The following is a 72,089-nucleotide window of genomic DNA, read 5'->3' as shown; positions in this document are numbered from 1 at the left end:
CTGCCTACCCATGTGAGAGACGCAGACTCAGTCTCAACCTTTAAGTCTTTACTAAAGACACATCTCTTCAGTAGGTCCTATGATTAAGTGTAGTCTAGCCCAGGGGTGTGAAGGTGAACGGAAATGCTGGAGCAACGAACCGCCCTTGCTGTCTCTGCCTGGCCGGTTTCCCCTCTTTCCACTGGGATTCTCTATCTCTACCCCTATTACGGGGGCTGAGTCACTGGCTTACTGGTGTTCTTCCATGCCGTCCCTGGGAGGGGTGCGTCACTTGAGTGGGTTGAGTCACTGACGTGGTCTTCCTGTCTGGGTTGGCGCCCCCCTTTGGGCTGTGCCGTGGCGGAGATCTTTGTGGGCTATACTCGGCCTTGTCCCGGGATGGTATGTTGGTGGTTGGAGATATCCCTCCAGTGGTGTGGAGGCTGTGCTTTGGCAAAGTGGGTGGGGTTATATCCTACCTGTTTGGACCTGTCCGGGGGTTTCATCGGATGGGGCCACAGTGTCTCCTGACCCCTCCTGTCTCAGCCTCCAGTATTTATGCTGCAGTATTTTATGTGTCGGGGGGCTAGGGTCAGTCTGTCACATCTGGAGTATTTCTCTTGTCTTTTCCGGTGTCCTGTGTGAATTTAAATATGCTCTCTCTAATTCTCTCTTTCTCTTTCTTTCTTTCTCTCTCTCGGAGGACCTGAGCCCTAGGACCCTCAGGACTACCTGGCTTGATGACTCCTTGCTGTCCCCAGTTCACCTGGCCGTGCTGCTGCTCCAGTTCCAACTGTTCTGCCTGCAGCTATGGAACCCTGACCTGTTCACCGGACGTGCTACCTATCCCAGACCTGTTGTCCCAGACCTGCTGGAACCCTGACCTATTCACCGGACGTGCTACCTGTCCCAGACCTGATGTTTTCAACTCTCTAGAGACAGCAGGAGCGGTAGAGATACTCTCAAAGATCGGCTATGAAAAAGCCAACTGACACTTACTCTTGTGTTACTGACTTGTTGCACCCTCGACAACTACTATGATTATTATTATTTGACAATGCTGGTCATTTATGAACATTTGAACATCTAGGCCATGTGCTATTATAATCTCCACCCGGTACAGCCAGAAGAGGACTGGCCCGCCTCATAGCCTGGTTCCTCTCTAGGTTTCGTCCTAGGTTTTGGCCTTTCTAGGGAGTTTTTCCTAGCCACTGTGCTTCTACACCTGCATTGCTTGCTGTTTGGGGTTTTAGGCTGGGTTTCTGTACAGCACTTTGAGATATCAGCTGATGTAAGAAGGGCTATATAAATACATTTGATTTGATTTGATTTGATACTGTCATAGCCTAGCTACTGTCATAGTCTCGCTACTGTCAAAGCCTCGCTACTGTCATAGTCTCGCTACTGTATATAGCCTCACTACTGTATATAGCCTCACTACTGTCCTAGCCTCGCTACTGTCATAGCCTCGCTACTGTATATAGCCTTGCTACTGTATATAGCCTCGCTACTGTCATAGTCTCGCTACTGTCAAAGCCTCGCTACTGTATATAGCCTCGCTACTGTCATAGTCTCGCTACTGTATATAGCCTCGCTACTGTCATAGCCTCGCTACTGTCATAGCCTCGCTACTGTACATATCCTCTATACTGTCATAGTCTCGCTACTGTATATAGCCTCGCTACTGTCATAGCCTCGCTACTGTCATAGCCTCGCTACTGTCATAGCCTCTATACTGTCATAGCCTCGCTACTGTCATAGCCTCGCTACTGTCATAGCCTCACTACTGTCATAGTCTAGCGTCGCTACTGTCATAGTCTCGCTACTGTCATAGCCTCACTACTGTCATAGTCTCACTACTGTCATAGCCTCACTACTGTCATAGATTCGCTACTGTCATAGTCTCACTACTGTCATAGCCTCGCTACTGTCATAGCCTCACTACTGTCATAGACTTACTACTGTATATAGACTCGCTACTGTCATAGCCTCGCTACTGTCATAGTCTCGCTACTGTATATAGCCTCGCTACTGTCATAGCCTCGCTACTGTATATAGCCTCGCTACTGTCATAGTCTCGCTACTGAATATAGCCTCGCTACTGTCATAGCCTCGCTACTGTTATAGCCTCACCACTGTCATAGTCTCGTTACTGTCATAGCCTCGGTACTGTATATAGCCTCGCTATTGTCATAGCATCGCTACTGTCATAGCCTCACTACTGTATATAGCCTCGCTTCTGTCATAGTCTCACTACTGTCATAGCCTTGCTACTGTGTATAGCCTCGGTACTGTCATAGCCTCACTACTGTCATAGCCTCGCTACTGTCATAGCCTCGCTACTGTCATAGTCTCACTACTGTCATAGCCTTGCTACTGTGTATAGCCTCGGTACTGTCATAGCCTCACTACTGTCATAGCCTCGCTACTGTCATAGCCTCACTACTGTCATAGCCTCGCTACTGTATATAGCCTCGCTACTGTCATAGTCTCGCTACTGTCATAGCCTCGCTACTGTCAAAGTCTCACTACTGTATATAGCCTCGCTACTGTCAGCCTCGCTACTGTCATAGCCTCGCTACTGTCATAGCCTCGCTACTGTCATAGCCTCACTACTGTCATAGCCTCGCTACTGTCATAGCCTCGCTACTGTCATAGTCTCGCTACTGTCATAGTCTCACTACTGTATATAGCCTCGCTACTGTCATAGTCTCGCTACTGTATAAAGCCTCGGTACTGTCATAGCCTAGCTACTGTCATAGCCTCGCTACTGTCATAGCCTCGCTACTGTATATAGACTCGCTACTGTCATAGCCTCGCTACTGTCATAGCCTCGCTACTTTCATAGCCTCGCTACTGTATATAGCCTCGCTACTGTCATAGCCTCGCTACTGTCATAGCCTCGCTACTGTACATAGCCTCGATACTGTATATAGCCTCACTACTGTCATAGCCTCGCTACTGTCATAGCCTCGCTACTGTACATAGCCTCGCTACTGTCATAGTCTCACTACTGTCATAGCCTCACTACTGTCATAGATTCGCTACTGTCATAGTCTCACTACTGTCATAGCCTCGCTACTGTCATAGCCTCACTACTGTCATAGCCTTACTACTGTATATAGACTCGCTACTGTCATAGCCTCGCTACTGTCATAGTCTCGCTACTGTATATAGCCTCGCTACTGTCATAGCCTCGCTACTGTATATAGCCTCGCTGCTGTCATAGTCTCGCTACTGAATATAGCCTCGCTACTGTCATAGCCTCGCTACTGTTATAGCCTCACCACTGTCATAGTCTCGTTACTGTCATAGCCTCGGTACTGTATATAGCCTCGCTATTGTCATAGCATCGCTACTGTCATAGCCTCACTACTGTATATAGCCTCGCTTCTGTCATAGTCTCACTACTGTCATAGCCTTGCTACTGTGTATAGCCTCGGTACTGTCATAGCCTCACTACTGTCATAGCCTCGCTACTGTCATAGCCTCGCTACTGTCATAGTCTCACTACTGTCATAGCCTTGCTACTGTGTATAGCCTCGGTACTGTCATAGCCTCACTACTGTCATAGCCTCGCTACTGTCATAGCCTCACTACTGTCATAGCCTCGCTACTGTATATAGCCTCGCTACTGTATATAGCCTCGCTACTGTCATAGTCTCGCTACTGTCATAGCCTCGCTACTGTCAAAGTCTCACTACTGTATATAGCCTCGCTACTGTCATAGCCTCACTACTGTCATAGCCTCGCTACTGTCATAGCCTCACTACTGTCATAGCCTCGCTACTGTATATAGCCTCGCTACTGTATATAGCCTCGCTACTGTCATAGCCTCGCTACTGTCATAGTCTCGCTACTGTCATAGTCTCACTACTGTATATAGCCTCGCTACTGTCATAGTCTCGCTACTGTATAAAGCCTCGGTACTGTCATAGCCTCGCTACTGTCATAGCCTCGCTACTGTCATAGCCTCGCTACTGTATATAGACTCGCTACTGTCATAGCCTCGCTACTGTCATAGCCTCGCTACTTTCATAGCCTCGCTACTGTATATAGCCTCGCTACTGTCATAGCCTCGCTACTGTCATAGCCTCGCTACTGTACATAGCCTCGATACTGTATATAGCCTCACTATTATCATAGTCTCGCTACTGTCATAGCCTCGCTACTGTACATAGCCTCGCTACTGTCATAGCCTCACTACTGTCATAGCCTCACTACTGTCATAGCCTCGCTACTTTCATAGCCTCGCTACTGTATATAGCCTCGCTACTGTCATAGCCTCGCTACTGTCATAGCCTCGCTACTGTATAAAGTCTCGATACTGTCATAGCCTCACTACTGTCATAGCCTCACTACTGTCATTGTCTCACTACTGTCATAGCCTCGCTACTGTATATAGCCTCGCTACTGTATATAGCCTCGCTACAGTTATTTTTCAGTGTCTTTTTACTGTTGTTTTTATTTTTTTAGATATCCATTTTTCACCTAATACCTATTTTTTATTTTAAAATTGCGCTGTTCATTAGGGCCTGTAAGTAAGCATTTCACTGTAAGAACTACACCTGTTCTATTCAGCGCACGTGACAAATAAACTTTGATTTGAGTTGATTTGACACAGACATGTCATATTTGGCAATTTGCACCATATCAATTCAAAGCATCAGCATATTTTTGGTTTATGCTTTTGGTCAATAGCCAACAATCATGCTAGTCAAGTCTCAGACTTTTCGTGGTTGAATTGGACAACAAAGTGTTAAGAAATTGGTGCAGTTCATAAAGAAACTGCAAATATTTGTTTGACCCTTGGCATTTGTCTGCTAAACAAACATTATTTTGTCTATGTATCCCTTAACATCTGCTTCTTGACTTCAATAGATGTCAAAGCCATCTGGAATTTTCAGTTTTTCTCAATTGATTTGCCGCATTGAAGGGAACACAGGTCCATGCTCTTAAAACAGTTCATCCAGACATCGAAACATAGTTCTAATTTTGCTAAATGGCCCGTAGTCATTGCAAAATCCAATATTTCTTTCATTTTCAATATATCTCTTTAAATCAAATTTCTACATCAAAACTACAGACGTGTCAAATCAAATCAAATCAAATGTATTTATATAGCCCTTCGTATATCAGCTGAAATCTCAAAGTGCTGTACAGAAACCCAGCCTAGTCAACCGTTGATTAGTTCATATCTTAACACAACATTATTTGTGTGTGGATGCATATTTTTTCACAGGAACTTAGTCATGGACATTTCCTCAAATAAATTGTTAACAAAAGATCAATACGTGTCCTTGAATGATATTAGTCATTTTCATTTCTCAACGTGGATGCATCTGAAACAGTCTCAAAATGATCAAACACTAGTAACTTTGGTGAGACATTTACAGAAAATGAGAAACATTTGGAACTAGTGCATCGCCCATAGGACAGTTTCATGGAATTTAAAATAAGATTTTTGTTTTAAAAGATAGTTCAACACACAACTTCAGATTTAAACAATCCTTAGTTCATTATGTGAACAAAAACAATATTTAAATGTTAATTCATTCACTTTTTTTCCACTGTAAAAAAATCCTTCTTTGTTAATTGTGACATCTTGTATTTTTCCACAGTGCTGCCCAAAGGCACAAGTTTAAGATCCACCCCCAACAATAATTACCTTGGTTGAATTTAAAAAGCCCCAACTCAGACTCAGACTCCAGTTAATTCATTTCTCAGTGTACATGTAACACCAGTGGAGAGAGAATGAAGGAAATACCACTGTATGTCATTATTGTACTACACATCTGGTCCTACGGTGTTAAAGGTAAGACATTATGATATACACTAACTATTCATTCAATGAAAATTGCATTTAGTATTCTTTACACATTCAATGAATTGTGAGCACTGATGTTTTTCTAAAGCCAGTGCCTATATGTGGTGTAACGTGTAATTAATAGAAAGGCCTAGTACAGGGCAGAAACACTCATCTATACATTTCTTATCCAAGATACAGTGTATTTGTTGAACAAAGGTCATTGTGCAGACAGATGATGCATAATAATACATGTATTTTCTGTCATTTTTCAGCTCAAGAATCTGGAAAAGGCTGTCAAAGACCCCAACTGGACAATGGCTTTGTTGACCCGGAGCAGGAAATGTACCAGGATGGCATGACTTTGACTTATGCCTGTGATCAAGGTCTGAAGACACCAATGGAAGGCTGGTGGGGGATGATTAAATGTGAGAATGGTAGATGGTCTGCTAGTCCTCTGTGTACGGGTAAGTACTGTCTGCTCTAACATTGATCTATAGCAAAGAGACTAGTGTAAAAACTCAGAAAACTTTCGGTACAGGAAAGAGGGGATGTTGGTGTGACAGGAAATATGATACATTTGTGTTGTGAACAACGTTCAGTACTATCATCTCTTGTACTTCGTTGTCCTTTATTTCTTTACTAATCATTGTTTGTACTGTATCTTCACAGCTAGTCGTTCTTGTGATGCACCTCCTCAAGTGAACCATGCAACCATTGTTCAACATTATCAACACAAGTTTAGTAATGGATCAAAAGTGGTTTATAAATGCAAAAGATCCTACATGATGGAGGGGAATGCAGATATATTCTGCCTTTCAGGAGAATGGACCTCAGTCCCCACATGCAGTGAGTACTGACTTAAAGGGATTGTGCCAGATTTTGGCAAATAAGCCCTTTTTCTACTTACCCAGAGTCAGATGAACTTGAGCATGCTAGCCGTTCCGGTAGACTTCCAGTCACTGTGCTAACACTAGTTAGCATTGGCTCGCAAAACTACCTCTAACTTCCTTCATACTGGACGCAGAGAAATACAATTTTTATCCATTACTTCATCTTGATTGGGGTAAATCGAAGCAGGGCTTAAAATCTCACACTATCCATTTTTACATTTTAGTCATTTAGCAGACGCTCTTATCCAGAGCAACTTACAGTAGTGAATACATACATTTCATACACTTATTTTCTCCGTACTGGTCCCCCGTGGGACTCGAACCCACAACCCTGGCGTTGCAAACACCATGCTCTACCAACTGAGCCACACGGGACTACTATCCCTTTAAGATCCAACTGATTTCTGTGTTCTGACCTCTGTACTGCATTTTTGTGTCACGGAAGAGAGCAGTACAGTATTGACTTTGAGCTTCAGTCCAGAGTCCTCCAGAAGGGTTTCTAATAATATAACATAACCACAAGTTTAAAACTGACCATAAGCCTTGTTTCCTAGCCGTTTCATTGAAAAGTCAAAAGTGAGCAAATAACATTTCTTGTAATAATCACATTTATCTCTTAATCTGAAATCTAATCAAATGTTATTGGTCAAGTACACAAATTTGTAGATGTTATTGCATGTGCAGTTGAAATGCTTGTGTTTCTAGCTCCAACAGGGCAGTAATACATGGCATTAAAACCAATTAAAATAAATAACAATACACACATAATCCAGAAAAATAAAGAAATTAAGAAATATCAGAACAATATTTGTTTAATATGCTGCTATACTGTAAAGCTTAGCTGGGTCATTCATTAAAGACATAATGGGAATGTTAAATTTTAAAAGGGTCCTTTCACAGCTTTCCTTGCTGAAATTTAACCTAATGCAGGTAAAGTCAATAACAACAAATGCAATCTGTGGAAACCATTCATTTGTGCTTGCTGATTTCAATCTTTTTACCAGATTCATTTTCACACCTACCGTAACTCTCTCCAACAGGTCATGAGGACTTACGGAAGTGTATGGACAGCCAGTTTCAGTGCAGTAACAGAAGGTGCATACCGACCACCTGGAGGTGCGACAAAGACAACGACTGTTCCGACAACAGCGACGAGGAAAACTGTGGTAAAGCAAAAAACCTTTCTGAAATCTACCAATTGCCTAGATACCTTAATATGCTAATTTAGCTAGTGGGGGGAATGTCTCGGTGCTTTCCTTCCTCTATGAACCTGTTTTATCTCAGTTATTCTCAGTAGGTGTATTTTGTCTCTTAGTTGTACTTAAATAAATGTTACAGTAGGCCTATTTTTTCTCTCTCAAAATATTAACTACCATGTCATCCCATTCAGGTTATGAAAATGTAGATCCATAATGGGTAAGTTTTTGTGCATCCCTACACGGTGGATTACAAAACTCGTAAGAGTTTACAGTATTAAAAATATTATGATTTTTATTTCAGGTTGTTCACGATGAAGATGTGACTTACTGAAAGACCTGAGGATGGATGATACCTTGTCCATTTGTTCACATATCACAGCATATGTGTATTTTCTTAACAGGGCTAGTAACAGGAAATCAATAGATTGTTTAGGATATAACTGATAAATGTAGCTTTTACATTTGGGTCATGATATAGAAAAGTATTTACAGCACAAAGGGTTCAAAATTCAAAAGGCACTCGCACATCTAAGCAGTCTTTTTGCAGGTGCATGGTAACAGCTGAACAAGATGAAGGAAAAAGGAAACCGCACACTGCTCTTGATAGTATCACTGATCTTTAACTTCTATGGGCTAGGTGGGACGCTAGCGTCCCACCTGCAGGACACAGTCAGTGAAATATCAGGGCGGAACATTAAAAAACAACAAAATGTCTTAATTCAACTTTCTCAAACATACGACTATTTTACACCATTTTAAAGATACACTTCTCGTTAATCTAACCACATTGTCCGATTTCAAAAAGGCTTTACAGCGAAAGCAAAACATTAGATTATGTTAGGAGAGTACATAGACAAAAATAATCACGCAGCCATTTTCCAAGCAAGGACATGTGTCAATAAAACCCAAAACACAGCTAAATGAAGCACTAACCTTTGACGATCTTCATCAGATGACACTCCTAGGACATTATGGTACACAATACATGTATGTTTTGTTCGATAAAGTTCATATTTATATCCAAAAACAGCATTTTACATTGCCGCGTGATATTCAGAAAATGTATTCCCACCAAAACATCCGGTGAATGTGCACATCAATTTACAAAAATACTCATCATAAATGTTGACAAAATACATAACAATTATTTTAAGAATTATAGATAGACTACTCCTTTATGCAACCACTGTGTCAGATTTTAAAATAGCTTTACGGAGAAAGCACATTTTTAAATATTCTGAGTACATAGCTCAGCCATCACAGCGAGCTATTCAGACACCCGCCAAATTTGGGGCAACCTAAACTCAGAATTAGTATTAGAAATATTGTATTTCCTTTGCTGATCTTCGTCATAATGCACTCCCAGGACTGCTACTTCCACAAGAAATGTTGTTTTTGTTCCAAATAATCCATATTTATGTCCAAATACCTCCGTTTTGTTCGTGCATACAGATCACTTATCCAAAGGCATAACGCGCGAGCGCGGAACGAGAGACGAAAGTCAAAATGTTCCATTACCGTACTTAGAAGCATGTCAAACGCTGTTTAAAATCAATCTTTATGGTATTTTTAACGTAAAATTGCGATAATATTCCAACCGGACAATAGCATATTCATTCAAGAAGAAAAAAAAAGGAGGGGCGCGCTCGCGGGACCGAGCATATCCAATCCCTTTGTTGCCAGGCAGACCACTCAGTAACTGTGCTCCTATACTCTGCCCAGTGACAGAAAAATGCTCAAACCACTTTCTGAAGGCTTTAGACAGCCAATGGAAGCCTTAGGAAGTGCAACGTCATCCCACAGACACTGGAGCTTCGATAGAGAATCAAAAGAAGAACTACAATTCTCAGACTTTTCACTTCCTGCTTGGATTTTTCTCAGGTTTTTGCCTGCCATATGAGTTCTGTTATACTCACAGACACCATTCAAACAGTTTTAGAACCTTCAGAGTGTTTTCTATCCAAATCGACTAATAACATGCATATTCTAGTTTCTGGGCCAGAGTAGTAACCTGTTTAAATTGGGTATGTTTTTAATCCGGCCGTGAAAATACTGCCCCCTAGCCCAGACAGGTTAATAAGCTTACGTCAGAGCTTTTAGCACAAGGGATTACAATGGAGGGGAGCAGAGTAGGGTTCTATCATGACCAATCTCCATCGTTTTAGGAATGAATAGAGCCTCCTGAATGGTGCAGTGGTCTAAGGCACTGCACTGCTGTGCCAGTAGATATTCTGGTTTGAGTCCAGGCTCTGTCGCAGCTGGCCAGCAGGGCTGTTCTTGTCCCATTGTGCTCAAATGACTCCTGTGGTGGGATGGGTGCAATGCATGCTGACGTGATCACTAGGTGCGCAGCAGCAATGGTAAAGAACTGCTCATGACTGAATTAAATGTATAAACAACACTCTGAAACTTTCAATAAATGATTTACATACAGTAATGTATATGTGGGACACTCTATAAATGATCCTCCTGTATCTTACATATGGTTTTCTTTATTTAGAGGTTGTATTGGACAGAGAGAGAGAGAAACCGAGTTTATTTAGAGGTTGTATTGGACAGAGAGAGAGAGAAGTCGAGTTTATTTAGAGGTTGTATTGGACAGAGAGAAGTCGAGTTTATTCAGAGGTTGTATTGGACAGAGAGAGAGAAGTCGAGTTTATTTAGAGGTTGTATTGGACAGAGAGAAGTCAAGTTTATTTAGAGGTTGTATTGGACAGAGAGAGAGAAGTCGAGTTGATTTAGAGGTTGTATTGGACAGAGAGAAGTCGAGTTTATTTAGAGGTTGTATTGGACAGAGAGAAGCCGAGTTTATTTAGAGGTTGTATTGGACAGACAGAGAGAAGTCGAGTTGATTTCTAGGTTGTATTGGACAGACAGAGAGAAGTCGAGTTTATTTAGAGGTTGTATTGGAGAGACAGAGAGAAGTTGAGTTTAAGTTGGGTATGTGCTGACCAACTGGCAGGTGTCTTCACTGACATTTTCAACATGTCCCTGATTGAGTCTGTAATACCAACATGTTTCAAGCAGACCACCATAGTCCCTGTGCCCAAGAACACAAAGGCAACCTGCCTAAATGACTACAGACCCGTAGCAGTCACGTCCGTAGCCATGAAGTGCTTTGAAAGGTTGCTAATGGCTCACATCAACATCATTATCCCAGAAACCCTAAACCCACTCCAATTTGCATACCGCCCAAACAGATTCACAGATGATGCAATCTTTATTGCACTCCACACTGCCCTTTCCCACCTGGACAAAAGAAACACTTATGTTAGAATGCTATTCATTGACTACAGCTGAGCGTTCAACACCATAGTACCCTCAAAGCTCATCACTAAGCTAAGGATCCTGGGACTAAACACCTCCCTCTGCAACTGGATCCTGGACTTCCTGACGGGCCGCCCCCAGGTGGTGAGGGTAGGTAGCAGCACATCTGCCACGCTGATCCTTAACACTGGAGCTCCCCAGGGGTGCGTGCTCAGTCCTATCCTGTACTCCCTGTTCACCCATGACTGCATGACCAGGCACGACTCCAACACCATCATTAAGTTTGCAGATGACATAACAGTGGTAGGCCTGATCACCAACAACGACAAGACAGCCTATAGGGATAGGGTCAGAGACCTGCCCGGGTGGTGCCAGAATAACAACCTATCCCTCAACGTAACCAAGACTAAGGAGATGATTGTGGACTACAAGAAAAGGAGGACCGAGCACGCCCCCATTCTCATCGACGGGGCTGTAGTGGAGCAGGTTGAGAGCTTCAAGTTCCTTGGTGTCCACATCAACAACAAACTAGAATGGTCCAAGCACACCAAGACAGTCGTGAAGAGGGCACGACAAAGCCTATCCCACCTCAGGAAACTAAAAAGGTTTGGCATGGGTCCTGAGATCCTCAAAAGGTTCTACAGCTGCAACATCGAGAGCATCCTGACTGGTTGCATCACTGCCTGGTACAGCAATTGCTCGGCCTCTGACCGCAAGGCACTACAGAGAGTAGTGTGTACGGCCCAGTACATCACTGGGGCGAAGCTGCCGACCATCCAGGACTTCTACACCAGGCGGTGTCAGAGGAAGGCCCTAAAAATTGTCAAAGACCCCAGCCACCCCAGTCATAGACTGTTATCTCTATTACCACATGGCAAGCGGTACCGGAGTGCCAAGTCTAGGACAAAAAGGCTTCTCAACAGGTTTTACCCCCAAGCCATAAGACTCCTGAACAGGCAATCAAATGGCTATCCGGACTTTTTGCATTGTGTATAGTCACTTTAACAATATCTATATGTACTTATTATCTAACTTTAACCATATCTACATGTACATACTACCTCAATCAGCCTGACTAACCGGTGTCTGTATGTAGCCTCGCTACTTTTATAGCCTCACTACTGTATATAGCCTCACTACTGTATATAGCCTGTCTTTTTACAGTTGTTTTATTTCTTTACCTACCTATTGTTCACCTAATACATTTTTTGCACTATTGGTTAGAGCCTGTAAGTAAGCATTTCACTGTAAGGTCTACACCTGTTGTATTCAGCATTTCACTGTAAGGTCTACACCTGTTGTATTCGGCGCACGTGACAAATAAACTTTGATTTGATTTAGAGGTTGTATTGTAAAGGCAGAGAGATGTCGAGTTTATTTAGAGGTTGTATTGTACAGACAGAGAGAAGTCAAGTTTATTTAAGCAATAAGGCTTGAGGGGGTGTGGTATATGGCCAATATACCACGGCTAAGGGCTGTTCTTCTGCACAATGCAACGCAGAGTGCCTGGATACAGCCCTTAGCCGTGGTATATTGGCCATATACCACATATCCCTGAGGTGCCTTATTGCTATTATAAACTGGTAACAAACATAATTAGACCAGTAAAAATAAATATTTTGTCATACCTGTGATATACCACGGCTTTCAGCCAATCAGCAAACAGGGCTCGAACCAACCGGTTTATAATGCACATTAATAAACATGGTGATCCCCTATAAGGCAACATATAGTACATCCCCATAAGGACAGAAACCTATCATAAGTATCAAGCGTCTCAGAGTAGAAGTGCTGATTTAGGATCAGTTTTGCCTTTTAGATCATAATGAATAAGATTACATGGACGGGGGGGTGGTCTGATCTTAGATCACGGTGTTTTATACATACTACCCAGGCTGTTCCCTCCCGTCCATTGTGAAAGAAACAACATGATATACATAATATACAGAATACTTTTAAGATTGATTCAGACGTGGTTGACCTCATGATACACTGATTAAACAGACCTTTCTAGTTTTGAGGAGCCCGCTGGGTGTAGGGACGTCACCCCTAGACGCTGATCTTGGATCAGTTTTGCATTTCCCCTACTGATGGTGTAATTGGTTATGGTTACTATCGGGGGAGGGGAATCTGATCCTAGATCTGTACAGGGGGAACTTCACCCCGGAGCAACAGGCTGACAACACCATGATTGATTGTTACTCTAAAATTCTGTGGTAACTGGTAAGGAACATGTGGAATATTATGGAATTGATTTGCATGGAATTGATTTGCATGGGGTAAATGCGTTGTATAATATTTTAATTCAATTTAAATTGTGAATAAATAGCCAGATTACACCTGTAAGATTCAGACTTACAGCCAGCTTTTTAAAAATGAGACACCCTGTTCTGGAATTACCTTTTGTAATCAATCAGGCTCCTGTCACAATATACATCACTCACTCACTCACACTCATTTATGGAATGACAGAGATCTGAGGCTTTTGTGTGACAAGAGAGACTTTAAAAAGTGCTCTTTGAACCCAATATGATGAAAGACTTGGGGCTCAATCAAGGTGGTGCAACGTTTGGACGATCGCAGATATAAATATTACAAATGGAGCTGATGAGATTCCCTGTTCCACACGGCTGACAACGAGATCTGTTCGACACCATCTGTTTCTACCAGAGCGTTCTCCCCTGAATAAGCTGCAGAGGTTAAAATATATTTTATTTTAACGCTAGCTACATAAATACTTCATAACCCATACATAACCCATTCATAACAGATTCATAACAGATTCATAACCCATTCATAAACTATACATAAGCCATGCATAAGCAGTGCATGAGCATTTTGTGAATGCTTATGTTAACAACCGCACCCTTCAAATAAACGTTACCTCTATGGGCTTATACAGTTTCGTATGGGTTATAAATGTGTACTGTATGGGTTATAAATGTGTTATAATGTCCTTATGTAGGTACCCTTTAAATAAAATGTTGCCAAACGGGAAGTATAGAGAGGCATTATCAATGGGCGACGTGGTCCGAGTTGGAGATGTTCTGGACGGGGTTGGCAGAGTCCAGGCCCAGCAGGGTACCCAGGTATGACTGATCCCTGGGGTCCAACATCTGGTCAGGCTGCACCGGGTGAACAATGTTGGCCGGCTGGGGGGTAAGCGTGTACTTCTCCAGGAACGCCAGCTCCGTGGCAGTCTGGTACCCCCCAGCTGTCTGCTGCTGCCCCTGACCTTGGGGCGGGCAGGTTACATGTCCCCTCAGGTCACCCTGTACCCCCGAGACCACCCTGGGCATCTGGACGGGCACCAGCGTGACAGGCACACATACGTCGGAGGGGACATTCTGGAGAACGGTCTTGGGTTCAGCCCGGTACACTTTGGAGGGGCCGTGGGTATTATAAGGCAGAGTCACCATCTTGTCCTCTGTCAGCACCACCGGAGGCTGCTGGTGGTGCTGCTGCTCAGTGGACTTAGCACCGTGTACATGGTCCATATGGTACTTCAGCTTGTCTTTCCTCTTAAAGGTGGCGCTGCAGTGCGGGCAGTTAAAGGGGCGGGCGTCCGAGTGGATCACCATGTGCTTGGTGAGGGTCTTCTTAATGCGGAACGTCTGTTGGCACACGGGGCATCGGTAAGGTTTTTCACCTTGCAAAAGACATGACGGAAGTTAGTTGGGCAAACATAGTATTACAGATAGAGGATAAAACGGGGAGGGTAGAGGTAGAGGAGAGGTAGAGGGGAGATAGAGGGATGAGGAGGTAGAGGGATGGGGAGGTAGAGGGGAGGTAGAGGGATGAGGAGGTAGAGGGATGGGGGAGGTAGAGGAGAGGTAGAGGGGATGGAGGAGGTAGAGGGATGGGGAGGTAGAGGGATGGGGGAGGTAGAGGAGAGGTAGAGGGGATGGAGGAGGTAGAGGGATGGGGGAGGTAGAGGAGAGGTAGAGGGGATGGAGGAGGTAGAGGGATGGGGAGGTAGAGGGATGGGGGAGGTAGAGGAGAGGTAGAGGGGATGGAGGAGGTAGAGGGATGGGGTTACGTAGAGGAGAGGTAGAGGAGAGGTAGAGGAGAGGGTGGAGGTAGAGGGGATAGAGAGGAGGTAGAGGGGAGGGTGGAGGTTGAGAAGATAGAGGGGAGGTAGAGGGGAGGGTGGAGGTAGAGGGGATAGAGGGGAGGTAGAGGGGAGGGTGGAGGTAGAGGAGATAGAGGGGAGGTAGAGGGGAGGGTGGAGGTAGAGGAGATAGAGGGAAGGTAGAGGAGAAGGTGGAGGTAGAGGAGATAGAGGGGAGGTAGAGGGGAGGGTGGAGGTAGAGGAGATAGAGGGGAGGTAGAGGGGAGGTAGAGGGGAGGGTGGAGGTAGAGGAGATAGAGGGGAGGTAGAGGGGAGGTAGAGGGGAGGGTGGAGGTAGAGGAGATAGAGGGGAGGTAGAGGAGAAGGTGGAGGTAGAGGAGATAGAGGGAAGGTAGAGGGGAGGGTGGAGGTAGAGGAGATAGAGGGAGGTAGAGGGGAGGGTGGAGGTAGAGGAGAGGTAGAGGGGAGGTAGAGTGGAGGGTGGAGGTAGAGGAGAGGGGAGGGAGAGGGTGGAGGTAGAGGAAAGGTACAGGGGAGGTAGAGGGGAGGGTGGAGGTAGAGGAGATAAAGGTAAAGGTTTTTTGGTGGAGGTAGAGGAGATAGATGGGAGGTAGAGGGGAGGGTAGAGGTAGAGGAGATAAAGGTAAAGGTTTTGTTGTGGCCCTTTGTCTGTAAAATAGTTTTAAAAAAATGAAAAAAAAACATGAAAAGCAGACATTCATTGAAGCGTGTGTATAGTGTGATGGCTGCTGGTCTAGGAAATGAAAGCAGGTCGGTATGTTGCCTGCCACACCTATCATCTATTTATTGGACATCTACATCCACCAAATACATTTGTTCTGTGTTAATATGTCAATAAAGGGTTGATGTGAAAAGAAAGTTATGCTGCCAGGCAAACAGACATTCACAGCTTGTATTGTCATCTTACCTGAGTGTGTTCTGAAGTGCATCTCCAGACTGGACTTCCCTTTGAACTCCTTCTTACAGACCTCACACTGATGCACAGCTGTTTTATACCTATAGAATCCACACATATTTTCCCAATGCTTTAGTCTTTTCACAAATATTCAACTAGACACCATAGAAGATTCTCTTCAAAAGTAATTTAAAAAAAAAGAAAAAGTATTTTTCATTTGACAAACACTGGGTTTGTTCCATCTGGGTTGTTGGGTTGATAAAATGTAGTATCAATAAATGAATTGTAATTATACCAGCGACAGTGAGTGCAAGAAAATACATTTTCAACGTGTCTTCAACATCACATTTATACCAAAAACTATGTGACTGTATGTATTTGACTGTCCAGATATGGAAGTAAAGTTTTTTTCTGTGCATGTACTGTGAATTTACTTTGTTTTATTGAATATCATGTGAAAATGTGTTTGACGTGTGCTGACTATGCAATTGTTGTTTGTCCAATGCTGTTTATTCTGCCTATTTTCTTCATCATTTAATAAAAAATAAAAAAATTTAAATCCCTTTGGCGCCCTGGTGCGTCTAAATCCAGCCTGACACTTTAAATCTAGAACATATTGGTCACGTTCCAGCATGACTACATTGCAGATGTTACGTTTCATCAACCAATGGTTATATGCCACGTCATCAGATTGCTATATTATATGATGTAGTTAGCTGATATGTTAACACCTACTCAGTCATTGTGAGATCTGACATGCATCTGCAATGTAGTCAACCGCATTGTGAGATCTGACATGCACCTGCAATGTAGTCAGCCTGGAACGCGCCCATTCCATCCATCTCCTTCCACCATCAGGACCACTTACTTCTGCCACACCTTCTCTCCCAGGTGGACACTTTTGTAATGGACGGTCAGGTGATCATGGCGCCTGAAACACTTCCCACACTCCTCACACTGGTGTGCTTTCTCCCCTGATAACAACCAAGGGAGATTCAATTCAATTATTATCCCCGTAAGACAATTCATTTGCAGCATAAAAACATCCAAACAGGTCCAGGACCATATATGAAGAAATAACCCAGGGGAACATTTTACTCTCTTTTGCATGGCTACGGAACATAACACGGAAGGTGTGTATACTGTACCCGAGTGTATTTTCTGGTGTTTGGTCAGATGGTCGTGGCGTATGAACGTCTTTCCGCATTCGTCACACTCGTAGCGCTTGTCGTCGTGGTGGACTCGAAGATGAAGCCTATCAGAATAAAGTTGGGGATTCAAGTTTTTAACAAATGTTAATATTCAATTAAAACAGGCAAACATTTTATTTATTTTGTATTAAATGACAAAATGATGATACAATTATTTTCTCTGGAGAAGACAAAAACTCCCCAATAGAAACCTCATGAACATGGGAATCCACCCACAGGTAATAGCCAATAAGAACTAGGTACGTCATGAACTGCCCAAGCATATTGACCTATAAGAGCTGCCGTGGCGGAAACTCTGTCCACAGATACTGCAGAGGTGAGGTTTCTCTCCGCTGTGAATGCGCAAATGTTCTCTCAACGTTGTCCTACGGACATAAAAAACAACCACATTACAATCAATGGAGTTAGATTGATAGTAGACCAGTCACTAAAGTTGAGACTGTTACCATGTGAGCAGTGAGAGATAGACACAATACCACTGTAAGGTTCTGCTTTTCTTTTCTTAGTCAACCTTGTGTTCTTTTTCTTTGTGTTCTGGAACGTAGCCCTGTTTCTTTGTGTTCTGGAACGTAGCCCTGTTTCTTTGTGTTCTGGAACGTAGCCCTGTTTCTTTGTGTTCTGGAACGTAGCCCTGTTTCTTTGTGTTCTGGAACGTAGCCCTGTTTCTTTGTGTTCTGGAACGTAGCCATGTTTCTTTGTGTTCTGGAACGTAGCCCTGTTTCTTTGTGTTCTGGAACGTAGCCCTGTTTCTTTGTGTTCTGGAACGTAGCCCTGTTTCTTTCTTTGTGTTCTGGAACGTAGCCCTGTTTCTTTGTATTCTGGAACGTAGCCCTGTTTCTTTGTGTTCTGGAACGTAGCCCTGTTTCTTTCTTTGTGTTCTGGAACGTAGCCCTGTTTCTTTGTGTTCTGGAACGTAGCCCTGTTTCTTTGTGTTCTGGAACGTAGCCCTGTTTCTTTGTGTTCTGGAACGTAGCCCTGTCTTTCATTTTTGTTCAATGATTTCACCTGTGTTCATTTCTCACATGGTCTCATCAGCTCCATATTTAGTTCAGTTCTTTCTCTTTATATCATTGTGAGGTATTGTTTGTTTTTGACTGCCTGCCTGTGTTTGACCTTTGCCTGCCTGTGTTTGACCATTGCCTGCCTGTGACCACGGCCTTCTGCGAAGTCTTAATAAACATTTGCTGCGCTCTGCGTGTGAATTTACACCTTTTTCTCCCTGAGTATTCATTACAACCACCACCAAAAATAATTGTTAAAAAGAAGTTGGTTAAACGTTTTGTTAAAAGTTATAACATTAGTAGTTGTTGTGTTAAAAAACATAGAAGTTCAATGTAATCACACTTACATGTGCAGTATTCTAAGCACTGCTGTTTATTTTAGTATTTTTATTTATAATTTTCCCACAACACAAAAAAAATAACATCAACCTGTTTATTGTAGTTGTGACAATCCTACCTCTCCCTCACTGACTTCCCACAGATTAAGCAGGTCCATTTTCTCTTGCCCCCGTGTGTACATTCAATGTGCCTCTTCCTGTTACCCGTGTCGTTGAACTGGCGGCCACAGATGTCACATGGGAACGGACCTGTGGACAGAGTCAAAGGTCAATTCAATATCCTTGTGTCACAGCCTTACTTTTCAATCCAACATCAACATCTGATTATTGATTAAAGCTAAGCTTCTACAAACTTGATAGCATTCTCTTCAATGATTATACAACCTTTTCCTTGACTCCCAATGTTTTTGAGGACAATAAACCCGAACGTGGTATTTGTATTTATTTTGGATCCCAATAGTTCCTGCCAATCGAGCAGCTACTCTTCTCTGGGTGCAGCAACATTAAGGCAGTTTATACAATTTTAAAAACATTACAATACATTCACAACAGATTTCACAACATATTAAGTGTGTGCCCTCAGGCCTGTACTCTACTACCACATATTTACAACACAAAATCCATGTGTACATGTGTGTATAGTGTGTATGTTATTGTGTGTGTATGCAGGTGTCAGTGCCTGTGTCTGTGTCTCTTCACAGCCTCCGCTGTTCCATAAGGTGTATTTTTATCTGTTTTTTAAATCGGATTCTACTGCTTGCTTCAGTTACTTGATGTGGAATGGAGTTCCATGTATTCATAGCTCTACGTAGTACTAGTCTATTCTGTGCTGCCCTGTTCGGAGCCAATTGAAATTTTCATATGTTTCTCATTGTGGCACCTAACCACACGACTGAACAGTAGTAGTCCAGATGTGGCAAAACTAGGGCCTGTGGAACCTGCCTTGTTGATTGTGCTGTTAAGAAGAAATGTCGCCCAAAATGTAATTTAAGGTGCTCCAAAGCTTTTAACTATCATTCTTTATATCATTTATTTTTGTTTCATAGTATAGTTTCTTCTTCTTTTTATTCAGTTTAGTCACATGATTTCTCAATTTGCAGTACGTATGCCATACCTTTTGCCTCATCCCTCTCAACCATACAATTTTTCAATTCCTCATCAATCCAAGGGGATTCAACAGTAACACTTAGGGCATATAGCTTAAATGTATTATTACTTGTTATAACCATGATAATGCTTTATACATGAACTTATAATATGTTACGCCTTTCAACTGGCTCAAAATGACAGATAATAACCGATTCATCACTTTACTAACAAATTATAAGCAGTTCATTCATACTTTTTTCAAGGCTAATAAAGGATTATGATCCATCATAATGCATTATATCTGTACGCCTAAAGTCAAGAGGTACAATACATTTATCTATTATCTAAATAGGTTGGATAAAGCAATTAAATTACATTTCCCATTCATTACCTAAATGGTACTTTTCTTGATGCTTCAAGCGGGCAAACCTGGACTTGAAGTAGTCGTCGCAGAAGGCACATTTGAAGGGTCGGTCTTGCGTGTGTAAAATCATGTGCTCCTCCAGATGGGGTCTACGTGTGAAAGACTTGTGGCAGATCTGAACCAGGAAGAGCAGAGAGAAGATGATTCCAGAATACACTGACTGTACTTGCAGAATACACCGACTGTACTTGCAGAATACACTGACTACTTGCAGTGAATGTGAAAATGTGTCATTCTGTGGACAATGTGTATCATTCTGTGGACTATGTGTATCATTCTGTGGACTATGTGTATCATTCTGTGGACTATGTATTATGTGATGTGTACAGATGTAGGATCTTAATTTGAGCCAGTTCGCTACAGAAGGAAAGTAATCCTGCAGCAACAGGAAATGTGAATTATTATGTGGATTATAATTCATGGACACACATTTTTGTAGGGGTTGATACATTATGCTATACTAAGGGAAAAATAAGTCTGACATTTCTATGTGGAAATTACAGACACCAGAAACCCTTTTAAACCTCAAATACACTACAGGTTTCAATTTCCTGCATTGCATCTGTAGATATATATTACAGAGTGGTCCTTGTGCGTAAATATTGCATCACCCATCTCATATGTATATACTGTATTCTATACTATGCCACTGTATCTTAGTCCAATGCCACTCTGTGTCACAGTATCCACAGAAGATGGCGCCCCTCCTCGGTCGGGCGGCGCTCGGCGGTCGTCGTCGCCGGTCTACTAGCTGCCACCGATCTGTGTTTCTGTGTTCTTTGGTTTTTGTCTGTCTAGGTCCGCACCTGTTTCTTGTCTGTCATTAGTGGGGGGGGGTATTTAGTTTGTTCCTTTGTGTTCTGTATTCGTGCGGGATTATTTGTATGTCGACGGGCAGTGATTTTGTGTACGCTGTTTTGTGTTGTCAGCGTGGTGCATTCTATATTTTTATTGCCGGGCTGCGCCCCCGTGCGTTATCATTTTTGGATAACCTTTTCCGTTTGGGTGTTGTGTGCACCCTGTGCCTTTTGATCACCTTTGTTTCGGTGGAAATAAACTTTGGCACTATTGGACCTCAGTCTCCTGCTCTTGACTCTGCCCCTTCTCCCTGCCCTTAAGGAAACATGACAGAATCCCGCACCAGAACGATGGAGTCAGCAGGAGCAGAAGCGCCGTCAGTAGCGGAGCAGGTGTCACAACACGCCAGCCTCCTCCACCGCCTGGGCTCGGCGATGGACCAGGTGCTAGCCCGATTGGAGAGCTGGGAAAGAGGTGCTTCCCCCACCAGACCAGCTCCGGTTCCGCAGCCGGCGCCACTACCGACACCCACTGAAGCGGGCGCAAGCGGAATCCGGATTACGCCTCTGAGGGAATTTGATGGGACGGCCGCAGGGTGTAAGGGGTTCTTGCTCCAGATAGCGCTTTACCTGGCGACCGTCCGCCCCTCTCCCGCCGACGAAGAGAAAGTGAGCGTCCTCGTCTATTGTCTTACGGGTAGAGCCCTGGAATGGGCCAACGCGGTCTGGGATGGCCCAGACTCGGCTCGGGGTGACTACCCGGAGTTCACCCGTCGCTTCCGGGCAGTATTCGATCATCCCCCGGAGGGCAAGGCGGCGGGTGAGCGGTTATTTCATTTGAGACAGGAGACGAGGAGCACTCAGGACTTCGCCCTGGAGTTCCGGACTCTCGCCGCTGGATCGGGTTGGTATGAGCGGGCCCTGATAGATCATTATCGATGCAGTCTCCGAGAGGAGGTCCGCCGGGAGCTGGCTTGTAGGGACAACACCATCACCCTAGACCAACTGGTGGATTTGTCCATCAGACTGGACAACCTGCTGGCTACCCGGGGACGTTCCACCTCCCAGCCCTCCTGCTCCACTGCCCATGGAGATAGGAGGAGCTGCTTCGAGGAGGACCGGAGGGGGGGGCCTCTCCTGCACCCACTGTGGGCACAGAGGACACACTGCGGACCGGTGCTGGAGGGGCCCACCCGGGAGTTCAGATGGCAAGCAGAGCACCACATCGACCCCCCAGGTGAGTCAGCACCAGCCACACCCAGAGCCCCCTGTCGACCACATGTACACCTCAGTCTGTTTTCCCGATTTTTCCCCTCTCTTCCAGTATAAGGCACTAGTAGATTCAGGTACAGCTGGGAGTTTTATGGACCGTGGGGTCGCTAATAAGTTAGGGATTCCCCTGGTTCAGCTGGACCACCCCTTCCCTGTGCATGCCCTAGATAGTCGACCGCTAGGGTCCGGCCAAGTGGGGGAGGTTACTGTGCCACTGGTTATGGCGACGTGGGGGGGTCATGTGGAACGTATCAGCCTATTTCTCATTGACTCCCCGGCGTTTCCGGTGGTACTGGGAATCCCCTGGCTAGCCACTCACAACCCTCAGATTTCGTGTAGGCAGAGGGCTCTTAAGGGGTGGTCGAGGGAGTGCTCAGGTAGGTGTATAGGAGTTTCCATCGGTGCAACCACGGTGGAAAGTCCAGACCAAGTCTCCACCGTGCACATTCCCTCTGAATATGCCGATTTGGCTATCGCCTTCAGTAAAACGAAGGCGACTCTATTACCACCTCATCGACGAGGGGATTGTGCAATAAACCTTCAGGCCGACGCGGTCCTTCCTAGGAGTCACGTGTATCCTCTGTCTCAGGAGGAGACAGTGGCTATGGAGACATATGTCACTGAGTCTTTGAGACAGGGATACATTCGGCCATCCAAGTCACCCGTCTCCTCGAGCTTCTTTTTTGTGAAGAAGAACGAGGGGGGTATGCGCCCGTGCATTGACTATAGAGGTCTAAATTCTATCACAGTGGGTTTCAGTTACCCGCTACCTCTCATTGCTACGGCAGTGGAGTCATTTCACGGGGCGCGCTTCTTCACCAAACTAGATCTCAGGAGCACGTATAACCTGGTGCGTATCCGAGATGGAGACGAGTGGAAAACCGCATTTAGTACCACATCTGGCCATTATGAGTACCTCGTCATGCCGTATGGGTTAAAAAATGCTCCCGCTGTCTTCCAATCCTTTGTGGACGTGGTGTACATCGATGACATCTTGATCTACTCTGCCACACGCACCGCGCATGTGGCTCTGTTGCGTAAAGTGCTTGGGCGGCTACTGGAGCATAACCTATACGTCAAGGCTGAGAAATGTGAGTTCTCCAAACGAGCCGTCTCTTTTCTGGGATATCGCATTTCCACCACGGGGGTGGTGATGGAATGTGACCGCGTTACGGCTATGCGTAATTGGCCGACCCCTACCACGGTGAAGGAGGTGCAGCGGTTCTTGGGGTTCGCCAATTATTACCGGAGGTTTATCCGGGGTTTTGGTCAGGTGGCGGCTCCCATTACCTCACTGATGAAGGGGGGTCCGGTCCGGTGCGACTGCGGTGGTCGGCAGAGGCGGACAGAGCCTTCCGTCGTCTGAAGGTTCTGTTTACCGACGCTCCGGTGCTGGCGCATCCGGATCCCTCTTTGCCATTCATAGTGGAGGTGGATGCGCCCAAGAAGCTGAGCCCGGCGGAGCGCAACTATGATGTGGGGGACAGGGAGTTGTTAGCCGTGGTCAATGCTTTGACGGTGTGGAGCCATTGGCTTGAGGGGGAACGTCACCCTTTTTACATCTGGACCGACCACCATAACCTGGAGTACATCCGGGCAGCGAGGAGACTTAATCCTCGTCAAGCCAGGTGGGCCATGTTCTTTACGAGGTTCCAATTTACCCTCTCATACATTCCGGGTTCCTGGAACCGGAAGGCCGACGCACTGTCGCGTCTCTATGACACCGAGGAGCGGACCATCGATCCTACTCCCATACTCCCTGCTTCCTGTCTGGTGGCACCGGTGGAATGGGAGGTGGATGCGGACATCGAGCAGGCGGGTCAGTCAGAACCTACTCCACCTCAATGTCCCGCGGGTCTGAAGTTCGTTCCGCTTGGTGTTCGCGATCGCCTGATCCGATGGTCCCACTCTCTACCCTCCTCGGGTCATCCTGGGGTGGAACGGACAGTGCGGGGCCTGAAGGGAAAGTACTGGTGGCCCACCTTGGTTGAGGATGTAAAACACTATGTCTCTTCCTGTTCGGTGTGCGCCCAGTGCAAAGCTCCTAAGCACCTGCCTCGAGGGAAACTACAGCCCCTCCCCGTTCCACAGCGACCTTGGTCTCACCTCTCGGTGGATTTCCTCACGGATCTCCCGCCATCTCAGGGGAACACTACGATCCTGGTTGTTGTGGATCGGTTCTCGAAGTCCTGCCGTCTGCTCCCTTTGCCCGGTCTTCCTACGGCCCTACAGACCGCGGAGGCCCTATTCACCTATGTCTTCTGGCACTACGGGGTACCCGAGGACATCGTATCTGATCGGGGTCCCCAGTTCACTTCCAGGGTGTGGAGGTCGTTTATGGAGAGGCTGGGGGCTCGGTCAGCCTGACCTCGGGTTTTCACCCCGAGAGTAATGGGCAGGTCGAACGCATTAACCAGGATGTGGGCAGGTTTCTGCCAGGACAGGCCAGGGGAGTGGGCGAGGTTCGTGCCATGGGCCAAAATGTCCCAGAACTCTCAGCGCCACTCCTCTACTAACCTGTCACCTTTCCAGGTTGTATTAGGGTATCAGCCGGTCCTGGTGCCATGGCAGCAGAGCCAGATGGAGGCCCCTGCGGTGGAGGAATGGGTACAGCGCTCTAAGGAGACCTGGAGTGCTGTCCAGGAGTGTTTGAAGCGGGCGATAGAACGACAGAAGGAGAGCGCTGACCGCCGCCGCAGTGAGGCCCCCGTGTATAATCCGGGGGACAGAGTCTGGCTCTCGACCCGGAACCTGCCCCTCCGCCTGCCCTGCCGGAAGCTGGGTCTGCGATTTGTGGGGCCGTTTAAAGTCCTGAGGAGAATAAACGAGGTGTGTTATAGGTTACAACTTCCTTCATATTACCGTATTAACCCCTCGTTTCATGTGTCTCTCCTCAGGCCTGTGGTAGCTGGTCCGCTGAGGTGCGGGAGGTCCCTCCGTCCCCCCTGGACATCGGGGGGGCCCCGGCGTACACAGTCCGGGCCATCCTGGACTCCCGACGTCGGGTAGGGGGCCTGCAGTACCTCGTGGACTGGGAGGGGTACGGCCCGGAGGAGAGGTGCTGGGTTCCGGTGGGGGACATTTTGGATCGCCCTCCGGGTCGTCCCCTCGCCCTCCGGGTCATCCCCGAGGCCGGCGTCGGCGCGCGTCAGGGGAGGGGTACTGTCACAGTATCCACAGAAGATGGCGCCCCTCCTCGGTCGGGCAGCGCTCGGCGGTCGTCGTCGCCGGTCTACTAGCTGCCACCGATCTATGTTTCTGTGTTCTTTGGTTTTTGTCTGTCTAGGTCCGCACCTGTTTCTTGTCTGTCATTAGTGGGGGGGGTATTTAGTTTGTTCCTTTGTGTTCTGTATTCTGTATTATTGCCGGGCTGCGCCCCGTGCGTTATCATTTTTGGATAACCTTTTCCGTTTGGGTGTTGTGTGCACCCTGTGCCTTTTGATCACCTTTATTTCGGTGGAAATAAACTTTGGCACTATTGGACCTCAGTCTCCTGCTCTTGACTCTGCCCCTTCTCCCTGCCCTTAAGGAAACATGACACTCTGACATATATATATATATATATATATATATATATATTGAATGAATGAAATAATCTTATTAAATACTTTTTTCTTTTCATAGTTGAATGTTTTGACAACAAAATCACACAAAAATAATCAATGGAAATCCGATTTATCAACCCATGGAGGTCTGGATTTGGAGTCACACTCAAAATTAAAGTGGAAAACCACACTACAGGCTGATCCAACTTTGATGTAATGTCCTTAAAACAAGTCAAAATGAGGCTCAGTAGTGTGTGTGGCCTCCAAGTGCCTGTATGACCTCCCTACAACGCCTGGGCATGCTCCTGATGAGGTGGCAGATGGTCTCCTGAGGGATCTCCTCCCAGACCTGGACTGGTGTGCTACCTCTGGTGAGCACATGGAGGGCTGTGCGGCCGCCCAAAGAAATGCCACCCCACACCATGACTGACCCACCGCCAAACCGGTCATGCTGGAGGATGTTGCAGGCAGCAGAACGTTCTCCACGGCGTCTCCAGACTCTGTCACGTCTGTCACGTGCTCAGTGTGAACCTGCTTTCATCTGTGAAGAGCACAGGGCGCCAGTGGCGAATTTGCCAATCTTGGTGTTCTCTGGCAAATGCCAAACGTCCTGCACGGTGTTGGGCTGTAAGCACAACCCCCACCTGTGGACGTCGGGCCCTCATACCACCCTCATGGAGTCTGTTTCTGACCGTTTGAGCAGACACATGCACATTTGTGGCCTGCTGGAGGTCATTTTGCAGGGCTCTGGCAGTGCTCCTCCTGCTCCTCCTTGCACAAAGGCAGAGGTAGCGGTCCTGCTGCTGGGTTGTTGCCCTCCTACGGCCTCCTCCACGTCTCCTGATGTACTGGCCTGTCTCCTGGTAGCGCCTCCATGCTCTGGACACTACGCTGACAGACACAGCATACCTTCTTGCCACAGCTCGCATTGATGTGCCATCCTGGATGAGCTGCACTACCTGAGCCACTTGTGTGGGTTGTAGACTCCGTTTCATGCTACCACTAGAGTGAAAGCACCGCCAGCATTCAAAAGTGACCAAAACAGCAGCCAGGAAGCATAGGAACTGAGAAGTGGTCTGTGGTTACCACCTGCAGAACCACTCCTTTATTGGGGGTGTCTTGCTAATTGCCTATAATTTCCACCTGTTGTCTATTCCATTTGCACAACAGCATGTGAAATTTATTGTCAATCTGTGTTGCTTCCTAAGTGGACAGTTTGATTTCACAGAAGTGTGATTGACTTGGAGTTACATTGTGTTGTTTAAGTGTTCCCTTTATTTTTTTGAGCAGTATATATTCTTAATCCATTACTTACTTAGATTTACGTGTTTTTTGGGTATATGTTGTGAAACTGTTAAGATATTACTTGTTAAATATTACTGCATAGTCGGAGCTAGAAGCAGAAGCATTTCGCTACACCCGCAATAACATCTGCTAAACCCATTTATGTGACCAATACATTTGACTTGATTTGATTTTGACTCAATTTCTAAAAGACATCTCATTTCATATGGCTATGCAATGACGTCACTTGAACTTGATGAGCTAATGGTTGTGAAACTACCATGTGGCTCAGTTGATAGAGCACAGCGCTTGCAACGACAGGGTTGTGGATTCGATTCCCACGGGGGGGGGGACCAGTATGAAAAATGTATGCAAGTGTATTTGGATAAGAGCATCTGCTAAATGTTAAAACCAAACTTCTTAGACTCAAAGTGTTGATATTGATCAGCGAGAGACATTCATATTATAAGGGCTCAAGGTGAGTGATCCCTTCAAAATATGATTGTAGTCTGAATCTTGGGGCTAGCATTTTACTCCTTACATCATTTTCTATACTGTGTCCGTTATAGGAAACATTTTCTTTTTTTGGATTGTGTTTCATAAAATAAAACAAGTCAAATCTTACATCACACTTCCATCCATCGTTCTTCTTCCTCCTCATGGCCAGGAACTCCTGAATGTGGTCCGGGTGGAACCTGAAAGCACAGTGGTAACACATAGTTAGTACACACTTGACTTCATTATTCATTCCTTTTCACTCCTTGGAGAGCAGAGGGCCTCCATATAAACACGCAGTACAACATTGACCTGTCTGGATCCCTTTGACACTGAACTGCGCTGTGACACGTGTCCACAAGGTGGTAAAGCAAATTATTTTAACTTTAAGTACACTACATAGAACTAGGTGAGAAAAGGACACGACTGGTGGACTACAGTGTAATCCATTTAATTCAATAAACTCTGTTTATCCCTGAAGAGCAATGAAATAATCCCCATTATAGAACTGCTAATAACATCTAGATCAGGGCATATAATGATCAACTCAGATTACTATTAACCAGAAACCCCTTCACCCTGAAAGACTACAAACAAACTTTAAACTCATCTAGCAATGGTTTCCTTGAGCCAGATTAAGCCTAGTAATTGACTAAAACACACTTTCAATGGAGAATCTCCATTGACTGATTGTTAATCCAGGACTAGGCTTAATCTGGATCTGGGAAACCAGCCCGTAGTTTGGAAGGGCTGTTAATAAGGTTTCAATTCAACCACTAAATAAATAACCTCATCTTTTTATTCATACGAACATGATTTTAATCATTTGAATTTAGAGTGATTATTTTACTAAAAACTCCCAATTGTTAGGGATTTATAATAATCTAAATATATAATATGTATAAGAGTGTAATGTGAATATCAGGGTTGGGGGTCAAGTCCATTTCAATTCAGTCAATTCGGGAAGTAAACTGTAATTCCTATTCCAACTCAAATGTTCCTCAAAGCTTCTCTATTAGAAAAATGTGGAATTGGAATTTCTGTTGACTTCATGAATTGGCTGAATTGAAATGGAACTGACCCCAACCCTGGTGAACAGAGAATGATGATGGGACAGGAACGAAGGCTCGCCTTCTGACGTGTTTGGCGAGGGTCTTTTTGCTGGCGTGGAGCTTGTTGCAGAAGGAGCACTTGTGGTCCTTCTTCTGGAATGGGGCGTCACTGGCGTGCTTCTTCTTGTGTACAGTGAGGTTCGACTTGGTGGAGTAACACTGCAGACACACGTCACACTGGAAGGGCTTCTCTCCTGTGTGTACCCTGGTGTGACTCTCATACTTCCCTATGGAAAATACAGAGAAAAACATCATATTATTATGAGTTATAATAAAGTATTCGGTCCATGTTATGGCTAGGCTCAAAAGACAGATAAGTGGTGCACAACTGCAGCACAGATAGAACAATGACACAGATATTTCACTGGATGTTTAAATGTGAAGCATCCGCTTGGCATTTCCACTCATTACCAAATATGGTAGTGAGAGGAAGCCCAATGGCGGGCAGTGGGAGAAGATGGAACAAGATGGAGTTTGGCCGACATTCTGCAAATTTTCTCATCGATGAAACATTTGATCTCAATACAGTTTTCTGTTCCCAAAACTAGAATCGGTTATAGACAGAGTGGACAATTTTTTTTATTTTATTTAACTTGGCAAAACAGTTAAGATTACAGCCAAGAAACAGTCGGTTAACTGCCTTGTTCATGGGCAGAACAACAGATCTTTACCATGTCAGCTCGGGGATTTGATCTAGCAACCTTTCAGTTACTGGCCCAACTCTCTAACCACTAGGCTACCTGCCGGACTAAGGATTATAAACTTTACTCTTCGCAAAAGTAAAAAAAAATAACGACGTTTAGGACTGCAAGTGTGAATTGAGTTATTGCACAAGCGCACTTCACAGAGTAGACGTTCCCTAACGGAAATATGCAGATGATGCTAGAACGCGCCAATAGGATCTCGCTAGCTCGTGCTTTCCTCTGCACACCTCCTTGCTTGTTCTGCCCACTATGGGGGCAGCAGGTAGCTTAGTGGTAAGAGCATTGGGCCAGTAAGCGAAAGGTTTCTGGATCGAATCCCCAAGCTGTCGTTCTGCCCCTGAAAAGGGCAGTTAACCAAGTGTCATTGTAAATAAGAATTTGTTCTTAACTGACTTGCCTAGTTAAAAAAAAATCTAACACTTGTGGTTGTTTGAATGTTGGTTATGTATTAATTATTTAATATATTATTATTGTTTAATATCTTATTATTATGTTGAATGTTGGTTATTGTTTCATACTATATTATTATTATTATGTTGTTGTTGTCATGTATGTTATTCATCTGTTGTTGTATAATATCAGCTCAGAAACAACTGCCTACATAAATCCAATGTAATCAGTGCAATACATTTAAATAAACTCTTTAAGGACAGTACCTACCTGTGCGGTCAAAGGTCTTGTCACACTTGGGGCACTTGAGCGTCTTCTTGCTTACGCTCTGGATGATGACAGGAGCCAGTCCCTCTGGGTACACTGTTCCATAGTTAGAACCATTGGCAGCCTGACTATATACCTCCACCTCATTGACTGTCTGGTGTTCTGTTGTCTCCACCTCTGAACTCTCACCGCTCTCTCTTGCTCCCCGTACTAACGCACTTTGACGTTCCTCCACCATCTCCTCCTCCTCCCTCTCCTCTTCCGCCTCCTCACCCTCGGTTGGGGTGAGTGCATCTCCTGTGTCGGATATGTGCTTTGGTTTTCTCACATCTTCTTGTTCTTCTTCATCTTCCTCGTCGTCTTCCTCTGTGGTGTTTAGGTCTCTACTAGCGGAGTCTTGATGTAGCTTCCCCTCCGGTGCGCCGGCGCTGTCTGCGTCACCTCTCTCCAATTTAGCGGGAACTCTCCTCCTGCGGGCAGACCTCCGGGTCGTGGTTACCGTAGTAGTAACCTCTTGATTGACCTCCTTTTCTCTGGCGTCTCCCTCGGTGCTGCTACTGTGGTTCCTGTTTAAATGGTTCTCCAGAGACTTCTTGTAGCAAAACGTGCGGAAGCAGAATGAACAATGGTGGGCACCAGCCTGGACTGGGCTTTGGACCCCGACACAGTCCGATGGAAGGTCAGAAGCTTTAGAGGTCTTCTCTGAGCTTGGTTCCCCCACGGACTTAACCTCCACTCGGGCAAGCGCTGGCCGGCCATCCCCCTCTCCTGCCAGGAGCTTCACTACATCCATCATGTCCAGGAAGCCGGCCGCTTCAGTCAGGGCAGGGACCTCGCTCTCGGGGATGACGCACTCGGCCGTGTAAAGGAGGTGCAGTAAGTGTTGGAACACGGAATCCTCCACGTGGTCGAGAATCACGTGATTGGCGGTTGGGTTTTTGGTCAGCTCGGCGTGGAAGTAGCTGCTACCGTGCGCCAACATGGCTTTGTGGGCTCTGTAGCGCTTCCCGCCCACACTGACGGAGACGTCGCAAAACCTCTGCTTCGTTCGGTCCTCGTTTAGAAACCTGAGGAGGTTGTCGCCATGCTGCATCATGGTCAGGTGCCTCTTTTGTGATGGAGGAACCGTCTCTGAATCAGTCATGGTATTGTTGTCCAGTGAGTCATTTTGCCCACTGACACTAGCACCGCCCTTTCTTCTTCTCTTTGGGGGTTGAGGTTGGTTGGGTTTTCTCGTCATCATTATGTTAAATGGGGAACCATTCAAAGAGTTCTGAAAAACAGACATCATTTCAAGAAACAGCCTATGTCAGCAGAAAGTTATGTTGTACATATGTTATTACACAGCCTGTATGGAAAGGTGAGAGCTAAAGACAGATGTAGCTTATAGATGCAGGTGATTATACATGTATTTTGATATTGCATTTACTGTTATAGCCAGTCTTTGATATTTTGGCTAATGTTTTGTGAAAGCCAATGTATGCAGTGTCATGGGTGTATCAACAACTCAACTACTGGCGACGTTGTTATATCGCAAATTCGAACCAACGTAGCATGCAGCCAACTCAATTCAGTTTTGATGTGCAGCAGCAGTTGGCTACAATGTTGCAGTCTCAAATTCGCTATCCACCTCAAGGACCCCTATGTTAAGGTCTCTACAACAGCCCCCCCCCCCCCCCCGAAGAGGAGAACGTTGACAAACGACCCTTACTGCCCCTTTGGGAAAGCATTCGCGCAAGTGAATTCATATTCAAACCTACCTTAGAAGTGTAAGCACGCTAAGAAAACAAACGAAATACACTCGTACATCTCTACTCTGAGAAAAATAGAAAAATGACAATTTCCTGAATATCGCTAAACGCCCCACCTTCACATTCTTGGGTAAACGTCGCAAACAAACAACGCGCTCGTTCATTGGCTGTTTCAGCTTTTGTCCTCAAGCCCATTGTGTAACAGTAACCAGAGGGAAATGACACACAAAAAGCCGACAGAAACTCTTTGATATTTCTCTCATATTTATGCAGGTACGTGTAAACTGTTTTAAACGGTAACAGCCTTTGTGTGCTTTGTGTTCCTTGATAAACGTGAAGAATGTGCTGAACTGTATCACATGATTCGCCTATGCGACTTTATACTCTATGTGGCATTGTGGGTATTGTAGTGAAATACGACCTAGGGAACCTATCGAGAGAGATGTAGGATGAAAGGATTGTGAACGCCTTCATCTAACAGTCTCACAGTCATAAACCACTTGAAAATGAATAGAGGAGAATGATACAAAAATATTGATTAGGAAAATGAATGATTGGAAACCCATGATAATAATCAAACCGTTCCTCAAACTGGACTTCAACTGTATAGACTCCTTTAATGTTCTGCTCTTATTCACCATTGTTTCAATGACCTACTTGAAATTTGATTTATGACATGTTATTTACATACATTAGACAACGTCATAATGTAATAATAATAATAATAAACATAATTTCATAATGTCAGCGTCAACACTGATCAATTCATCAGCATCAACAAGTATGGCATGTAAAAACAATACCTCTGTGAGATTTACTGGCATCATGCAAAGGAACTCCCCATGTACGGTATGCTATTGTGAAAAAATTACCCCAGCCATTATCACCTTAACTGCACTAGCTTCGTTCACTTCCGTCTATCTACAGAAATCCCATAACCTACTAGCTATACAATTGTAATGTTATAGCTGAAAAGGGGGAAATATGAGAAATGATTCACACTGTCTTGTAGAATCAGCGACGAAATGAACATTTAGAACTGTATTTGTACTGGCCTTGGTTAAAGCTAAATATAAGATAATTAATCCGTAGGTTATTTTCAATGTGTTGCCACATTTAATAACATAAATGCCAAGTAATAAATAACATGCGATTGTACGCTAAATAGCCATGTTCCCAACTGCTGTCATGCTCTAACTAGCACATGTGCCCAGGGAGACAGTATGAATTAAACCATAGATCACATCACATTCCTCAAATATTTATCAACGGTATGTTTACATTCAAACCCTGTCTACTGTTATTACATAATGTAGCAATCAAGATGACCATTTAAAATCACAAGTGAACCTTTCGTGTTAGAATAACCCATAAAGTACCTTCTGATCTTCTCAAAACAAATGTTATTTTTTATTTAACCTTTATTTAACTAAAGCAAGTCAGTTAAGAACAAATTCTTATTTACAATGACGGCCTACCAAAAGGCAAAAGGCCTCCTGCCGGGAAGGGGCTGGGATAAAAATATAAACATTTAGGGCAAAACACACATCACGACCGACAAGAAAGACAACACAACATTACATAAAGAGAGACCTAAGACAACAACATAGCATGGCAGCAACACATGACAACACAGCATGGTAGCAACACAACATGACAACAACATGGTAGGAACACAACATGGTAGCAGCACAACATGGTAGCAGAAAAAACATGGTACAAACATTATTGGGCACAGACAACAGCACAAAAGGGCAAGAAAGTAGAGTCAACAATACATGACGCAAAGCAGCCACAACTGTCAGTAAGAGTGTCCATGATTGAGTCTTTGAATGAAGAGCCAAAATGTCCAGTTTGAGTGTTTGTTGCAGCTCGTTCCAGTCGCTAGCTGCAGCGAACTGAAAAGATGAGCGACCCAGGGATGTGTGTGCAATGAGGACCTTTAACAGAAGGTGACTGGCAGAACGGGTGTTGTATGTGGAGAATAAGGGCTGCAGTAGATAGCTCATATAGGGGGGAGTGAGTCCTAAGAGGGTTTTATAAATAAACATCAACCAGTGGGTCTTGCGACGGGTATACAGAGATGACCAGTACCTGTAACTATAATGTTAAACACTACAGTTTCATCTTAAACCTAATAACTGCTCTGTGTATGGCTAATCAACAAGTAAGCCCATAAACAGAAAAAACTACATTCAATGTCTCTTTTAACCATCTCCTTTGTTTTTTTCCCCCTAACACATACACTACCATTCAAAAGTTTGGGGTCACATAGAAATGTCCTTGTTTTTGAAAGAAAAGCACATTTTCTGTCCATTAAAATAACATCAAATTGATCTGAAATACAGTGTAGACATTGTTAATGTTGTAAATGACTATTGTAGCTGGAATGCCAGTCACTCTGGTAAAAATAGAAGGGCCTAGAGAGCTGCCCTGCTGTACACCACACTTTGCATGTTTGACATTAGAGACGCTTCCATTAAAGAAAACCCTTTGAGTTCTATTAGATAGATAGCTCTGAGTCCACGATATGGCAGAGGTTGAAAAGTCATGGCACTTAAAGTTTTTTCAACAACAGTTTATGGTCAGTAATATCAAAGGCTGCACTGAAATCTAACAGTACAGCTCCCACAATCTTATTATTATCAATTTCTTTCAACCAATCATCAGTCATTTGTGTCAGTGCAGTACATGTTGAGTGCCCTTCTCTATAAGCATGCTGAAAGTCTGTTGTTAATTTGTTTACAGAGAAATAGCATTGCATTTGGTCAAACACAATTTTCTCCAACAGTTTGCTAAGAGCTGGCAGCAAGCTGATAGGTCTGCTGTTAGAACCAGTAAAGGCCGCTTTACCACTCCTGGGTAGCGGAATGACTTTAACTTCCCTCCAGGCCTGGGGACAAAGACTTTCCTCTAGGCTCAGACAAAAATATGACAGATAGGAGTGGCTATAGAGTCAGCTACCATCCTCAGTAGCTTTCCATCTAAGCTGTCAATGCCAGGAGGTTTGTCATTATTGATCGTTAACAATTATGTTTCAACCTCTCCCACACTAACTTTACAAAATTCAAACTTGCACTGCTTTTCTTTCATTATTAGTTTTTTTTATGCATGAATATAATTGCTCACTGTTTGTCGTGGGCATTTCCTACCTAAGTTTGCCCACTTTGCCAATGAAATAATCATTAAAATAATTGGCAACATCAAATGGTTTTGTGATGAATAAGCCATCTGATTCGATGAAAGATGGAGTTGAATTTGTCTTTCTGCCCATAATTTCATTTAAAATACTCAAGTTTTTTTCCAACATTCTTTATGTCATTGATCTTGGCTTCATAATAAAGTTTATTCTTCTTTTTGTTGAGTTTAGTCACATAATTTCTAAATTTGCAGTAAGTAAGCCAGTCAGACTTATTAGCCACTCCTTTTGCCCCATCTCTTTCAACCATACAGTTTTTCAATTCCTCCTCAATCCATGGAGCCTTGAACTGTTCTAACAGTCAGTTTCTTAACAGGTGCATGTTTATCAGTAATTGGAAGAAGCAATTTCATAAATTCATCAAGTGCAGAGTCTGGATGCTCCTCATTAATCACATCAGACCAACAAATATTTTTAACATCATCCACACATCATCCAGCAAAATCTTTTGTATGATCTCTTATACACAATTTTAGGTCCAGCTGTTGGAACTTTGGCTTTCCTGGATATAGTCACAATATTGTGATCACTGCATCCAATGGGTACGGATATACAGTTGAAATCGGAAGTTTATATACACCTTAGCCAAATACATTTAAACTCAGTTTTTCACAATTCCTAGTACGAATTCCCTGTTTTAGGTCAGTTAGGATCACCACTTTATTTTAAGAATGTGAAATGTCAGAATAATAGTAGAGAGAATTATTTATTTCAGCTTTTATTTCTTTCATCACAGTGGGTCAGAATTTTACATACACTCAATTAGTATTTAGTAGCATTGCCTTTAAATTGTTTAACTTGGGTCAAACATTTTGGGTAGCCTTCCACAAGCTTCCCACAATAAATTGGGTGAATTTTGACCCATTCCACCTGACAGAGCTGGTGTAACTGAGTCAGGTTTGTAGGTCTCCTTACTCGCACACGCTTTTTCATGTTCTGCCCACATACTTTCTATAGGTTTGAGGTCAGGGCTTTGTGATGGCCACTCCAATATCTTGACTTTGTTGTCCTTAAGCCGTTTTGCCACAACTTTGGAAGTGTCACATTCTGACCTGTAAATGTGTTATTTGTTAGTGTTTAGTATGGTCAGGATGTGGCAGGGGGTATTTTGTTTATATGTTTTGGGGATTGTTAGTCTATGTGTATAGACAAGGGGTGTTTGATTAGGGTGTCTAGAGTTTTGGTATATGTTCTATGTTAGGGCATTTTCTATGTTTATTCTAGTCACTCTGTTTCTATGTGCAGTTTTGTTCTTGACCTTCAATTGGAAGCAGCGGCTCCTCGTTGCTTCTGATTGAAGGTCCTATAATTAGAGGTTTGTTTGTATTGTGGATAGTTGTATTCTGTTTTGTGCTTATCACCTGACAGAACTGTTAGTGTCGTTTCCGTTAATTGTAAACTTGTTTCATTTGTTTCTCCTTCTTCAATATTAAAAAGAAGATGAGTAAACACTTCCCTGTTGCGTCTTGGTCCTCCACACACGACACGCGTTACAGGAAGTATGCTTGGGGTTTTGTCAATTTGGAAGACCCATTTGCGACCAAGCTTTAAATTCCTGACTGATGTCTTGAGATGTTGCTTCAATATATCCTCATAATTGTCCTACCTCATGATGCCATTTATTTTGTGAAGTGCACCAATCCCTCCTGCAGCAAAGAACCCCCACAACATGATCCTGCCAACCCCCATGCTTCACAGTTGGGATGGTGTACCTCGGCTTGCAAGCCTCCCCCTTTTTTCTCCAAACAAAGCGATGGTCCTTATGGTCAATCAGTTCTATTTTTGTTTCATCAGACCAGAGGACATTTCTCCAAAAAGTACGATCTTTGTCCACTTGTGCAGTTGCAAACCGTTGTCAGGCTTTTTTATGGTGGTTTTGGAGCAGTGGCTTCTTCCTTGCTGAGTGGCCTTTCAGGTTATGTTGATATAGGACTCGTTTTACTGTGGATATAGATACTTTTGTACCTGTTTCCTCTAGCATCTTCAAAGTCCAACTTCTTCCTAAGCGGTATGATGGCTGTGTGGTCCCATGGTGTTTATACTTGCATACTATTGTTTGTACAGATGAACGTGGTACCTTCAGGCGTTTGGAAATTGCTCCCAAGGATGAACCAGGCTTGTGGAGGTCTAGATTTTTTTTTCTTCTGAGGTCTTGGCTGATTTCTTTTGATTTTCCCATAATGTCAAGCAAAGAGGCACTGAGTTTGAAGGTAGGCCTTGAAATACATCCACAGGTACACCTCCAATTGACTCAAATTATGTCAATTAGCCTATCAGAAGCTTCTAAAGCCATGACATCATTTTCTGGAATTTTCCAAGCTGTTTAAAGTCACAGTCAACCTAGTGTATGTAAACTTCTGACCCACTGGAATTGTAATACAGTGAATGATAAGTGAAATAATCTGTCTGTAAACAATTGTTCGAAAAAGTACTTGTGTCATGCACAAAGTAGCTGTCCTAATCGACTTGCCAAAACTATAGTTTGTTAACAAGAAATTTGTGGAGTGGTTGAACAACGAATTTTAATGACACCAACCTAAGTGTATGTAAACTTCCGACTTCAACTGTAGCTTTAGAACAAAGTTCTACAGCATTAGTAAAAATGTGATCGATACATGTAGTTGATGTTGTTCCTGTAGTGTTTGTAAACACCCTGGTAGGTTGATTAATAACCTGAACCAGATTACAGGGACTGGTCACAGTAAGAAGCTTTCTCTTGAGCGGACAGCTTGATGAAAACCAGTCATTTTTCAGGTCCCCAAGAAATTAGACCTCTCTCTTAACATCACATACACTGTCAAGCATTTCACACGTTTCATTTAGATACTGACTGTTAGCACTTGGTGGCCTATAGCAAAACCCCAAAAGAAAAGGCTTTAGATGTGCCAAGTGAACCTGCAACCACAACACTTCAATAACACTTGACATACAGGGATATGGCTCTCAATATATACAGCAACTCCTCCTAAGCATTTCTGTCTCTTCTATAAATGTTATGTCCTTGTATTGCTACTAATGTATCATCAAGTGAATTATCTAAGTGAGTCTCAGAAATGGCTAATATATGAATTTTATCTGACATTAGTAAGTTATTGATTTCATGAACCTTATTTCTAAGGCTACATATATTAATATGAGCTATTTTCAGCCCTTTCCTGGGTAGCTTATCAGAGATAGACATAAAATTGAAAAGAGTTGTCAACGATGGTTGTAGCTTGTGCATAGAGTCAGGAGCAGGAGAGCAGAGATGAGTGGACAAAGCACTTTACTGAGGCAATGTTTGGAACAGAACGCAACCGCATCACAAAAACACATGCCCAAAGAACAAGTGAGGCAGCACAAAGTATCACAACCAAGTACAAAGTACCGGCTGCCACAAAGCACAGGTACAAAACAAAACCCGACGCAAACCAGCCGGAAGCGTGCCAACCTCGACAATAAACAATACCCCGCACAGACATGGAGGGAACAGAGGGCTAAATACACATAGTAATTATGAGGAGATGTAAACCAGGTGTGCAGGAAAACAAGACAAAATAAATGGAAAATGAAAGGTGGAGCGGCGATGGCTAGAAGACCAGTGACGTCGACCGCCGAACGCCGCCCGAACAAGGAGAGGGACCGACTTTGCCGGAAGTCGTGAGAAGAGCATACAAAGCAAGAGAAAAAAATATACATTCAGCAGTCCATTAATCAGTTGGTGTGTGTGCGTGCTGCGGGGTTGAGGCTACGAACCCATAGGCTTGGCTCTCTCATCCCTTCCAGGCTTCTGGGAGGGAGGGTGGACAATGAACCTGTCGTAGCGGATGTACGCAATGTCCTCACGCGCTCTGGCAGCTTTCATGGCTGGGATCAGTTCTTTCCTCTTCTGGCGCACAGCTCGGTGCGCCAGAAGGTCCTCGTTGAGGAATATATACGTTCCTCTCAAGTTCTTGGCTCCTTCCAGAACAGCTACCTTGTCCTTGAACCTCAGGAACTTAACCACTATCGGCCTGGGCTTATCACCTGGGCCAATGGTAGGTTTTCCAATCCTGTGGGCGTGCTCCACCTCAATATTCCTGTGGTCCATCTTCAATTTCTCAGAGATCATTTCCTTCACTGTGTCCTCAGACTCCATCCAGGTCTCATGTGGAGATTCTGCAATTCCGTCCACAACCATGTTGTTTTGCCTTGATTGTCCCTCGAGATAGTCTGATTTATCTGTCATTGTTATCATGGAGTCACACACAGAACTGATGTCCTCTCTCAATGACTTACAGATTGCTGTCATCTTGCCGTTCTCCTGTTTCAACTCGTCGAGCTGACCCTGGGAGAACTGCAAACTGTTCTTCAGATCCTGGACCTCTCTGGCCAGGTCGTCCATTCTTTAATTAGTAGAATCCACGAGTATTTGGACAAAACACTTGAAACTAATTTCTTGTTGTAACAACTGCTTATAGGTCTCTTTTTATTCGTTTAAAGGATCCTTCACCTGTGATAGAGAGACACCACTGTCCTCAACGGTACTCCCGACGGCTTTTGTCTTTGTCATGGTAGCTAGTAACGTATGTTAGGCTGTTACTCCTCACAGTTCCAGACAGGGCAGGTCACGGGGAAAATTGAAAACAACAAACAGCAGGGATCTAGACAGCCACAAACCCGGGACAATCCGCTGTCCCAGCCACAATTAGCCAACCCTTCCCCTAATCTTAACCTTAATTAACCATTTAACCTCACTCCTAACCTTAACCTTAAGCCCTAGCCTAACTAACATTATCCAGCAAGCTAACGTTAATGTTAGTCACCAAACCACCTAGCTAACGTTACCAACAACAAGTTGGAATTCGTAACATATCAGAAGTTTTGCACATTCATAACATATTGTACATTTAGCAAATTCGTAACATATTGTACGAATTGCAATTCGTAACAGATTGTATGAATTGGAATTTGTGATATACACTACATGACCAAAAGTATGTGGAGACCTGCTCATCGAACATCTCATTTGAAAATCATGGGAATTAATATGGCGTTGGACCCCCCTTTGCTGCTATAACAGCCTCCACTTTTCTGGGAAGGCTTTCCACTAGATGTTGGAACATTGCTGCGGGGACTTGCTTCCATTCAGCCACAACAGTATTACTGAGGTCGACACTGATGTTGGGTGATTAGGCCTGCCTCGCAGTCTGCATTCCAATTCATCCCAAAGGTTTTCGATGGGGTTGAGGTCAGGGCTTTGTGCAGGCCAGTCAAGTTCTTCCACTCCGATCTCGACAAACCATTTCTGTATGGACCTCCCTTTGTGCACAGGGGCATTGTCATGTTGAAATAGGAAAGGGCCTTCCCCAAACTGTTGCCACAAAATTGGAAGCACAGAATCGTCTAGAATGTCATTGTATGCTGTAGCATTAAGATTCCCATTCACTGGAACTAAGGGGTGTAGACCAAATCATGAAAAACAGCCCCAGACCATTATTCCTCCTTCACCAAACTTTACAGTTGGCACTATGCATTGGGGCAGGCAGCGTTTCCCTGGTGTCAGTAAAACCCATATTCTTCCATCGGACTGCCAGATGGTGAGGCATGATTCTTCACTCCAGAGAACGCGTTTCCATTACTCCAGAGTCCAATTGCGGGTGAGCTTTACACCACTCCAGCCAACACTTCGCATTGTGCATGGTGATCTTAGGCTTGTGTGCGGCTGCTCGACCATGGAAACCCATTTCATGAAGCTCCTGACGAACAGTTCTTGTGCTGACGTTGCTTCCAGAGGCAGTTTGAAACTCGGTAGTGAGTGTTGCAACCGAGGACAGAAGATTTTTTACGTGTTACGCGCTTCATCAATCGGCAGTCCGGTTCTGTGAGATTGTGTGGCCTACCTAGATGTTTACACTTCACAATAACAGCACTTACAGTTGACCGGGGCAGCTCTAACAGGGCGGAAAGTTGATGAACTGACTGTTGGAAAGGTGACATCCTATGATGGAGAAAGTCAGGGAACTCTTCAGTAAGGCCATTCTACTGTCCATTTTTGTCTATGAAGTTTCTCTATGAAGTATTTCCTTCTTAATGCATTTGAGCCAATCATTTGTGTTGTGACAAGGTAGGGGTGGTATACAAGTCCATATTATGGCAAGAACAGTTCAAATACGCAAAGAGAAACGACAGTCCATCATTACTTTAAGTCTTTAAGTCAATGTGGAAAATTTCAAAAACCATGAAGCTATGATGAAACTGTCTTTTATGAGGACCGCCACAGGAAAGGAAGACCCAGAGTTACCTCTGATGCAGAGGATACTATAAGTTAATTAGAGTTAACTGCACCTCAGATTGCAACCCAAATAAATGCTTCACAGAGTTCAAGCAACAGACACATGTCAACATCAACTATTCAGAGGAGACTGTGTGAATCAGGTCGTCATGGTCGAATTGCTGCAAAGAAACCACTACTAAAGGACACCAATAATAAGAAGAGACTTGCTTGGGCCAAGAAACACAAGCAATGGACATTAGACCGGTGGAAATCTGTCCTTTGGTCTGATGAGTCCAAATTTGAGATTTTTGGTTCCAACCGCCGTGTCTTTGTGAGACGCAGAGTAGGTGAACGGATGATCGCCGCATGTGTGGTTCCCACCGTGAAGCATGGAGGAGGCGTTGTGATGGTGTGGGGGGTGCTTTGCTGGTGACACTGTCAGTGATTTATTCAGAATTCAAGACATGCTTAACCAGCATGGCTACCACAGCATTCTGCAGCGATACACCATCCCATCTGGTTTGCGCTTAGTGGGACTATCATTTGTTTTTCAACAGGACAATGACCCAAAACACACCTCCAGGCTGTGTATGGGCTATTTGACCAAGGAGAGTGATGGAGTGCTGCACCAAACCTCAACCCAATTGAGATGGTTTGGGATGAGTTGGACCACAGAGTGAAGTAAAAACAGAGCGAGAGGAGGAAGAGAGGAGAGAGAGGAGAGAACACTGTATATATACATAATATGACATTTGTAATGTCTTTATTCTTTTGGAACTTCTGTGAATGTAATGTTTACTGTTCATTTTTATTGTTTATTTCACTTTTGTATATTATCTACCTCACTTGCTTTGGCAATGTTAACATATGTTTCCCATGTCAATAAAGCCCCTTGAATTTAATTGAATTGAATTGAGAGAGAGAGAGAGAAAGGGAGAGAGTGACAGAGAAAGAGAGAGAGTGAGAGGAGAGAGAGAGACAGGGAGAGAGAGAGACCAATGAACAAGTTCACACAGAGAGTCAAAGTACCCTGATGTAGGCAAGTATGTATTAGGTGGCTGTGTTTTTACCTTAACTAATATGCTAATAGAATACTGTAAAGGCTTTTGTGTGTGTGTGTGTGTGTGTGTGTGTGTGTGTGTGTGTGTGTGTGTGTGTGTGTGTGTGTGTGTGTGTGTGTGTGTGTGTGTGTGTGTGTGTGTGTGTGTGTGTGTGTGTGTGTGTGTTTGTGTGTTTGTGTGTCCATAACATCAGTTCACTAAATCTTTGAAACCAGTGTACTATCAAAGTACTAAAACTTTTCGCTACACCCACAATAACATCTGCTAAACAGAATTATAGGCTATATCAGTACTCCTCCTACTATAGGCTGTCTTATAGTTAGGATGTTTTAGTTTTGTTGTATTCATGGATTTTTTGGGGTCTTCAGGTTACCATGAGACACGGGTCTCAACTGGGTTCCCGTGAATTAAATGAAAGTTAATTTTAAAAGCTCTATAATCGGTGAGGTAGGTTCCAGTCTCTTATATAAGCCTTCGTGTTACTAGACTAATGGAGATGTTTGCTGTTGCTCAAATTAGTCCTGTGAACTCCTCCTTGGCTAGCATTCCATTTGTAAGACATTTTAAGTACATTAGCTTAATCCCAAATAGGCTATCTAGCTTGTAGTGATCACGGCTTTAGACTGGACTGGGCGCAGTCATTCATGCATGGGGGAAACACAAGAAGCTGGTATCTGTTGTAATGGCTTCCAAACCACTTCTGTGAAATGCAATGGAGTCATTTACCAATATTCCGATTTCTACTGATTAGGAGGACTGGCCAAGGACCATGTTGAGAGTCAACGTGTATGTTTGGATTTCGTGGTTACTCTATACAGGTAATTTAGCTCTCTTGTTTGTAGTGTGTTTGTTGTTGTTGTTGTTGTTGTTGTTGTTGTTGTTGTTGTTCTCTGTGTGGCTATACAGGGCACCCAACAGAAAAGTGTTACAAAGAGAATATCAAATTGTTTTATCATGCTAATATTTTCACCGACCGTTTTTACGTTCTTTATGACTTGCTTTCTATAGTGTTCAAACTAAACGTCACGAAATAAACTACAAATATCTATTTCTATAATTAAAGTTATTATTTTATTAGTTGATATAGGAAAAGTAGTACAAGTGAATATATCAACCAATCTGCAAAATTAGTGTTATACTTCCCTAGATATAGATGTGTAATTAACTAGGTAAATGTGGATATATTCGAAAGGAAAATAAAGATTTTATAAAACAAACTAGTAATCAATGGCATGACATGTGCCAAACTTTTGAATTCATGTTTTCATTCTGTTGGTATGGCCAATTTCACATGCAGGAAAAATAATAATCGATTCAGATCAATAACATATTAATTCCACATAGATAAAAAAAAAAAAAGGAATTGCAAACTGATTTTAATGCAGGACGCACAGATATCTGATTGTTGACATATCTACACAGGTGCCATCTGTGAGGAGGACACTAACACATGTGAACTGCTACCGTGTCAGAATGGTGGAGTCTGCGAGAGCCACCATGGAGGCTACAGGTGCCTCTGCTCTCAACAGAGCCAAGATGGCCAACTGTACGGAGGCGAGAACTGCACAGTTGCCCTCCTGGGCTGCGACGGCAACCGCTGCAAGAATGGCAGCATCTGCTCTCCCCTCTTCCTGAACGACCGCCACACCTACACCTGCACCTGCCGCGCGGGCTTCACCGGCTCCAAGTGTCAGACGTCCACCACCTTCTCCTTCGAGACCAGCGGCTACATGTGCGTGGAGACCCAGCTATCGGACCCTGAAGTCCCTCTGAACGTCACCCTAAGCTTCAGGACGGACCGGCCCGTCGGCACCCTTCTCCAGCGCCGGGTCGAAAACCTGCTGCTCACCATCGAGCTGGTCGACAGCCACTTACGCCTCAGCATGCTAAGAGGTCAAGAGTCAAGAAGGGCAGTGGTTCTGGAGCTACCGCCGAGCGTGTCGGATGGCCAGTGGCACACAGTGGAGGCCTGGCTGGGCAGTGAGGCGGAGGGAAGCGGGGTCAGATTGCTTCAGTCCTCCTGTGATGAGGTGGGCTGCACCAAGGAGTTCCCAACCACCGAGACCCCCCTACTGGAGCAAGGCTCCGACCTCTCTGAGTCCGGCTCAGTCCGTCACAGCCTCTTCCTAGGAGGTGTGGGACTGGGCTGGGGCTCTGGTGTGGTAGCAGGAAAGAGGACGCCTGAGGCTGCTGACCCGCCTGTCGCACTTGCCCCGCCTGCCCACTTCCTGGGCTGCTTTCGGGACGTGTTTGTGGAGTCACGACTGGTGGTGCCTGCCCCCGCCAACTCGCCGGCTCAGATCAACGTCACAGCGGGGTGCAGCGACAAGGACAAGTGTGACGACAACCCGTGTCAGAACCGGGGGCATTGCATAAACCAGGGATGGAGGAGCTATGTGTGCGAGTGCTACAGACCGTACAAGGGGACTACTGACTGCGCTGAGGGTAAGGCCTGGAGAGTTTTGTCTGAAAACACTGAATATGTAGCAGTAAAACCATAGTAAAGCAGAAACACTGTACAATGTGAGAGCCACAGCTTCAGAATGTCATTTCAATGCAATAATACCACATATTCTATTAGAGCAATGGTTATGTGCTTCTCCTAAAGCTTGGATAATGTAGCCAAGAACAATGGAAATGGTCAACCCGAGAAGGTACGGGACATTTTGGCCTGAGGTACAGGTCAACAGTTCAGCCTCAAAACCACTCCAAAATCCAAATGGCTGGATTTGTAATGTGGCACCGAACAGGTGGATAAAGTAGCCTGTGGTAGACTGCAAAGGAGCTTAGAGAACTAGTAAAAATAGCATATACAGTACACACACACACACACACACACACACACACACACACACACACACACACACACACTCATAAACACACATGTATGCACACACACAGGTACACACACACAGGCACGCATGAACGTACACACACAAACTCAAACACACAGAGGCAGAGAGGAGCAAATAACACCTGGCTTTAAGATTAAGGAAACGTTTAAGGAGCCGACTGGGAGCGCTTTTACTTTCCAGAAAACAGAGGTTCCCAAGGAGTTCCGCCACAACGCTTTAACGTGATAGGTGGAAATAACTGGTCCGAGTTCTGAATAATGGGATGGGCAACGCTAGTCCTCAGGGGCCGGATTGCCCCAGCTCACACCTGACAATATTCCATCCCTGCTGCTTGAATGAGTGGCATAAACATCTCAGTCTGGTACCAAGTCAAAATTGGGGGCAATTGCATTTTAATTTTATGAGTTTAATTCAATTCATGATTTGAAAACTTTTCATGTCAGCAATAGAATTTCAATTCACTTCATGACTTGACTGAGTTTAAATGGAATTTACACCAATCCTGGTACCCAGACTAGTAAACAAACAAATGCATCGTTTTGGAAAAAGAGAAGGCACTAACACACAGTGACCTGACTGGAGATTGGTACACTCTTAGAAAAACTTGCTTTCTATAACCGGAAAAGGGTTCCCCATAGGAAAACCCTTTGATTCACTTTTTTTGGTTCCAGGTAGAACCATTTTGGGTTCCATGTAGGACCCTTTCCACAGAGGGTTCTACATGGTATCCAAAAGGGTTCCATGCGGAGCTTAAAAGGGTTCTATCTTGATCCAAAAAGTGTTCTCCTAATGGGACAGCTGAAGAACTGTTTTGGAACCCTTTTTTCTAAGAGTGTAGTGGAAACCATGCTATTGTCTTTGCGTTTTGACACTATCTCTCTCTGTTAGTTCTTCATCTATGCATTAAGTAATTGGGAGGACATAGTTTGCAACTTTATTTATTTTTCTAAAACTCTCTCTCTCTGTGTATCAACGCAGAGTACATCACCGCCAAGTTCGGGAACGAGGACGTAGCAAGCTATGCCGTCTTCTCCTTGGACGATCCCCTGGGTTCTGGCACCATCACCATATCCATGTTTGTGCGCACCCGGCGCCCCAGCGGCCTTCTCCTGGTACTGGCTAACAGCACCAGCCAGTACCTCCGTCTGTGGCTGGATGACGGCCAGGTCAAAGTTCAGGTGAACAATTTTGAGAGCCTGGCGGGAAGCAAAGTGGTCAGTGACGGCCAATTTCACTTGGTGACGGTGCAGCTGGACGGCGACTCTGTGACCCTGTTCCAGTCGGCCCAGAGCCATGGAACCATTCCCATCTGGCCCGTGGTGGCTCAGCCAGGGGACCTGGTCTACGTTGGGGGCCTGTCTGACCAGAGAGCCTCGGCCTCCTTCGGGGGTTACCTGAAAGGCTGTGTCCAGGACCTGAGAATCAACAATAAACGGCTGCAGTTCTTTCCCATAGGAACTCCGGTGGCCTCATTCAGCGTGGAGGAGCTGGTCAACGTCACACAGGGATGTACAAGTGACAACGTCTGCAGTGTGAGTAGCTGGACATACACTATACTATATACTACATACTATACTGACAAACCACAGTTGCCCCATGACACCACCACAGTTGCCCCATGACTCACCACAGTTGCCCCATGACTCACCACAGTTGCCCCATGACTCACCACAGTTGCCCCATGACTCACCACAGTTGCCCTATGACAAAACCACAGTTGCCCCATGACAATGCCAGTTGCCCCATGACACCACCACAGTTGCCCCATGACTCACCACAGTTGCCCCATGACAAAACCACAGTTGCCCCATGACAATGCCAGTTGCCCCATGACACCACCACAGTTGCCCCATGACTCACCACAGTTGCCCCATGACTCACCACAGTTGCCCCATGACTCACCACAGTTGCCCCATGACTCACCACAGTTGCCCCATGACAAAACCACAGTTGCCCCATGACTCACCACAGTTGCCCCATGACAAAACCACAGTTGCCCCATGACTCACCACAGTTGCCCCATGACAAAACCACAGTTGCCCCATGACAATGCCAGTTGCCCCATGACAAAACCACAGTTGCCCCATGACTCACCACAGTTGCCCCATGACAAAACCACAGTTGCCCCATGACAATGCCAGTTGCCCCATGACTCACCACAGTTGCCCCATGACAAAACCACAGTTGCCCCATGACTCACCACAGTTGCCCCATGACTCACCACAGTTGCCTCATGACAACATCACAGTTGCCTCATGACAACATCACAGTTGCCCCATGACTCACCACAGTTGCCTCATGACAAAACCACAGTTGCCCCATGACTCACCACAGTTGCCTCATGACAAAACCACAGTTGCCCCATGACTCACCACAGTTGCCCCATGACTCACCACAGTTGCCTCATGACAACATCACAGTTGCCTCATGACAATGCCAGTTGCCCCATGACACCACCACAGTTGCCCCATGACTCACCACAGTTGCCCCATGACTCACCACAGTTGCCCCATGACTCATCACAGTTGCCTCATGACAACATCACAGTTGCCTCATGACAAAACCACAGTTGCCCCATGACTCACCACAGTTGCCCCATGACTCACCACAGTTGCCCCATGACTCACCACAGTTGCCCCATGACTCACCACAGTTGCCCCATGACTCACCACAGTTGCCCCATGACTCACCACAGTTGCCTCATGACTCACCACAGTTGCCCCATGACAACATCACAGTTGCCTCATGACAACATCACAGTTGCCCCATGACTCACCACAGTTGCCCCATGACAAAACCACTGAGTTTATAAACCCAAAGTTCCTAGCAGCCAATACTTCCTGGGATGCCCGCGAAGCAGACCAAACAGACCATACTGGGATTTGGGGTTTGGGAAGTCAATGAAGAGTGAAAGATAACTTCCTTAGAGTGACCTAGCCGCACTGCTAAATGTCCCTATCCTGTGCACTTTAACATTCATTTGCAACAAACATTTAGCCTTGTTCAAATAATGACCCCGTTTTACCATTTGGGTTTTGTGCAGCTCTTTTCTGGTGGCTAGGTGTTCTTGGCACATTCTATTACCCTTAATCTGGAGGGGTGTTGGGTGATACCACCTCTGTCCAGCATGTAGGGGAAATGGATTTCCCTAACTCTAAATATTATGCTAAAATGTACTATGCACACATATGAGTATATTTACAGCCTACCTGCCTTGTATATTTGGAACTGGCCATTCCCTTCAGAGTGTCATGCTTTTGGCTTTAGCTAACCCTTGATTTGAGTTGCTCCTCCTCTGCTATGTAGACCTCTGTTATACTTTATGTTGAGGCTTTAGAAAAGTTTACTTTTATTAATTTACAGACCTTATAATATTTTATGCAACTTATGGCTTAAATTCGCTTACATTGTTAACAATTTAAAGTTTGGGAAAATAAAAACCCTACTACAGAGTTTGCACCCTACTCAGTTGTCTCATTGGCTGCTTGGTCCTTACCCTTTACTTAGTTGTTCCTTTTCTCTAATTTCCATGCATGATCTAAGCTAGCTAACGTCGCCATGACATTGCCTACAAGTGTGATGAGGGGGTTCTATTTGAGAAGCAGTTTCTGGAGCTCTGCATGTATATTCTCTTTGACAACATACAGTTGAAGTCGGAAGTTTACATACACTATAGTTTTGGCAAGTCGGTCAGGACATCTACTTTGTGCATGACACAAGTAATTTTTCCAACAATTGTTTACAGACAGATTATTTCACTTATAATTCACTGTATCACAATTCCAGTGGGTCAGAAGTTTTCATACACTAAGTTGACTGTGCCTTTGAACAGCTTGGAGAATTCCAGAAAATGATGTCATGGCTTTAGAAGTTTCTGATAGGCTAATTGACATCATTTGAGTCAATTGGAGGTGTACCTGTGGATGTATTTCAAGGCCTACCTTCAAACTCAGTGCCTCTTTGCTTGACATCATAGCAAAATAAAAATAAATCAGCCAAGACCTCAGAAAAAAATTGTAGACCTCATCAAGTCTGGTTCATCCTTGGGAGCAATTTCCAAACGCCTGAAGGTACCACATTCATCTGTGCAAACAATAGTACGCAAGTATAAACACCATGGGTCCACGCAGCCGTCATACCGCTCCGGAAGGAGACGCGTTCTGTCTCCTAGAGATGAACGTACTTTGGTGCGAAAAGTGCAAATCAATCCCAGAACAACAGCAAAGGACCTTGTGAAGATGCTGGAGAAAACATGTACAAAAGTATCTACATCCACAGTAAAACAAGTCCTATATCGACATAAACTGAAAGGCCGCTCAGCAAGGAAGAAGCCACTGCTCCAAAACCACCATAAAAAAGCCAGACTACGGTTTGCAACTGCACAAGGGGACAAAGATCGTACTTTTTGGAGAAATTTGGTCTGGTGAAACAAAAATAGAGCTGTTTGGCTGTAATGACCATCATTATGTTTGGAGGAAAAAGGGGGAGGCTTGCAAGCTGAAGAACACCGTCCCAACCGTGAAGCACGGGGGCGGTAGCATCATGTTGTGTTGGTGCTTTGCTGCAGGAGGGACTGGTGCACTTCACAAAATAGATGGCATCATGAGGTAGGAAAATTATGTGGATATATTGAAGCAACATCTCAAGACATCAGTCAGGAAGTTAAAGCTTGGTCGCAAATGGGTCTTCCAAATAGACAGTGACCCCAAACATACATCCAAAGTTGTGGCAAAACGGCTTAAGGACAACAAAGTCAAGGTATTGGAGTGGCCATCACAAAGCCTTTACCTCAATCCTATAGAAAAGTTGTGGGCAGAACTGAAAAAGCGTGTGCGAGCAAGGAGGCCAACAAACCTGACTCAGTTAAACAAGCTCTGTCAGGAGGAATGGGCCAAAATTCACCCAACTTATTGTGGGAAGCTTGTGGAAGGCTACCCGAAACTTTTGACCCAAGTTAAACAATTTAAAGGCAATGCTACCAAATACTAATTGAGTGTATGTAAAATTCTGACCCACTGGGAATGTGATGAAAGAAATAAAAGCTGAAATAAATCATTCTCTCTACTATTATTCTGACATTTCACATTCTTAAAATAAAGTGGTGATCCTAACTGACCTAAGACAGGGAATTTTTACTAGGATTAAATGTCAGGAATTGTGAAAAACTGAGTTTAAATGTATTTGGCTAAGGTGTATGCAAACTTCTGACTTCAACTGTAGTTGCCCAATGACTCTGCACAACTTCCCCATGACAACACAGTTGCCCCATGACATAACAGTTGCCCCACCATGATAAAGTCAACTGCTTGACAGAGTTATTATTTGTCTCCTCCAGAACATCCCATGTCTGAACGGCGGAGTGTGCTACTCCATGTGGGACGACTTTATCTGCAATTGCCCACCCAACATTGCAGGGCGGCGCTGTGAGGCGGTCAAGTGGTGTGAGCTGTCTCCGTGCCCCTCGACCGCAGCCTGCCAGACCCTCTCACAGGGCTTTGAGTGTGAGTTCCTAGTTCGGGAACCCCTTTCTGAAGAGATTATCAACCAAGCAATGTAATCCATTCTGCAGAAATCAAAAGTCAAATTTCACTATTACTCATATCAATGTTTCTCAAACCTCTCCTTTAATACCGCCTGCAAGGTCCAGTTACACTACATTTACAAAAGTATGTGGACACCCCTTTAAATTAGTGGATTCGGCTATTTCAGCCACACCCGTTGCTGACAGGTGTATAAAATCGAGCACACAGCCATACAATCTCCATAGACAAACATTTGCAGTAGAATGGCCTTTCTGAAGAACAGTGATTTTCAATGTGGCACCGTCATAGGATGCCACCTTTCCAACAAGTCAGTTCGTCAAATTTCTGCCCTGCTGGGGCTGCTCCGGTCAACTGTAAGTGCTGTTATTGTGAAGTGGAAACATCTACCAGTAACAACAGCTGAGCCACAAAGTGGAACTTGACTGGCCTGTGCAGAGCCCTGACCTCAACCCCATCTAACACCTTTGGGATGAATTGGAATACCGACTGCGAGCCAGACCTAATCGCCCAACATCAGTGCACAACCTCACTAATGCTCTTGTGGCTGAATGGAAGCAAGTCCCCACAGAAATGTTCCAACATCTAGTGGAAAGCCTTCCCAGAAGAGTGGAGGCTGTTATAGCAGCAAAGGGGGATCAACTCCATATTAATGCCCAGGATTTTGGAATGAGATGTTCGACGAGCAGGTGCCCACATACTTTTGGTCATGTAGTGTATTTGACCTAATCCAGTATCAGTGCACCTGATTCAATTACCGGTAGTTCACTAATCATCAAGCCCTTCATTAGCTGAATCCAGTCTGCTTGATAAGTTGAATCAGGTCTGCTTAATTAGTTAAATTAAGTTCACTGTACTTAAATAGATACATGGAACTGGCTGGGGGTTCTTGAAGAGAGGCCAGGGAAACATAGACATGTAGCAATTGCTTCTCTGTTTTTGGCGTATTTTATATAGAGTAGACTAGTATGTCGGCCTATTCAGTGTGTATCCACTGAATGGAATGTTGATTATCCTCCCTGCGTTTCCTTATCTGAGGGCTTAACTAGAGTAAAGGTAAATACAGTAGACTTAGGGCAGAAGGAGAAGCCCAACAGAGAATTCCCATGAGCCAATGAGCCAAGTTTATCCCCCCAGATAAACCATACCGCCACATGATTCAAGAGGTTTAGGCACCAGAATTTTTTCAAGTAATGCTCCTGTTTGTTCAATAGGCAATTAAAGGATAAGGATTCAATATGGTTCCTTACCCTGAAAGTAGTCTATGGGCTAGGAGAGACTGTAATCCATGGTGTGGATTTCTTTAAACAGCCACCGTTAACTTCAGTAACTTTACCCAAGGCTAACCACAAACCAATGGGAGAGATGGGGGCAACCGTTAATGACTCAGTTACTTAAATGTGTTTTATCCCAAAATGTTGAACATTCCACTTGAACCATCTCTCTCGTTGATTTTTGGTTGCTTCTTGTGCCACTGAGGATATTACAGTTACAGATTTTGTTGTTTTAAGCCTCTTCTGTTTTGCATTCCAGGTGTGTCCAACGTGACCCTCCGGAATGACAGCATACTGGCCTACAGAGGCAACGGGAAGATCAGGAACCACCTCAGCAGCGTCCTCCTCAGTGTGCGAACCAGACAAACGGACGCCACCCTCCTACACACCGAGAAAGGCTCTGAGTTCATCACCATCTCCCTCCAGGACTCTCACCTCCTGCTGGAACTACAGGCCGGTGGTGGCGAGGCCTCCCCCAAGCTCACTACCCAGAGCCGGGGCCTTGTCAGTGACGGCCAGTGGCACATGGTGGAGCTCTCCATGGAAGCCCCGGATCTACAGACCTCCAGGTGGATCATGGTCCTGGATGGGGGAAGAGATGGAATAGAGGAGGAGCATGTTGTGTCCGAGGTCGCCTCTGGGAGCCTGGCCTTCCTCAGGGAGGGAGTGGACATCCTCCTGGGAGGTCTGGGGCCAGAGGCTGGGGGGAATTTGGATGGATGTCTGGGCCCTGTCCAGATCGGGGGGCTACCTCTGCCCTACTATGGAGATACTGACCTGAACCTTCCCAGGCCCCAAGAGGGGCAGTTTGTGAGGACCCCCAGTGCCGCCACCCCCCTATATGGCTGCCGGGGGGCTAGTGTGTGCACGCCGAACCCCTGTCTAAACCAGGGGGTGTGTGAGGATCTCTTTGACCTCTACCTCTGCAGGTGCCCTCCTGAGTGGATGGGGCCACAATGCCAGAATGACGTGGACACCTGCGCCGTCAAGGCCTGTGTCCATGGCAACTGCAGTGTGTTGGGGGAGGGATATGTATGTGCATGTGAGCCGGGGTATGGGGGGACCAGGTGTGAGAAGGACGTGGATACGTGTGAGAACAACAGGTGCGGCCCGGGGGCCACCTGTCTCAGAGGCCTCCTGAACTACGCCTGCCACTGCCCCAGGAACATGACCGGGCCCTTCTGCGAGTAAGTCTCAAATGCTTCCCATATTCCCCACCAACCTTAACCCAACCTAACCCTAATTTAACTTAAAGAAAATAGAAAAAAATTCAAAAACAAATCTGCAAGAACTTAACCTAACAATCCAAAGCTATAACTCAATTGTGTATGAGTTATTGCATATGTCATATGTCAAGGGTGATATGAACACAAATGGATACCTGATTAATCATTCTCTTTTAGTGAAAATGTGCCAGAAGTCCCATGGTACATTGAAAAGATACCGTAAGTTATTTCAAGTTCTTTCAAGTAATTTTAAATCCTATCCTCTCAAGCCAAGACTAGCTCACATCTGTGGCGATTAGACACATCAACTTAATCAACTAACAATTCTGTTTGAGCTATTTTGCCAGCTATCAAACTCCTAACTGTCAGGTAACTGATGCTTGTATGTTTGTGTCGCTGAACTCTAGATACCCCAACCTGCCCACGTCCGTGTGTCCTGGAGACAGATGGAACTACAGCTGCTTCAACGGGGGGAACTGCTCTAAGCAAGACTACACCTGTGACTGTCTGCCCGGTTTTATAGGGCAATGGTAAGTCATGACTATAAACAATAGTAAATCTGTAGTAAATACTTGTGTCAATGAATCTCAATGAAACCTAAGTGTACTTACTATGTAATTCAGGCATTCTTGAAAATCTGGACAATCCTTGTCCTAAGCAAAGGATTCCAATTTCAACCTCGGAAACTCAAAATGTTAGAAACTTGGATCTGAAAACGAATCTCATGTAGTTTATTGGAATAACCCTCTGTGACTTCAAAGAATATGTATCTTAAAACTGTGACTCCTTAAATATGTGTCCCAAGGTTTGGTAAACTCCATCAGATTTTTCAAAAATCCTAAATTATTGAGGAATGAGCAGGGTCAACTTTTTTAATTTCATGTTTACATATAGTGTAACAAGACAACTCGGGATCCGGAAAGTTCTCTACTTTTGATAGATTTAAAGAAAATATATTGATATCACCATGGTAAACAAAAAACATAACCTGTCAACTCCCTCTCGCTTGAAGATTTAGATAGAATATTAATGATCAAATATGTTAATTTTAATTACGTTTTAGAGTCATAAAGCAACTGGAAATAAAACAAAATTGCTACTCAGTATACCACGTGAATGAAGAAGAAAAATGATTGTACCAATTGTTATTATATGGGGGCGTGGTTAAGTATTAGCATAGATAGACAGCACACTACCACTTCCACACATAATCCCTAGGTGGCAGCAGCAACAGACTGCAGATGCTGTACCCAGCCTTGATAAGTGCACAGGTGTGGGTAATTAAAAATTATCAGCAAACAGTAAGAGAGAAGTGTTCAGAAGCCTCTTGGGCTGCCAGTGTTTGTTTTGGGTTATCTTTTTGGAGCATACATTTTTTTATTTTGTTTTTTGTACATATTTATTTTGTCACCATGAATTTAACAATTCAATAGCCCGCTTGGGCTGGCCGACCCAGGAGTCAGGATGGAGGAGGCCCAGGACCTAGGTAAGGTTTCTGTCTCCTGGAGGCAAATGCATACAACACGGTCCACATACTCTGACTTCTCTCATAAATCTACACACAAGAAAATGGTGCCGGAGCAGAAGGCAGATGTTTTACGTGCCACCAACTGATTGTGTTTTTTTGTTTGTTTTTAACTTCTTTTTTACTCATTTTGTACATAATGTTGCCACTACCGTCTCTTATGACCAAAAATAACTTCTAGACATCAAGACTGCGATTACTCACCACAGACTAGCAGAATCCTTTTTCTTCTTTCACGACTCTGACGAGCCCGAGGCGGAGGATATACGGCTCCCTCGGGAACAGGCCCCAACCCCCATGATCTGCGTGAAGAGGAGGGGGAAAAAGAGAGGCCGGAAAGCGGGGTGCCTGCTGAGAATTCGAAGGCGATCGAATAAACCCCCACTTCCCGCAATTCTGCTAGTAAACGTGCAATCTTTGGGCAATAAAATCGACGAGTTACGGAGAAGATTAAACTACCAACGGGACATTAAAAACTGTAACATTGTCACGATTGTCTTCGTCCTCCGACGATATAACGAAATCGTCGTCTGAAAATGTAGACCAAAATGCAGCAGGTACGTGTATGCTCATATTTAGATTTATTAACTTACAAAAAAGAACTGAATACAAAATAACAAAACTACTAGAACTAACAAACGAACAACAAAACAGTCTGGCAAAGCCTAGGGCTGAACACAGAACAATCACCCACAAAACACAAACACAAACACACCCTCATTTATGAGACTCTCAATCAAAGGCAGATAGAAAACACCTGCCTTCAACTGAGAGTCCCAACACCAATTCACCAGACATAGAAACAGACATACTAGACTCCACATAGAACTACCTAGACATAAACCAAAACCCGGACATACTAAATCAAACACCCTTTACACAAACACACCACCCCGAACCACATAAAACAAATACCCTCTGTCACGCCCTGACCAAACTACAAAACAATTAACCTTATATACTGGCCAGGACGTGACAGTACCCCCCCCTTAAAGGTGCTACCCCAGAAGCACCTTAACACAAAAAAATTTACCCCCAAACAATACCCAAAAGAAAATTCCCCCTTACTAAAGGGAGGGAAGGGAGGGTGGCTGCCGTCAACGACGGCACTGTGCTACACCCCCCCTCCCCAACCCACCTATATTGGAGGCGGCTCCGGCTCAGGCCGTTCCAGGCTGTCTGGGCAGTCTGGCAGCTCGGGACGGTCAGGGCAGTCTGGCAACTCGGGACGGTCAGGGCAGTCTGGCAACTCGGGACGGTCAGGGCAGTCTGGCAACTCGGGCAGGTCAGGGCAGTCTGGCAACTCGGGCAGGTCAGGGCAGTCTGTCAGCTCGGGGCAGTCTGGGCAGTCTGGCCACTCCGGCAGTTCAGGGCAGTCTGGCCACTCCGGCAGTTCAGGGCAGTCTGGCCACTCCGGCAGTTCAGGGCAGTCTGGCCACTCCGGCAGTTCAGGGCAGTCTGGCCACTCCGGCAGTTCAGGGCAGTCTGGCCACTCCGGCAGTTCAGGGCAGTCTGTCAGCTCGGGGCAGTCTGGGCAGTCTGGCCACTCCGGCAGTTCAGGGCAGTCTGGCCACTCCGGCAGTTCAGGGCAGTCTGGCCACTCCGGCAGTTCAGGGCAGTCTGGCCACTCCGGCAGTTCAGGGCAGTCTGGCCACTCCGGCAGTTCAGGGCAGTCTGGCCACTCCGGCAGTTCAGGGCAGTCTGGCCACTCCGGCAGTTCAGGGCAGTCTGGCCACTCCGGCAGTTCAGGGCAGTCTGGCCACTCCGGCAGTTCAGGGCAGTCTGGCCACTCCGGCAGTTCAGGGCAGTCTGGCCACTCCGGCAGTTCAGGGCAGTCTGGCCACTCCGGCAGTTCAGGGCAGTCTGGCCACTCCGGCAGTTCAGCGCAGTCTGGCCACTCCGGCAGTTCAGCGCAGTCTGGCCACTCCGGCAGTTCAGCGCAGTCTGGCCACTCCGGCAGTTCAGCGCAGTCTGGCCACTCCGGCAGTTCAGCGCAGTCTGGCCACTCCGGCAGTTCAGCGCAGTCTGGCCACTCCGGCAGTTCAGCGCAGTCTGACCACTCCGACGACTGTTGACTGACGGGCAGCTCCGACGACTGTTGACTGACGGGCAGCTCCGACGACTGTTGACTGACGGGCAGCTCCGACGACTGTTGACTGACGGGCAGCTCCGACGACTGTTGACTGGCGGGCAGCTCCGACGACTGTTGACTGGCGGGCAGCTCCGACGACTGTTGACTGGCGGGCAGCTCCGACGACTGTTGACTGGCGGGCAGCTCCGACGACTGTTGACTGGCGGGCAGCTCCGACGACTGTTGACTGGCGGGCAGCTCCGACGACTGTTGACTGGCGGGCAGCTCCGACGACTGTTGACTCGCGAGGCTGGGTTTACGCACTTGCCGTTTAGTGCGGGGAGCGGGAACAGGACGAGTCGGACTGGGTGGACGCACTTCCGGGTCCGCACGAGAGACAGGAGCTGGAAACCCAGGGCTATGGAGGCGCACAGCCGGTCTAGATCTTACCTCCTGCACAACCCGCCTTGGCTCGATGGAACTAGTAGCCCTGCACGAGCGGAGTGCTCGTACAGGGCAGACTGGGCTGTGCAGGGGCTTGATGGTAGCCGTGCGTAGAGCGGGAGTTGGGTAGCCTGGTCCTCGGAGGCGTACCGGCGACCAGATGCGCTGCGCAGGCATCCTCCTACCAGGCTGGATGCCCGCTCTAGCACGGCACCTGCGAGGGGCTGGAATAACTCGCACCGGACTGTGCGTGCGTATGGGTGAGATATTGCGCTTCTCAGCGAAACATGGCGCTCTCCACCCCATACGCTCCTCCATATATCCACGGGTAGCTGGCTTCCGGCTCTTCTTACGCCTAGCCAAACTACCCGTGTGCCCCCCCCCAAAATTTTCTTGGGGGTGCCTCTCGTGCATCTCCTTCAGCGCGTCCACTCTGGCCTCGTACCACCGCCTCTCTGCCTTGGCTGCTTCTATTTCCCACTGCGGGCGGCGATACTCCCCAGCCTGATGCCAAGGTCCGGCCCCGTTCAGAACTTCTTCCCAAGTCCACTTCTCCCGCCAGTCCAACTCGAACGCCGTCTGCTCCTTCCTCTGCTGCTTGGTCCTTTTGAGGTGGGTGATTCTGTCACGGTTGTCTTCGTCCTCTGACGATATAACGAAATCGTCGTCTGAAAATGTGGACCAATACGCAGCAGGTTCGTGAATGCTCATCTTGATTTTTATTCACTACAAAAATGAACATACAAAAATAACAAAATACGAACAACTAACAGTCTGTCAAAGCATAGTGCTTACACAGAACAATCACCCACAAAACACAAACACAAACACACCCTCATTTATGAGACTCTCAATCAAAGGCAGATAGAAAACACCTGCCTTCAACTGAGAGTCCCAACACCAATTCACCAGACATAGAAACAGACATACTAGACTCCACATAGAACTACCTAGACATAAACCAAAACCCGGACATACTAAATCAAACACCCTTTACACAAACACACCACCCCGAACCACATAAAACAAATACCCTCTGTCACGCCCTGACCAAACTACAAAACAATTAACCTTATATACTGGCCAGGACGTGACAAACATATTATTCTTCATGGAGTCGAGGCTGAACGACGACAATATCAACATACAGCTGGCTGGTTATACGATGTACTGGCAGGATAGAACAACGGCATCTGGTAAGACAAGGGGCAGCGGACTATGTATTTTTGTAAATAACAGCTGGTGCACTTAATCTAAGGAAGTCTCGAGCTATTGTATATCATGATAAGCTGTAGACCACACTACCTACCGAGAGAGATCTCATCTGTATTCTTCATAGCTGTTTACATACCACCTCAGTCAGAGGTTGGCACTAAGATAGCATGAATGAGCTGTATTCCGCCATAAGCAAACAAGAAAACACTCACCCAGAAGCGGTGCTCCTAGTAGCCGGGGACTTTAATGCAGGGAAACTTAAATCAGTTGTACCAAATTTTTATCAGCATGTTAAATGTGCAACCAGAGTGAAAAGAACTCTGGACCACCTATACTCCACACACAGAGACGCATACAAAGCTCGCATTCCCTTTGGCAAATCCGACTATAATTCCATCCTCCTGATTCCTGCTTAGAAGCAAAAATTTAAGCAGGAAGCACCAGTGACTAGATATTAAAAAAAAAAACGTGGTCGGATGAAGCAATTGCTAAGCTACAGGACTGTTTTGCTAGCACAGACTGGAATATGTTCCGGGATTCCTCCAATGGCATTGAGGAGTATACCACATCTGTCATTGGCTTCATCAATAAGTGCATCGATGACGTCGTCCCCACAGTGACCATACGTACATACCCCAACCAGAAGCCATGGATTACAGGCAGCATCCACACTGAGCTAAAGGCTAGAGCTACCGCTTACAAGGAGCGGGACTCTAACCCGGAAGCTTATAAGAAATCCCTCTATGCCCTCCGACGAACCATCAAACAGGCAAAGTGTCAATACAGGACTAAGATCGAGTCATACTATACCGGCTCTGATGCTCGTTGGATGTGGCAGGGCTTGCAAACCATTACAGGCTACAAAGGGAAGCACAGCTGAGAGCTGCCCAGTGACACGAGCCTGCCAGACGAGCTAAACTACTTCTATGCTCGCTTCGGGGCAAATAACACTGAAACATGCATGAGAGCACCAGCTGTACCGGAAGACTGTGTGATCACACTCTCCGCAGCCGATGTGAGTAACACCTTTAGACAGGTCAACATTCACAACGTCGCAGGGCCAGACAAATTACCAGGACATGTGCTGCGAGCATGCGCTGACCAACTAGCAAGTGTCTTCACTGACATTTTCAATCTCTCCCTGTCCGAGTCTGTAATACCAACATGTTTTAAGCAGACCACCATAGTGCCTGTGCCCAAGAACTCCAAGGTAACCTGCCTAAATGACTACTGACCCATAGCACTCACGTCTGTAGCCATGAAGTGCTTTGAAAGGCTGGTCATGGCTCACATCAACACCATCATCCCAGAAACCTTAGACCCACTTCAATTTGCATACTGCCCCAACAGATCCACAGATGATGCAATCTCTATTTCACTCCACATTGCCCTTTCCCACCTGGACAAAAGGAACACCTATGTGAGAATGCTATTCATTGACTAAAGCTCAGCGTTCAACAAATTTACATTTAAGTCATTTAGCAGACGCTCTTATCCAGAGCGACTTACAAATTGGTGCATTCACCTTATGATATCCAGTGGAACAACCACTTTACAATAGTGCATCTAAATCTTTTAAAAAGGGGGGTGGGGGGGTTAGAAGGATTACTTTATCCTATCCCAGGTATTCCTTAAAGAGGTGGGGTTTCAGGTGTCTCCGGAAGGTGGTGATTGACTCCGCTGTCCTGGCGTCGTGAGGGAGCTTGTTCCACCATTGGGGTGCCAGAGCAGCGAACAGTTTTGACTGGGCTGAGCGGGAACTGTGCTTCCTCAGAGGTAGGGAGGCGAGCAGGCCAGAGGTGGATGAACGCAGTGCCCTTGTTTGGGTGTAGGGCCTGATCAGAGCCTGAAGGTACGGAGGTGCCGTTCCCCTCACAGCTCCGTAGTGCCCTCAAAGCTCATCAATAAGCTAAGGACCCTGGGACCAAACACCTCCCTCTGCAACTGGATCCTGGACTTCCCGACAGGCCGCCCCCAGGTGGTAAGGGTAGGTAACAACACATCGCCACGCTGATCCTCAACACAGGGGCCCCTCAGGGGTGCGTGCTCAGCCCCCTCCTGCACTCCCTGTTCACTCATGACTGCAAGGCTATGCACGACTCCAACGACTCCAAATTTGCTGATGACACAACAGTGGTAGGCATGATCACGGACAACAACGAGACAGCCTATAGGGAGGAGGTCAGAGACCTGGCCGTGTGGTGCCAGGACAACAACCTCTACCTCAACCTGATCAAGACGAAGGAGATGATTGTGGAGTACAGGAAAAGGAGGACCAAGCACTCCCCCATTCTCATTGACGGGGCTGTAGTGGAGCAGGTTGAGAGATTCAAGTTCCTTGGTGCCCACATCACCAACAAACTAACATGGTCCAAGCACACCAAGACAGTCGTGAAGCGGGCATGACAAAACCAACTAGCTAGCCAAAACCTATTCCCCCTCAGGAGACTGAAAAGATTTGGCATGGGTCCTCAGATCCTCAAAAGGTTCTACAGCTGCACCATCGAGAGCATCCTGACTGGTTGCATCACTGCCTGGTATGCTCGGCCTCCGACCACAAGGCACTACAGAGGGTAGTGTGAACAGCCCAGTACATCACTAGGGCCAAGCTTCCTGCCATCCAGGACCTCTATACCAGATGGTGTCAGAGGAAGGTGCTAAAAATTGTCAAAGACTCCAGCTACCCTAGTCATAAGACTGTTCTCTCACGGCAAGCGGTACCGGAGCGCCAAGTCTAGGTTCAAGAGGCTTCTAAACAGCTTCTAGCCCCAAGCCATAAGACTCCTGAGCATCTAGTCAAATGGCTACCCAGACTATTTGCATTGCCCCACCCACCCCTCCCCTCTCCACACCACTGCCACTCTGTTGTCATTTATGCATAGTCACTTTAATAACTCTACTTACATGCACATACTACCTCAACTAACCGGTGCCCCCGCACATTGACTTTGTACCGTCACCCCCCCCCCCTCGTATATATTGTTAATTTTAACTGCTGCTCTTTAATTACTTGTTACTTTTATCTCTTATTCTTATCCATATTTTTTTGAAACTGCGCTGTTGGTTAGGGGCTCGTAAAATAGCATTTCCCTGTAAGTGCTACACCTGTTGTATTCAGCACATGTGACTAATAACATCGGATTTGATTTGATTTTAAATGAACACATTAAATCAGGTTACAGACCATTTAGCTAGGCCTAGGACTCCTAGACTTAGAGAGTGTACCAAACTCAGTTGACTAAGTAGTTGGTTTCGTAACACAATGTATATGTATATAATACTGTCATTATTATAATTAAAATATATATTTATTGTTAAATATATAACTAATATATACGTATATTTCATTAAATCCCCTGTGTGTAACAGGTGTGAGGTAGACTTTGATGAGTGTGCGTCGGGCCCCTGTGAATACGGAGGCTACTGCCACAACCTTGTCAACAACTTCCACTGTATATGTGAGATTAACTTCTCAGGTGACCAGTGCCAGATCGATGTCAGCGACTTCTACTTGTACCTTGCCCTGGTGCAATTCCAATACATGTTCCAGCTCATGTCCTACCTTATCTTACACCTCGACGATGGCCCAGAGATCGACTGGGGACAACTGCAAATAGATGACGACTAGCGACCCATTGGAGCCAACATGGACAACTAGGGGCCCATGAGAGCCAACATGGATAACAAAGGGCCATCAGGAACCAACATGGGCTACAAAGTGTTGATGAAATGTTCTGGGTAGATGTTGCTTCCACTTCCTATGCACAGGTCTAGGATCCATTTATCCTCCCAAAAACCTTACCTTAACTATTTACATATGTTATTGGACCATAAACAGATGTCTCATTAATCAATACAGTCCAAATAATGATAATCCACACTTCTTTGAAAATATATATAATACTTTATCAAACCTACAAGCAATACAAGACTGTATTATTATGGTGGGAGATTATAATACGGTTTTAAATACCTCAATGGACTATAAAGGAAATCACACAACAAACTATTACCGTCGTTGACTTAAGGAAATATCGAAATCATGGATATATTGGAACTAGTGGATATATGGAGCCTTAAATATCCTGACCTAGTGACATATACATGGCGGAGGCTCAATCAAGCTACTTGTCTTGACTACTTGCTTATGTCGTTCTCGCGGGCACTAAAAGTTTTAAAAAATTGATAGGGGACAGAATGCAGTTGGACCATCAAATAATTGGCCTATACATTACTTTTACAGAATTTCCATGTGGGCAAGGATATTGGAAATTTAATCAAAGCCAATTGGTTGATAACTTGCTTTTAATTAGGACAGAATCATTTATAACTGACGTTTTCCGACATAACATACAGTTGAAGTCGGAAGTTTACATACACCTTAGCCAAATACATTTAAACTCAGTTTTTTCACAATTCCTGACATTTAATCCTAGTAAATATTCCCTGTCTAAGGTCAGTTAGGATCACCACTTTATTTTAAGAATGTGAAATGTCAGAATAATAGTAGAGAGAATGATTTATTTCAGCTTTTATTTCTTTCATTACATTCCCAGTGGGTCAGAATTTTACATACACTCAATTAGTATTTGGTAACATTGCCTTGCATTGCCATTTGCGACCAAGCTTTAACTTCCTGACTGAAGTCTTGAGTGGCTTCAATATATCCACATAATTGTCCTACCTCATGATGCCATCTATTTTGTGAAGTGCACCAGTCCCTCCTGCAGAAAAGCAACCCAACAACAAGATGCTACCACCCCCGTGCTTCACGGGTGCGATGGGGTTCTTCGGCTTGCAAGCCTCCCCCTTTTTCCTCCAAACATAACGATGGTCATTATGGCCGAACAGTTCTATTTTTGTTTCATCAGACCAGAGGACATTTCTCCAAAAAGTACGATCTTTGTCCCCTTGTGTAGTTGCAAACCGTAGTCTGGCTTTTTTATGGCGGTTTTGGAGCAGTGGCTTCTTCCTTGCTGAGCGGCCTTTCAGGTTATGGCGATATAGGACGTTTTACTGTGGAACTAGATACTTTGTACCTGTTTCCTCCAGCATCTTCATAAGGTCCTTTGCTGTTGTTCTGGGATTGATTTGCACTTTCACACCGAAGTACGTTCATCCCTCGGAGACAAAACGCGTCTCCTTCCTGAGCGGTATGACGTCTGCGTGGTCCCATGGTGTTTATACTTGCGTACTGATGTTTGTACAGATGAACATGGTACCTCCAGGCATTTGGAAATTGCTTCCAAGGATGAACCAGACTTGTGGAGGTCTACAATTTTTTCTGAGGTCTTGGCTGATTTATTTTTATTTTTCCATGATGTCAAGCAAAGAGGCACTGAGTTTGAAAGTAGGCCTTGAAATACATCCACAGGTACACCTCCAATTGACTGAAATTATGTCAATTAGCCTATCAGAAGCTCCTAAACCCATGACATAATTTTCCGTAATTGTCCAAGCTGTTTAAAGGCACAGTCAATTTAGTGTATGTAAACTTCTGACCCACTGGAATTGGAATACATTGAATTATAAGTGAAATAATCTGTCTGTAAACAATTGTTGGAAAAATTACTTGTGTCATGCACAAAGTAGATGTCCTAACCGACTTGCCAAAACTATAGTTTGTTAACAAGAAATTTGTGGAGTGGTTAAAAACCAAGTTTTAATGACTCCAACCTAAGTGTATGTAAACTTCCGACTTCAACTGTAGGTACAGCACATCCTCTTAGTATATGGGACACTTTTAAATGTGCCTTTAGAGGCCAGGCAATGAAGTACTCATCTCTAAAACAAAGGCAATTTAGGTCAAAAGAGTCAATTTTTGAAAAGGAAATGAAGGGACAACAGTAGAGATAGATACCAATAGAAACTGTACCAAAGAGACATAGAATAAGTTAGAGTAAAAAATTAAATAAATGGAGGAACTTATTCAAGAAAGATCAGTGTAATATATTATAAAAAATTTAAGCGAACTGAATGGAATATGGCGGAAAATGCTCCAAATTATTTTTTAAATCTTCAACATAATAATGCTACCGAAATGACACCCATGATTCACCAAACTATATTTTGAAAGAGGAAGCAAAGTACTTTAAGCATATGTTTTCATTTCAGTCTCCGCCATCTCCACTAACCAAAGTAAATTTTATGTATTTTTTATTTTATTAATAATGTAAAATTAACAGCTGCACAGAAAGACTCATGTGAAGGCCAAATTACAGAGGAGGAACTTCTTGATGCAATTAAAGCCTTTAAGTCCGGGAAAACTCCAGGGCTGGATGGCATACTGTACCAGGGGAGGTATACCAAACCTTTTTTGATATATTCATAGGACCGTTATTATCATGTTTTATCCACTCCTATAAAAATTGTAGATTAGCAGATGCTCAACAAGAAGGTCGGATTTCATTATTACTGAAACAGGATCCAAATGGTAAATACAAAGATCCAGTCCATAAAAAATGGGAAGCTCCTTTCACTTCAGTGTTGTGATTAGGGCTGTTGCATTTATCGTATTACCGCCACACCTGCGGTCACCAGTCATGAAGGCAGTCATATTCCATGTAACCATTTAGTAATGGTAATTAGGCTTCTCCAAGCTCTGATGCTGCTGATGATCATTAGTAACCTACCAAACTTGCTAACTGCCTGGTACTCAGCACGCTATTGTACCTTTAATCACTTTGACATCAATGCAAATGTATTAATCAAACACATCATGAGAGCCCATGAGCTCATGTTGCGCAACATTTCAATAGGCTATGCAATTGAGCGAGAAAACAGAGTCATGGCCTCTCTAAAAAGAGGATGATCAGCTTTCTATAAGCTAGGCCTAGGGCTGGGCGATATGGCCAAAATATTATATCACAAGATTTTTATTTAAAGTTGAAGGTTTGACGATATTTAACAGAATTGAATGTTTTTGAATAATAAAAGTTCAAAATTTGCTTCATGGGTAATGCGTGACCTTAGGGTGGCAACACATACACTCTAAGTGATTTCAATTGGACTTTCTCCATTCTGATTGTTTTATACTGTTCAATTCAACTTCAATCAAAACAAATTTCAGCACCTTTATCATTTTCTGTATTTCCTGCACTCAATTGAGATAATTTCCACACTGCCACGTAGGACTGCAAGATATGGGCAAATAATCTAGGACTTATTTTTAACCAAATGTTGCAATTGCGATTTGACTTGCGATTTAGAGCAAAACACTCAGGTGAACTGTTGGAATCATGGAAATAGAATGACTATTCTAATTCTATTGTTAGAATATAATAGTGGGCACTTTGAATACAGTGTTGTTTGACATGACAATGAATGATAATGCCAGGGAGGAGTTATTGTGACAGGGTAGGAACTAAAGTGTTGACAAGTGTTTCCTAAGGGACCCTATAATCTTTGGCTACATTGAATGTTTTCTATTAGCTACTTCATGTATTTAACATATTCTTGCTTTGAATATTCCTCTTTGATTTAGACGATACTCTGACCCAGTACATGTAACAGCGAGCTGGCGATTAGCGTTAGCAGCTAACAGGATTATGGCCCAACTTGCTAAGAAAATACAAACTAGGTGTTAGCAGATGTAAGAAACACAAACAAATAGTGTAATTATAGAATGCTAGTGGATTTATATTAAGAAGCAAAGTGAAAACCATCGTTGTCAACATTGTTGCATGAGCTACATTGACCATGCAGACTGAACGCAAGTGTCTCGTGGTCGAGTAAAAACAAATGCCATCCTTGAGTGACAGGGGGCGGTATTAGGTCTGTGTGGAAAGTGGCATGGAGAGAGAGCGGAGAAGTAAACTATAAAAATGTACGTTACACACGGTGTATCCCATTTAACAAACTAAACATTCATATACCATTATAGAAGGTCAAGTAAAAACCCAAACCGGTCCGTGCATCAATACCGGTATATCATAAAATACGGTATACCGCCCAGCCATAGCTAAGCCTATTATATTTATTTATCAACTTTCCTAATATTAAGTACATTGCTTATATATACAACAGGAGTATAGCCTACCTGGCTGGCATGACAATAAACCACAGGGAAAAGCGTCCTCCATTCACTATTTAAGTGCATAGACGACATGTATTTTTTTGCCGCTGCCCGTTTTGATGCAGGTGCATGATAATGGTCCATTCTAAATCCAAAACAAATTTCACACATATATTATTTAGTATATGTAAAGACAAGATTAAATCAAGAATAGTCTGATGGGTGACAATATTAGCATATCATTTATGAATTATATATTATTACTTGTGAATGATGCCCAGCATAAGAAACAAAGCCTTTTTTAGCGACTTTTTCGAATCATAGTCGCACACCTCATGTAGCCTAGCCCACAGGCCTATATGTTTTAATAAGGCTTGTATCACAACTAAAGTGGCCAAATAACATCTTAAAATTAAGCACATTAATCGCTTTACAAGGGGTGTGGAGCCTAACAGGCATATATAAGCAGCACGTGAGTTTCAAGTTTGGGGAAGATCATTTTCACCATGAAAATGCACCTTTATAATAAAAACATGACATGCATAATTGCATGTGCGGTCACTTTTGACAATGGTATTTTCCACTAATGGAACATTTGCGCTTATAGCCTACTACAATGTGCGCATTGCTGTGCTTATAATGTGAAGAAATAGCCTAATAGTTTAGCAACAATTTAAGCTAAACGTTCTGATCTGTTGCGTCAGCCACATTGCGTAAATCTTTCGCATCCCACAACTGTCCCAGACTATGCTTGGAATATTTATTTCTCGCACAGAATAGAATAGGTCAACTTTTGTACTATGGGGGACAGTAGATTGACATAGGCTAGTGCTTTTGCTGTCAGTTAGGCCTACTCATCTTGTTGGCTGACGAAAAGTAAAAGTGGGCAGTTCTTCCAATATCTTCAATATGCACCTCGGAATTGGATAAGGATGCACACAGTTGCGTCCCTGACGTGTCTGTCTTCACTTGTAGCCTGTGAGAAAGACCCGATCACGTGATGGAGCATGCAGGCAGCACTCAGGGAGAAGGGCACAACGGCCACTGGCCGCAAAAGGCATGGATTTTTTTTAGGGTGCATTACGGCCACACATAGGGATGCCACCGTGAAATTCTACACATTATCAAGTGCTTGTCAAATTGTGAATGAGTGACTGATGTAGTGTGTACAGCCTGCACAAAAAACAAAGCAGAGCTCAAGCCTTTCAAGTGAAGTTTTTCAAATCATCATTAGAGTCGCATCATGCAGCCTTAGAACGTATTAAACATCAAAACATATAGCCCAACGTTTGTAGAACAACTAAAGTTACATTAATAACTCTAAATTAGCATATAGGAGGACCTATTTCTTTGTTAACCGCTCAACACAGAATAGCCGCATGTGATATATCCTTTCTATTTTATTCAGCTTTGTTCAATTGTATTCTTCATACCATAAAATATTGCCACAGAATTCTAAGCAAATCTTGTCTGCTAAATGAACTAGTGTAGCCCATGGCCTTTTGTATAATCAGATCAGGATCTAACATAAGGACAACTCAGAGTATGCTATTATGTTCTTCTGAAATAGACTACATTTTCTTCATATCATGCTTCTTTAGACCTTTCTAAAATAAATAATGGATTTATTGTGGAGGTGTAGGCTATATTACATGAGTTTATTAGACTTTATGTAGATGTTCCAAAGGTCAGCATCAGTGGCTTGTATGTGTGGAAACCAGGAGATGCTAAATGTGTTTATGTTAATTAATGGTCAATTACCGTGAGAACAACATTTTCTTTGTTTGACAATCAACAGCTGACAACATTTCCTGACCGCCACAGCCCTAGTTGTGATGCAAAAATTCTAGCAAAATGCATATGCATAGAATTAAAAAGTTATTGTTGGATATTATTTATCCTAATTAGACCGTTTTTTTACATGGACGATACATTGAAGATAATATAAGACAGGTACTGGAAACAATAGTAACACTATGAAAAATCTGGGAAACCAGTCCTGGCATTCATAGCTGACTTTGAAAAGGCTTTTGATGAAGTTAAACTGGAATTTATATATAAATGCCTGGAATATTTCAATTTTGGAGAATCATTTAAAAAAAAATATTTAACTTGGCAAGTCAGTTAAGAACAAATTCTTATTTACAATGACGGCCTACAGGGAACAGTGGGTTAACTGCCTTGTTCAGGTGCAAAACGACAAATTTTTACCTTGTCAGCTCGGGGATTCGATCAAGCAACAATTTTGGTTACTGGCCGAATGCTCTAACCACTAAGCTACCTGCCGCCTACCTGGGTTCAAGTTATATATAATAACCCTAGGTGTAAAATAGTATTAAATTGTCAAGAGGAGTAAAACAAGGTTGTTCACTATCGGCATATCTATTTATTATGGCCATCGAAATGTTAGCTATTAAAATCAGATCCAACAATAATATCAAGGGGTTAGAAATCCAAGGCTTAAAAACAAAGATATTATTGTACGCTGATGATTCACGTTTTCTTTTAAATCCACAATTTGGATCATTCCACAGCCTTATAGAGGATCTAAATACTTTTTGTAACCTCTCTGGATTACAACCAAATTATGATGAGTGTACTACATTACATATTGGATCCTTACAAAGCACAACTTTTACATTATCAATAAAATTGTCAATTTTATATGTAACAGCAAGCCAGACAAAATTAAACAGGCCTATTTATATAATGAATATTAATTCGGAGGTCAGAAATGATTAAATATTAAAGCATTAGACCTCTCACTGAAGGTGTCAGTCATACAAAAAGTAATATACAGCACATTCGTAAGAATGTCTCACCCCATGTTCAAGAATGGCCTTTTTCCCTTTATTCAGATTACAGCTGCTCACTTTTGGTTATTTAAAAATGAAATAATCTCCAGAATATCGCTATTTTTAAAACAAACCATAGAAAGTTGTTTGCATTTTCAGTTTAATCCACCAGAAAAGACAGAACAAATAATATGACAAATATTGTGGTTAAACTTAAATATACTAATTGATAAAGAAAAGTAAAAGTTTTGTAAATTATATCATAAATAGGACTGGTAGAGTTATGTCACACATGCAGCTAACAAAAATATATGGACATGTCTGCTCTACCCAAAATTACAACCTACCAATTGCAGCATTACCGCAAAAATGGAAGAGGCAAGTGGAAGGGGAATAAAGTAAGGAACTTGTCTGCCGGCCCTGCATTAAAATTGGTTAAAGAACATTTTGATGAATAAAAAAGTATACCAGTTTCATTTAAGGACCAAAAGATTGACAGGTGTGCCATACAGATTGTAAAATAGAAGAGATTTTTGATGTACTAATTCCATGGTTTACGGACTGATACTCAAAACTTAGCACTTCAGAATTGTTTTCTTTAAATTATTATACCAACTTTTTTGCAACCAGTATAATGTTTTATATATGGGGATACAAACATAACTTCTCTGGAGATTTTGCTGCGAAGAGACAAAATCATTTGATCATTAGTTTACTGTCCATATGTAGCTTGTTTTTTGGTTGCAGGTCCAGGAATGGCTGAAGAATTGCAACATTTACCTGCAGATAACTCTGCAGATAGCACTACTGGGTGATTTGAAAAGTCATAGTCAATCGATCAATAATATTGTAATACTTTTAGCAAAAATGTTTATCTTTAATTTACAATCTGTAGAAACTATGAGAATAGAAAGGTTCAGAAATGTTGGGAAACATCACAGCACAGTTGAAAAATATATGACAAATAGAAATCCAATATGGATGGTGTTAAGAGATAGATGGGAGGGGTTGAGAGGAGCTGAAGTGTGGGACTAATAACAACAAGATAACTAATGTAAAATATACTGTGTACGTAAAATGTCTATAGGTTCAGAACTTCTGTGAAACAGCACAGTTAAAAAGATATGGCAAATAGAAATAGAACTAGATATTCTTCAGAAATAGATGGGAGGGGTTAAGGGTAGCGGAAGGATAGGAGTAAAAACAAACAAAATATAACTATTGTAAAATAGATTGTGTCCGTAAAATGTATATGGTATGTATAATCTGGAAATAGAAGCCTAAGTGTTGTTGTTCCTTAGTTTACTACAATTAGGGAAGGTGTGGTAGGGTTAGAGGAAAATGTTAAAGGATGTTTTTTTTAAAGATGTATATAATATATGTATATGTATGTCTAAACATATGTATGTATGTATGTATGTATGTATGTATGTATGTATGTATGTATGTATGTATGTATGTATGTATGTATGTATGTATGTATGTATGTATGTGTATATACAGTACCAGTCAAAAGTATGAACACACCTACTCTTTCAAGGGTAATAAGATTTTTACGATTTTCTACATTGTAAATTAATAGTGAAGACATCACAACTATGAAATAACACATTTTTAATCATTTAGTAACCAAAAAAGTTATAAACAAATCAAAATAGATTTTATATTTTAGATTCTTCAAAGTAGCCACCCTTTGCCTTGATGAGACCTTCGCACACTCTTGGCATTCTCTCAACCAGTTTCACCTGGAATGCTTTTCCAACAGTCTTGAAGGAGTTCCCACATATGCAGAACACTTGTTGGCTGTTTTTCCTTCACTCTGCAGTCCAACTCATCCCAAACCATTTCAATTGGGGTGAGGTCGGGTGATTGTGGAGGCCAGGTCATCTGATGCAGCACTCCATCACTCTCCTTCTTGGTCAAATAGCCCTTACACAGCCTGGAGGTGTGTTTTGGGTCATTGTCCTGTGGAAAAACAAATTATAGTTCCACTAAGTCAAACCAGATGGGATGACGTATCGCTGCAGAATGCTGTGGTAACCATGCTGGTTAAGTGTGCCTTAAATTCTAAATAAATCACAGACAATGTCACCAGAAAAGCACCCCCACATCATCACACCTCTTCCTCCATGCTTCACGGTGGGAACCACACATATGGAGATCATCCATTCACCTTCTCGGAGTCTCACAAAGACACGGCGGTTTGAACCAAAAAACAAACATTTGGACTCATCAGGCCAAAGGACAGATTTCCACCGATCTAATGTCCATTGCTCGTGTTTCTTGGCCCAAGCAAGTCTCTTCCTCTTGTTGGTGTCCTTTTGTAGTGGTTTCTTTGCAGCAATTTGACCATGAAGGCCTGATTCACAGTCTCCTCAGAACAGTTGATGTTGAGATGTGTCTGTTACTTGAACTCTGTGAAGCATTTATTTGAGCTGCAATTTCTGAGGCTGGTAACTCTAATTAACTTATCCTCTGCAGCAGAGGTAACTCTGGGTCTTCCTTTCCTGTTGCGGTCCTCATTGGAACTAGTTTCATCATAGCACTTCATGGTTTTTGCGACTGCACTTGAAGAAACTTTCAAAGTTCTTAAAATTGTTCCGGATTGACTGACATTCATGTCTTAAAGTAATGATGGACTAAAATGTTCTTGCCATAATATGGGCTTGGGTCTTTTACCAAATAGGGTTATCTTCTTTATACCACCCCTACCTTGTCACAACACAACTGATTGTCTCAAACACATTAAGAAGGAAAAAAAATCCACAAATGTAATTTTAACAAGGCACACCTGTTAATTGAAATGCATTCCAGGGGACTACC

At 44.2% G+C, this 72,089-nt stretch overlaps 3 protein-coding genes across 4 annotated transcripts; 2 read left to right on the top strand and 1 right to left on the bottom strand.

The window, feature by feature from the left end:
• Positions 1-5,670: 5,670 nt before the first annotated feature.
• Positions 5,671-8,431, top strand: LOC115170074 (complement factor H). Its single transcript, XM_029726327.1, has 6 exons — positions 5,671-5,794; positions 6,061-6,252; positions 6,458-6,634; positions 7,719-7,844; positions 8,069-8,094; positions 8,179-8,431. The coding sequence occupies exons 1-5, from the start codon at positions 5,734-5,736 to the stop codon at positions 8,089-8,091; spliced, it is 579 nt and encodes a 192-aa protein (XP_029582187.1). The 5' UTR covers positions 5,671-5,733; the 3' UTR covers positions 8,092-8,094; positions 8,179-8,431.
• A 4,727-nt stretch (positions 8,432-13,158) lies between these two features.
• On the bottom strand, positions 13,159-31,967 carry zbtb41 (zinc finger and BTB domain containing 41). Of its 2 annotated transcripts, none has more exons than XM_029726324.1 (11): positions 31,929-31,963; positions 30,065-31,334; positions 28,720-28,927; positions 27,719-27,788; positions 20,163-20,310; positions 18,802-18,931; positions 17,613-17,708; positions 17,281-17,387; positions 17,001-17,106; positions 16,145-16,233; positions 13,159-14,793 (listed from the first exon to the last, which is right to left on the bottom strand). In XM_029726324.1, exons 2-11 carry the CDS (start codon positions 31,302-31,304, stop codon positions 14,159-14,161), a joined length of 2,829 nt encoding a protein of 942 aa, XP_029582184.1. In that variant the 5' UTR covers positions 31,305-31,334; positions 31,929-31,963; the 3' UTR covers positions 13,159-14,158. The 2 variants fall into 2 exon arrangements, with proteins under 2 accessions (XP_029582184.1, XP_029582185.1); XM_029726325.1 differs by having other exon boundaries at positions 13,429-14,793; positions 31,822-31,967.
• A 5-nt stretch (positions 31,968-31,972) lies between these two features.
• On the top strand, positions 31,973-62,372 carry LOC115170073 (protein crumbs homolog 1-like). The gene is made up of 9 exons (XM_029726326.1): positions 31,973-32,085; positions 43,059-43,125; positions 43,730-44,752; positions 46,141-46,694; positions 50,498-50,663; positions 52,236-53,163; positions 53,380-53,421; positions 53,610-53,732; positions 61,827-62,372. The coding sequence occupies exons 1-9, from the start codon at positions 32,080-32,082 to the stop codon at positions 62,083-62,085; spliced, it is 3,168 nt and encodes a 1,055-aa protein (XP_029582186.1). The 5' UTR covers positions 31,973-32,079; the 3' UTR covers positions 62,086-62,372.
• The last annotated feature ends 9,717 nt before the right edge of the window (positions 62,373-72,089 follow it).

Source organism: Salmo trutta, chromosome 31 (assembly GCF_901001165.1).
Source record: "Salmo trutta chromosome 31, fSalTru1.1, whole genome shotgun sequence".
Lineage (NCBI taxonomy): Eukaryota > Metazoa > Chordata > Actinopteri > Salmoniformes > Salmonidae > Salmo > Salmo trutta.
This window is presented reverse-complemented; position numbering and strand designations above follow the sequence as displayed.

Excerpts from the sequence above, each read along its gene's own strand:
- LOC115170074 (XM_029726327.1), top strand. The coding sequence starts at position 5,734 with ATGAAGGAAATACCACTGTATGTCATTATTGTACTACACATCTGGTCC. Across the intron at positions 6,253-6,457 it reads TGCTAGTCCTCTGTGTACGG|CTAGTCGTTCTTGTGATGCA; the intron begins GTAAGTACTGTC and ends GTATCTTCACAG. Across the intron at positions 7,845-8,068 it reads CAGCGACGAGGAAAACTGTG|GTTATGAAAATGTAGATCCA; the intron begins GTAAAGCAAAAA and ends CATCCCATTCAG.
- zbtb41 (XM_029726325.1), bottom strand. The coding sequence starts at position 31,304 with ATGATGACGAGAAAACCCAACCAACCTCAACCCCCAAAGAGAAGAAGA. Across the intron at positions 17,388-17,612 it reads CGCCACGGCAGCTCTTATAG|GCTTCATCTTCGAGTCCACC; the intron begins GTCAATATGCTT and ends TTATTCTGATAG. Across the intron at positions 17,107-17,280 it reads ACACCAGAAAATACACTCGG|GGGAGAAAGCACACCAGTGT; the intron begins GTACAGTATACA and ends GGTTGTTATCAG.
- LOC115170073 (XM_029726326.1), top strand. Across the intron at positions 43,126-43,729 it reads TTCGTGGTTACTCTATACAG|GTGCCATCTGTGAGGAGGAC; the intron begins GTAATTTAGCTC and ends ATATCTACACAG. Across the intron at positions 44,753-46,140 it reads GACTACTGACTGCGCTGAGG|AGTACATCACCGCCAAGTTC; the intron begins GTAAGGCCTGGA and ends GTATCAACGCAG.